This window comes from Manduca sexta, chromosome 6, assembly GCF_014839805.1.
Source record: "Manduca sexta isolate Smith_Timp_Sample1 chromosome 6, JHU_Msex_v1.0, whole genome shotgun sequence".
In the NCBI taxonomy this organism is placed as follows: domain Eukaryota; kingdom Metazoa; phylum Arthropoda; class Insecta; order Lepidoptera; family Sphingidae; genus Manduca; species Manduca sexta.
The window spans coordinates 801,895-873,983 of NC_051120.1; the positions used below are offsets into that span (position 1 = coordinate 801,895).

At 36.8% G+C, this 72,089-nt stretch overlaps 2 protein-coding genes across 2 annotated transcripts; one reads left to right on the plus strand and one right to left on the minus strand.

Annotated features, from left to right (window-relative positions):
* The first annotated feature begins 22,858 nt into the window (after window positions 1–22,858).
* Window positions 22,859–37,832, plus strand: LOC115440963. The gene is given in 5 exon segments (XM_030165500.2): window positions 22,859–23,093; window positions 32,986–33,061; window positions 33,273–33,479; window positions 33,481–33,878; window positions 33,881–37,832. Coding segments are annotated over 5 exon segments (2,043 nt in total). The 5' UTR covers window positions 22,859–23,065; the 3' UTR covers window positions 35,215–37,832.
* LOC115440964 (transketolase) lies at window positions 37,749–52,050 on the minus strand. The gene is given in 14 exon segments (XM_030165505.2): window positions 37,749–39,360; window positions 39,672–39,791; window positions 40,269–40,380; window positions 40,822–40,939; window positions 41,463–41,611; window positions 41,967–42,090; window positions 43,443–43,514; window positions 43,808–43,995; window positions 44,483–44,500; window positions 44,502–44,711; window positions 46,555–46,705; window positions 47,038–47,255; window positions 47,525–47,642; window positions 51,838–52,050. Coding segments are annotated over 14 exon segments (1,869 nt in total). The 5' UTR covers window positions 51,936–52,050; the 3' UTR covers window positions 37,749–39,187.
* Between the last annotated feature and the right edge of the window lie 20,039 nt (window positions 52,051–72,089).

A 72,089-nucleotide genomic window follows, 5' to 3' on the forward strand; every position in this document is an offset into this window, starting at 1 on the left:
TTTTGTTCAATTATGCTTCCCTACTGCTTGAAGCCAAAGATAAACGTAGAATACCGTAACTAGTAGTGCTTAGCAGCTAATTTTTTTTTGTAAGTCAATAATTTCTGTAGTTAACAAGAATTTGAAGTTTAATCGATATTTTATACAAAAATACATAGGAAACAATACAGGAAAGCAAACAAATTTTCAACAGCTCATTACTTCAAATAGAGAAAGCATTAAAATACCGTCTGTCGCCATTAATGTAAATAAAATAGAGTTTCGCGTACAATAAACCGTGGCCTTATACTCAGAGCATATTTACACAGTTCAATATGTTATCGCGATATTTAAATAATTATACGAAAAGATAATGTCATCTTGATTAATGGAGAGTTTACTGATGTCATTGAGGGCTATAATTTTTCTACGATCAGGGCTGCATCACGTGGTAATGAGAGAAATACGTTTGATTCCATGTAGATTCGATTTATATGCTGCTAATGGTAGGACACTTGTATTTCGGCTAGACCACGGTACAATTTTATTGCTTTTAATGAGGAGACGAGCTTCCCGTTCGCCTGATGATAAGCGATATGACTGCCCATAAACAGTAGAAACACCATCCAAAACCTTTAATTACTAAGTATTGTTCGGTATTCTACTGCGCTCGCCATCCTGAGATATGAGATATTAAGTCATATATGTCAAGTAGTTACACTGGCTATAATATCCTTCAAGCCGGAACACAACAGTGACTATACACTGCTGCTTGGCAGCGGAAATAGACATTGCGATAGTACCTATCCAGGCAGACTCTCACATGTGAGTGACCTACCACTATTGAACAAGGTGTAAAACCTGCCATAGTCACCTAAGTGAGTGTCGATTTCCGGGATCATCATCATCACCATCCTGTGTATATCCGATTTCGAACAGGCCGGTATAAACGTGTTCGCCTGGCGAGGGTAAAATATCTCTTTGCGATAGTTTATGTCTCTTGGGTGTGCCAGTATAAAAATGTGTTCACCAGTGAAATCATGATAATGTAAAATGGCCATCTCACTTTATCGTAGCGACATTTGGTGAGGTAATAATTACGAGTATTAGTCCTCACTGTGTTTCCTCTCGATGATTAATCATGCAACAGTATGAGTGTGAAATGACCAGCCTATGAATGATTTTCCTTTAAATATAGTTTCCTGATAATTCCAAGAAATTATAGGATTTCGATTTTCAACCTTACTCTCTGAAACCACAGGAAATTAACAAATATTGCCGGTTCCTATAATTGTATTGATTGACAGTCTCGTTTTCCTTTATTTAAAGTTAGGTATATCCTTTGTTTAAAACCTGGCTGGTTATAAAATGATCTTCACCGAAAAATTGCTCAAAATACAGACAAATATATTTGTATATATTTTCTTAGTCGTTAAACTATGTAGACCGATTGTGTCGAAGGGAGGTGCCACTTAGCTCATGAAAATACAAACTATACAATACCCACTTACATAATTACAAATTACGAATCGTCTGTAGGGTTTTGTGCCTTAAAAGGAACCCTTATCGGATCAATTTCGCGTCTATCCGTCCAATTGTCTACCCGGACCCCTTTTATCAGGTAAAGGTATCAAGTTGAAATTTATATTAAATTACAGTATTTTTTGCTGTGAAAAATTGCGATTTACAAATATGACCGATCACATATTTTGCGATTTCAAGAAGGAATCAAAACCTATTGCAATCTTTTACAGCACATGTAAAAGAAAAAAACCAGAGAACCATTAATAAATACTGCAATTCTCATAAAAAGCTAATTTATATGGAATTTGGTGTGTGAGTCCAACTCGCACTTGTTCGGTTTTTTTTCTATACGTCATGGAATTTTTATGTACATTACTAGATATATTGTATTATGACTTGAAGGATTCTATGAACTTGAATTTGATATTATCAACCCCGACTGCCATTAGACTTATATCGACATGTTTTGTAAGCTAAATTATCGAAACGAGCTGGTTTTGACCACGTGTGTGATAGTTTTTATTGTTTATTACATATATTTCTATTGAAATTCGTTTTCGTTCGTCAAAGGTTATCTGACGGTCAATTATTACGGAAGCCATAAGCTATGAATGATTATTTCATTCACTATCAAATTGGGTTGTAGTTTCTCTTATCTTAGTTGATCATAAACGACGTTTACGAATTCCATGAAGTTGTTTATTCTACACACACATACATTCTAAGTAAATATTCGTATAATTTATATATTTATAGATAAACATGAAACTTTCTCCTCCTTTACATAAAATCCACGCGAACGGAGAATTGCAGATAAATAATATTTATGTATGTGTCAATAATACATTAAACTAGCTCTTGCTCGCGGCTTCACCCGCGTGAAGGAGTTGTCCGGTATATTTCTTTCCGACTTACTCTATATGTATCGTTATATTATGACCAAATTACACAAAATCATTATAAATTGAAGCCTATGTATTATTCTGATTTATATAACCAATATTACTGTAAAGTTTCATCCAAATCCGTTCAGTAGTTTTTTCGTGAAAGAGGAACAAACATACATCCATCCTCACAAACTTTCGCATTTATAATCGATTAGTATAATTTGACGGTCGAATTTCGACCGCTGGACGACCACTAGTTTTAGTATAAAGTTTATACAAATAAAAACCGAAGAAGTTCTAGGTTTCATCGTAGCTCGGATATCTTTTAGAGTATTTTGTAAATCATGTATTTTGCAAAATATGCTCCAGATACTGCGTCTATAAAGTATGTCAGAAATAAGATAGACAGCATTGGATGCTCTTGTTATATATCTACCTCCCTCTGCAAGGGTGCCAGTGTTAACTTTGTGATATCTTTGAACTCATATATCTTGCGCATATCATTTTTGAAAGTCACACCTACGTGCAAAATTAGTGTCAAGATTTAGACAATGATATACAGTTTACCTTCTCTTCAGTTTGGTGGTATTTACGTGGTGGCCTGTTTCATAGAAATTGTACTTTCTAATATTTTGTGATGATATTTGAAATATTGTGAATCATTTTAAGGTCGCGTTTCCATCGTAAAGGCCAAATTCCAATCCTTTAATGGCAGGAACGCCTTTGAAAGCATAAAATAATTAAAAAACCTATGAAAAACAAATAAAAAGTAAGTATTATATATTTAAAAATTCAAAACAACTTTACAGTTATTTGGAGCTTTTGTTATTTAGAGTAATTTTTTTTTGACATCGTTACGACTAGCCAGATACACTATCAACACTACCAAGAACTTTAAAAACATCTACTGCACTATTCTCACCATTCCAAGACATAAGACGACAAGTGTCTTCACGTTCACTGATTATATTGGCTAAGTTTGCTAGATTTAACAAGTATACAGGATTATGCGCCTTCAGGCACGGATAGAGTTAAGACTAAACCCTAGAGCCATACCTTCTATACATCATTGGAATATAGATAATAGCCTCGATGGCGTAGCTGTAATTGTACATTGTACGAGTAGTACTACCGCGCTCAGGTCCTGGGTTTGAATCCCGGGCGTGGCCAAAATAATTGTGACTGGATTTTTGCAAAATATAAATTGTTGACGTTAAGCCGTTTGACATTTAATAATATCTTATGGCTTAGGGTCTGTCTGCCGCGGGTTTTTCTGCTCAATAGGCCGGAGTATGGAAGTTGAGGTCGCTATGGCGATCGATGCGCCCTCTATCAGATTATAGAACGAAATGAACATGGTGGTGAAATGGGCTGACTAGTTGCGTCTCTGCCCCTCCGGGAACAAAAAGTTACATCTCAAGGTGACGACGACGTTGTGCGGTGCTAGACACTGCTTTGTATTATGAAGTTTGGTTGTTGTTACTTTTTGTAGATGATCGTCACACTAAAATCAGCCTTGTTTAGCTTCTTTCCTCATTTAGTCGCTTAAAAAAGTGGTTTCTACACATGTGTCTAGAAATATATATATATATTTTTTTTTTTTATTTTAGATTCACTAAATTAGGCTTTACACATTTTAACAATTATCAAATGTACAGAAATGTAGAAAGAATACATTACTCAGTTGTGTATGCCTTTCTGGAAGTGAATACAGCATGCATTACCAACATAATATTTTATATAACATATTATTTACCAACATAATATTTGCATGACTCGCCAACATAGCAATATTGGAAACCTTGAAGTGCAATAATCGTAAAGGCATATGACGAGAATTAATAGTGCATTAGCATAAACCCGCGTACTTTACTCGCTTCATACGGACAGCTGAAGTGTTTAACTAAGTATACGAAGTAAAAACCGTGGGAGCCACAGTTTGAAATATGTCAGTATTTTGATAGAACCTACCACGTCTGTGTAAAACTCGGCAAATCCATATATGTATAAAAGTCGTAGCTACGTCGTAAAGTACAGTCAAATTAAGTCCAATGGGCTAGCCTGAACTGCCAGTTAAACCCAGGCCTTTCTGTTTCATAGACCCTATACACTAATTTAGAGAAATCATAAAGCCAAAACAAGAAAATACAGCTAAGAGGGGTTTACCGTAGTGTTAACAAAATGTCAGCTTCCCACAATAGGCACATTTTAGCTAGAACTATTTTAGCAAGATTTAAGTAAAAAGATATGATCTTCATTAACTTTTTTAACTCCCCAGGACGAAGTCGAGAGATTAACAGTAATTTCTGCTGACAAAGATGGCGTAAAGCAAGAGTTTGATGACGAGCAGCAGCCGACTCGCCGCCGAGCGAAACCAATCGTTTGTCGAAGTAAGTCATTATATTTATCTACGTCATTATATTTATATGTATTATTCAATATATTTATAGTAAGTCATTATATTTATATTTGTATTTGTCCTTTTATCTCATGCAATCGCACCCTTATCTGCGAAGTTGTAGGCAGAGACGCAACTAATGCACATAATTTTGGCCATGGTTTGCCTTCCATTATGTTGCGGGTGGCGAGCTCTCGTTATATTGTCTAATAAAAATCTGATCAGCTAATATACATAATAAAATATTTAATCTGACAGAGCTAATAAAAATAAAAATATAACACGTACAGTAATGTTGTAAACAGACAAATCTGTAAAAGATAAGAGACTACATTCTATAAATATTTAGAAATTATTATAAAAACCATTTCCCTTCTTCCATTGACACGTAAATAAAAAATAAATATATAAATACATCATGCAGTAAGAGCACAATAATATAAAACTATTTTAAAACAACATATCACCTCATTATTATGCAAATTGAATTAAAGTTTGAACCTTATTGGTGAAGACAAGTGTTCAATCCACGCCTTCGTTTCTAAAAGGAAATTCGTTGCGTCGTGTTCTGCCGCCAATGTCAACCACAGGTGACTGTATGAGACGCAGAATTCAAATAGATAAATAAAAGTCCATATAAATAGTATTTACATACTTCTATCAGAGCAGGTGGTCATTCTTCCACTCTAATGAAGTGTGGGTGCAGCTTTATTCAGTAACTAGCTTTTGCTCGCGGTTTCGCCCGCGTGAAAGAGTTTTCCGGGATATAAGTAGTTTTCCGGGATAGAAACAGGTTATTTCCTTCCCAAATTTTCAAACTATCTCCATACCAAATTTTAACTAAATCAGTTGGGTAGGTTTGAGTTTATTGCGTTCAGACAGTGGGGGGATACTTTGTTTTAAAACTTTTTAAGGGGAACAATCCACTCATCATGATTGTTGCATAACTTTAACCGTTTACGTAGCGCACATAACAGAAGCTCCCAAAAGGAATAAATGTTCCTTGGTTTTGCAATATTTTTCATTGATGCTCCGCTCCTATTGATCATAGCATGATGGTATATAGCCTATAGCCTTCCACAATAAATGGGCTATCCAACACTGAAATAATATTTCAATTCGTACCAGCAGCTTCTCATATTAGCGCGTTCAAAAAATCAAATAAACTCTTCAGCTATATATTAGTATAGAAGTACAGATATAGCAGAATCAATTTCACTTAGTTTTGACGATAGCTGCATGCTTGACGTTCGACGGGAAAATTGTTTCAACTCTCACAGTGTTGCCTCATCGAGATTCATACCACGGACCACCCGATTCACATTTTATTTAATTTCACTTCATTTCATTATATTTCCTACCACTAGTGACTAGACAAAAGGCGACTTTTGTCGTTACGGTACCAAGACTTCGTAATCAAATACTCGGCCGGCACAATTACGGCAACTAACAACAACATTGACTATTTAATTTTTTGTAATTGTTTCTAGCATATTACTATCAAATTACAAACTGATCTCCCCTTCAACACCTTAAAATTAATTATATCAACACCAATCAATATTAATATCGCATTAACCGATCGGTGTTGTGTTTTTATAATTATGTTCTGAGAAGGACCGCAGTGTGCCGCGGAGCTGTGGGCGCCGACCCACGCGGCCCACATAATTACTGCTATGGAACTAATAGATATTTAATACATTACTTTATTTATTTTCATACGTATGTGGTCGGTGTCTTATATGCAAGAGTTTGTTTGGGTAAGGCATTGTCCATTTCCGCCACTAAGCAACAGTCAGAGCTGATGTTTTTATATTTGAAGGATATTGTTGCCAGTTTAATTAATCGTATTGTAGAATATAACGAAGTCTCAGTGCATAGTCCTTAGTAATTCTATGCGACATTCCTGTTTAAAGGCTTTCGTGGTGTTAACAGTTACCCGATTTACTTGCAAAATATCACCACAAAACATAAATGCATCATGCAATTTTAGAAATACGTTTGAGATATGTATAATTTTGGTCAAGTAAATATTCACAGATACTCCACTTCTAATTATATAAAATGGTAAATTTAAAGTTTGAAACACTCATCTAATTGTCGTTTCGAGGCGGGCAAAGCAGTGGGTAGCGGTTAGTCTGTTACATTGCATTTTATTTATGCGATTCGCCCAATATGGCGATAGGTACTAACGTAATACCGTTAAAAATGTGGGTGCAATCATACGTCTGCCTACCCTGTCGGAGAGAGGCGAGACGGTACGTTATTTATTGCTTTTATTATCGTTAATTATGTAGATGTGATTAATTTTTCTATGTTCAACATTTATACTTCGCAGAAATAATTACAGTGACAATGATTCAAAGCCCAACGCTTGTGTTACATTGTTATTCTTTATATTTTTTAATTGAATTAAAATGACTAATAATTTTATATCAATGATTTTAGAAAAGATCATTAACATCATTTAGAAATTACATCGGAAGGTATCGCTGTGAAAATGCGGCGACTTAAGAGTATTCTACAAGATTATCAGGACTTACGTATTGGATGTGTCAGTTATATACCGATTACTACTATGACCTCTAGTTGGTCATGTCTTAATGTAGATGCAGTAGTTTCGGGTGTTTTGAACTCTATTGTATAGCGACTAGGAACGATTAAAGCATACTTACTTACTTGCCAGGTTAGTTCACTTTAGCGAGTCGCTTTCTGGGTTTGGAAGGAAAAAAGATGAGAATAATTATTCTTCTTTATCATATTCATAGTATGAAACGAATAAGTAAGCAGATTATAATTAATAAGACAATGGTACCAACTTGGTCGAAGCGGTACTTTCGTGTATAGAGACTAGAATCGACAAAAATATCTATTGTGCGAATTATATTTTAAAATCATCTGTCGCACACCAAAAGATGATACTTATAGCGAAATATTTGTGGTATTGTGGTTTTAAAATTCAATTGTTTGATGAAATGTCCTTAAACACGCTGTAACACGATCACGTTTATTTCCGGAGCGTCCATCACTCCTGTTGTTTCCTCGTACTCTCCTGTTAATTTGGTACATTACGTGTTGGGCGAAATTCGCGTCATATTTGTAGTAGATGACACACGTGCTAATCACATAACCTCTAGTGTGTGACGTCATTATATTTTCATTCGGATTTTAAACTGCAAATTTGATTTTAATGATTGAAATTGCGCGGTAAATAGATAAGTTCCAACACCGTGTAAGCCATTTTTAAAAGATTTGATATAAAAGATGCGCATGCGCTTATTGCACGCTCCTCTTGACCTCGTGTATGTTTAAATTTTTCGAAATTTACTCTAGTCGATTTTTAAAACGTAAGAGTACTTTTTTGGCTGATCTGCGTGTATGCGATGTTTCCAGTCTTTTCTGTAAGTATTGACTACACCATTGCCACCACACCAGGGGGTCCCCAAGCAATGAAAGTTAACTGTTGCTCCTAGGAACTGATAGGGTTTATTATTTTTCGTCGAAATGTACTTTTACATTTTGTAAATAACAGTCTAATCTACTAATTTCAAATAAGCAACTTGACTTGTAGATTAGATTTAATCGTAATTTTGTCGACAGTATGGGATTTCCTTGTAAGCTTAGTTAAATAATAGTTTACTGTCTATTTTATAATTTTAGTCTACATTATAGTTCACTTTTTCGACAGTCCGATATACTTTATCTTTACAGATGAGATGTGTAGTAAAAATAATGAAATACTATACGTGAAATGAAAAATACGGATAAATTCAGAGAATGTTTTTTATCATTGAGCACTTGTTTTACACGAGTTGACATAAGACATTTATGTTTTTAATTTTTAAATTATATTCGAACAAGAGGTTCTACAACATATCCTCCCTTAATAAATTAAAACATAAAATAACAACATAGTAAAATACAGTTTCTTATAAAACTAATACATAACTATGTATTAACTCATACCCATGCCTTTCATGCATTTGATATGCTTTATTGGACCCAATGGCTTTGTCAACAAATCTGCAGGTAGCTCATCTGTAGGCATATACATTATTTCTACAACCTTGTCATTAACATTTTCCCTAAAAAAATGAAACTTTACATCAATGTGCTTAGTCCTATTGTGATGGACTGGATTCAATGCAAGTTTTTGCGCACTTTGACTATCAGAGAAAATAACAACATTTGGTGATTTACCAGTTACTTCAGTGACAAAACGTTTTATAAAACAAGCTTCTTTAGTGGCTGAAGTTAAAGCCATGTATTCGGCTTCTGCCGAAGATAAAGCAATAGTAGGCTGCTTCCGTGATTCCCAAGATATTGGACCACATGCGAACTCGAAATAAAATCCAGTGTATGAACGTCGATCAACTGGACAATTTGCCCAATCTGCATCTGCATAAGCTTGTAGTTTAAAATCTTCCACTTTCCTATAAGTTATACCAACATCTTTAGTGGCACTCAAATAGCGAAGACACCGCTTAGCAGCACGCCAGTGACTCTGATCGTTGTTTGTATTAAATTGGCTGTATAAGCTATATCTGGTCTCGTGTTAACAGCCAAAAACATGAGAGATCCAATTAGAGCTTGATATGAATCATTAGACTCACCTGTACCAGGTTCTAATTTCTTTAATGCAAGTGGTGTTGAAATACCTTTGCAATCTTGCATATCATATTTCTTCAACAACTTTTCTATATATGTTCTTTGAAATATTTTTATAGAATTTTCTTGCGAACATATATTTATTCCCGTAAAGAAATTAATTATACCTAAATCTTTTGTTGTAAAATATTTTCCAAAATCACATTTAAACTTCTCAAACGTCCCATTGTCTTTATAAATAACAACAATGTCATCTATATAAACTGCCAGTATTAAACAGTTTTTATTCGAAATCTTTTTGGTAAAAACACAAGGTTCAGAAGGAGTTTGAATAAATCCAATAGCTAACAAAGTTTGTTTTAACTTTGTATTCCAGGCTCTTGGTGCCTGTTTCAGACCATACAAAGATTTTCTTAATAAACAGACTTTATTCTCATCACCTCTACGAACAAAACCTTCAGGTTGTGTCATATATACTTCCTCTTCCAAGTCACCATTTAAGAAAGCTATGTTGACATCCATATGCCGAACTTTGTACCCTTCCTGCACTGCTAAAGCTAGTAGGGTTCGCAGTGATGAGTTGCGTATAACCGGTGAAAAGGTTTCATGGTAATCTATACCTTCTATTTGTGTGAATCCCTTGGCAACTAATCTAGCCTTGTACTTCACTACATTACCATCAGCATCTCGTTTTAGCTTATAAACCCATTTACAGGGAATGCAGGATTTATGACTTGGTTTATTTACCAAAATCCAAGTTTCCTTTTTTAATAAGGAATTATATTCTTCCTTCATTGAAGAGATCCAATTATCTTTGTCATCTCTAGATATTGCATCATGAAACGTTTTCGGATCATCATTCAGAATATCATCGACAAGAGCACTATATGAAAAATAATCTGGAGGCTTACGTTCTCGTTGAGGATATCTTGACTCAGACCCACCATAAGGTTCATCATTAGTACCACTTGATGGCAATGAAGATGAATGATCTAAATCATCTGAGTTGTCATCAATATCATCAACAGCATCCACAAAAGTCATTTTTGCTCTTCCGGCAACAAAGATGGATTTGCATCAGATGATGAAATCTGCGATAACAAATTAATAACATTGGGATTAAAACTAAGGTTTAAATTATTTTCAGGCATCTCTTTCAGTCCTGTAAAATTATTTTCGAAAAATGTAACATCCCTTGACTTAATTATGCTTCGTGGCGTTTCCACGTTACGGAAATAATAACTTCGTGGATCATCTGAATATCCAACAAAGATGTGTTCCGTTGCTTTCATGTCTAACTTAGTTCTATGACATGACGGTACATGAACTAAACATCTACATCCAAAAACCTTTAAATGAGATAGGTCAGGTTTGCTCCCATACCACATTTCGAATGGTGTTTTACCTTCAATTGCGCGATGAGGAGACCGGTTTTTAAATAAACACTAGTTTCTACTGCATCCTGCCAATATGCCTTAGAAAGCGAACCATGTGACAGCAAAGCGCGAGCCTTTTCTATAATACTGCGATTACAACGTTCACTAACACCATTTTGTTGAGGGCTATATGTAACCGTTGTTTGGTGTTGGATTCCTTGAGAATCTAAGTAGGCCGCCATCTCTTTATTGACATACTCAGTACCATTATCCGATCTCAGTATTTTAATTTTCGCACCAGTCTGTCTCTCAACAAGTGATTGAAATGTAAGAAACTTTGACATGACTTCTGTCTTAGAATTCATACAATAAACAAATATAAAACGCGTATAATCGTCTACAAAAATAATAAAATATTTATTGCCTTTGAATGAAGTAGTTGACATCGGTCCACAAACATCTGTATGAACTAATTCCAGTGCTGATGTAGCTCTCTTATACTTCAGCCTCTTGAAGGGCTTCCTAGCTTGCTTACCTTCAATACAAGGTATACATGGTTCTTTGTCAACTTCTACGTACTTCACGCCGACAGCAAGACCCTTTCTGAGTAGGTCCATACCAATACAGCAGAGATGTCCAAGACGCTTATGCCAAATCTGAAACTTTGAAAGCTCTGAATTAACAATGTACGCTATATTTTGTGGTAAACGAACAGAACAATCTAAATGAACCAGTCCACCACTATAAGAACCATGAAAAGCAGCATTATTTAAATAAGATACATCATCAGATTTATAAAAATTACAACCATTTTTATCAAAAATTACTAAAAAACCTTTTTCAACAACCTGCTTTACTGATAGCAAATTGCAGTTTAGGCGTGGAACATGTACGACGTCAGCTATTCTGCAGACACCATTATTCGTATCAATAGATACATCACCAACGCCTATAGCTGCCAACTTCTCTCCATTTGCCACAGTAATTGTACCTCCATCTATAGGACGATAGTTGATAAACCAATCTGCACGGGGTGTCATATGAACTGTTGCACCTGAATCCACAATCCATCTGTTAAAGTCTTTACTTTCTGGTGCAGATAAAGACATTTCAGTGATAACTTGCTTCGAATTCGTTACCCGTTCTTCCTCATTATTCACAACAAGACCCGTTTCACATTTTGCTTCCTTTTTATTATAAACAAAACTTGGTTTATCCTTTATAAGAGGACAGTTGGGAGACTTATGCCCTGGTTTTCTGCATTTATAGCATATTATACCCTTCTTATGCAATGAGCGCAGTGCTGGTACATCACGTTCAGTTTCTCTACTCATTTCGCTCAATAGTTTAGTTTTCACCATTTCGCTAGTGACTTCTATATTACTGTGCTCTAGAGCCATTATCAGGGGCTCATATCGTGATGTAAGACCACCTAGAATGATTGCAGCAAGCGAACTATCTTCAATTTTCTTACCGATATCAGCTAGATCCTGCGCGGTCGTTGTTATAGCTATTATATAGGATTCTAAATCTGCAAAATCTGATAAAGTATACCTATATAACTTCCGCTCTAGTGCTAACTTTCGGCCTAAGCTTTTATCTTCAAACGCTGTTTGCAAAGCATCCCACGCCATTTTCGCCGTTGTAGCTGTTCTGACATGCGTGATAGCACCACCGTCAACCGTTAGGCATATTTCTGAAAGAGCCTTTTGGTCATTACGGAAACGTACCTCAGGAGGCGTTTTGTCATCGTCAGCATAGCCACTTACAGTACTCCACAACTCTTCATGCATCAACAACATTCTCATTTTAAATTTCCAAATTGCATATCCTTCACGATTTTTTAACATAGTAATTCCATTTTAAATTCCTACAGGTCCTGCCATTATTATCTTCTTCTAAATAAGATAACTTCGTGCTGATAACGATTTGTAGTAAAAATAATGAAATACTATACGTGAAATGAAAAATACGGATAAATTCAGAGAATGTTTTTTATCATTGAGCACTTGTTTTACACGAGTTGACATAAGACATTTATGTTTTTAATTTTTAAATTATATTCGAACAAGAGGTTCTACAACAAGATGGCTGTGCAATGAAGTAAGCATGGCATTGACTATTTACCGACTTAATAAATGCGAAGCCAATAAATACGACAAGGAACCATAACTCTTAAACATGAACCCATAACACCATATCGAAAGTGAACAAACATACAAAGAATGCATTAATTGCAATGTCAGGTATAATTGCGGCAGGTCAGTGCGGAACCTTTCATATCTGGCCCAAAACAAATGAGTAACCGATCGCCGAAGATGGCGGCGCGTCGGCACAGCGTCCAACATGGCCGCCGACCATAAACCATAATCGGTGAGACAATACGGACAGTAACTATAGGCTTATTACGATTATAAGGAAATAACGACGAGGCCGCGAGACCAACTAAAACTTTATATTTATTGGACACTATTTTTGGGCAGAATGGCGTATCAACCTTCCTCGGACCTTAACGCTTATAAGGAGATTATCATCGATACACATTGTAATATGAATAAACGTTGAATGCTAAAACAAATGCAATAATGTTGGAAAGTTATTGTGGGAATTACGCGCGTGCTGTACGTGGGCTGGGATTGCTGGCGGTTGTCTTACTTATTTGTTAGTCCTTATAGCTTATTTTACAGAAACAGCTAATGGGCAAATGGGTCAATTGACGATAACATCATCGTCGCTCATGAACACTGTGCCAGAGGAATTGTTGCTGCAATCTGCAGTAAAGAAATAACGATTAGGAGGGAAAAAGTGTAAAGGATTATCATTTACTGGCATTTTACTTCATAGAAATTGAAAAGTAAATTGTGTCCGACTGTTTCCTAAGATACCTTCAACAAATATTCGTGATGCATTTAGAAATATGGCTGGACTGTGCGTCATAAAAGGTGCAAATAGTAAGAAATAAGCTCTAAAACGGACATCCAAGCGTAAAATTAAACCACAAACATCATGTTTGATGCGATCCATATGCACATTTGTTTTGAGCCCGAGTAATAGACCTAGGAATACCTCATGCCCACGCAAGTCCTGAGGCTTATACTGGAGTCAAAAACGACTGACTCTACGATGTATTCAACCACGATATAAACAAACTTTTCGGGGAAACCAACGCTATTGCACCACAAGTGGTTCAAGTTCGCATCGAGGCCGATCGACGATATATGAGGCATTAATGTTCACCTGTCATGACCTTTTTTATATTTGAATCCAATATGGAATGGTAAAAAATATATATGTCTCGTATTATCGCTTACTAATTTTCGTATTTTTATTGTTTGATTCGTTTCTTTATGTAAATACGGCAACACATTTTTATGGTAATCTGATATCAAATAAGGAACATTTGCACACGAGGTTTTGTTGGCGTGAGATCTCTTAGACTTATTAACACTAAATTGGGAACATTATCTAAGTTTTCTTCCAGTGGAATTTTAGGCTATTACCCCGCCTACCGTTGTGGACCCATATTAAGTTTTGGGTTAGATTTCAAGTGAGGCAACAAAATATGCCTAAGTTTTCTTAATTCTTAAAACAATGTTATGCAAATTGCCCGGTTTTGGAATTTATGCCTGACTCGCTGTTGCTGTCGTCTACGCTTGCGATTAGAGCCGTTCCTGCTACAAAGGTAGGTACCTAAAACACTATGGTGACGCATAACGCCACCAGTACCTACGACACCAGCGCCCTCTATTTAAAATCAGATAAAAAAAACATTGGTTTGCGTAAGGGTCAATTTCCGGAATAAAAAGTATCCTATTTGTTAAAATAGGACATGATCTATTCAAGTACAAAATTTCATCCAAATGTATCCAACTGTTTCTGTGTTTAGGTACTTCTAACAAATAACTAAACATTATCACAATTTTTTATACTTATAAAATTAGTTAGATATGGTGAAGAGCTCACACGCAATCTCATCCTAGGACAGACTAAGGAGACGAGTACGGTGAAATGTCGGTGCAGTAGATGCGTCTCTGCCTAATCTTTCGGGGATAGTGAGACACGCGTATTTATAGATCGTAGGTATCCTATCTAGGAATAAGAACCTTTTGGCTCACTTAGAGATAAAACTTACTAAATGCACAAGAGACTAGACCAATGCCGTGGGTAGCGTTGCAACTCCTTGCTGTAACATAAACAAAGTTAATTCTTTAGAATTTCTGCCTCGGTGGCGTAGTTGTATTGCATGTCCGGTACAATAGCGCTCTGAGGTCCTGGGTTCGAATCCCGGGTCGGGCAAAGTGATATTTGGGTTTTTCTGCTCAGTATCAGCCCGGAGTCTGGAATTTGTGCCCGATATGGCGATAGGCTCGCCCCCTATCACATCATGGGACGGAACATACTTGGCGAAAAGTGGGTGCCCTAGTTGCGCCTCTGCATACCCCTTCGGGGATAAAATGCGTGATGTTATGTATGTATGTATGTAATTCTTTAGAATTTCGATATGTGCGCTTTCAGCTCGCTCATCTTTATAAAATAAGAACAAGTGACAGCACACGATTCCCGAATGCATAGCATTTCCTGCGCGTATTTGAATTACGTATTTAGTTAATTTTAATTACGTAACGCGTTTATTTGAATTACGTAATTAGTTAATTTTAAGCCCCGCGTGCATAGGCCCTTAGATCAACGTGATTACCAATTTACCCAACTGCGCACAATCTGTTATAGTTACCGCGGCGGTCACGTAGGTGCGTCATTAGTCAAGATGGCACGCAGCATCCATACCGCGATCCCACGCCGCGCTACCGCAAAAAACAGTTGCCCTTATATAGCTGTTATTATAATAACGTAATAATGCGATTGTGTACTCGTGAGTGGGCCTGTATACAAGTTTTTGCGCCCGGTTCGGCCCACGTGGAGACCCTGTCGAAATTAGTCTGACGCAGGTGTAATGTGGCCTTAATGATGTGACGAATGGAGATATCGGCGGTGGTCGGTATTGTATCAATTTCTTGAAGATTTTATAATAGCATTTGTATTGGTGTGTGTACTTTTTTTACATGCCTATTACCGCTCTGGTTATTTTTGTCGTCAAGCAATCTGCTATCAGTATGGTGTTTGGGTTGAATGATGTTGTAGCCTATTTTTGCATAAGAAGTGAGTGTCATTCAGTGGATAGTTTGGAATTCAAAGTTGTATGTGGTATTTAGGTACTGTCAAACGTACTGTTTATGATCAGGCGAGCAACATGCTCATCTCGTTAATTAGTTGCGAAAAAATGAGCTCTGCGAATTAATTAGCTTTTCATCATGGAGCATGGAGTCCACTGTTGAACATCGGTCTCCATTCAAAATTTCCAAACGGACCTGCCAAAAGCGGCTTGCATCCAGCGAAATTCTGTGACTTTTATCAAGACGTCTGTCTTCCTCGCAGGCGGACGTTATTCACTGATGAAAAATATTTATTACTAAGGGAGTAGTGAAGATTCCGTATTCTGTGAAATATTGTGTAGAATCAGCTATAATATATGTGTGCGTGTAACACACGGAGGTGATGAGGTCGCGTTCTGAGAATACTGCCGCTGTAACCGCGGCCGCGTGTCATCCCATTCGGTACGATTCGTCACTACTATATTTTTTTATTTCTGTTTTATTGGGTTTCCTATTGGATTCGCGGCTTTGCTTCTATTTTCAACTATATTTGTGGCGAATATTGTTTAGGTAATTGTTTTTTCAAGCATCACGTAACCTTTTTCTGATGGTATAGAAAATGTTACTGCCTCGGTGGCGTAGTTGTATTACGGTGCGACTGCAGTGCTGAGGTCTCTGGTTCGATCCTCGGGTTGGGTGAAGTGATATTAGGTTGTTCTATTTAGTTCAGAGTGTGGAATTTGTGCACCATGTGGCGACAGACTGGTCCCTTGTCACTTCATGGGACGGAATACACACTGCGGAAAGTGGTTGTACCAATTGCACCTCTGTATAATTCTTTGGGGACAAAACGCGGGAATGAGTGTGTGTGTTTATAGAAAATACGTGACCATTTATTATGCCAAGAAAAATCAAAAGCTTTGTATATTTTATCGTTTGTCTTTTGACTCCGGTATTACAATATGTGTCATCATATTGTAATACCGGAGTCAAAAGACTATATTTTTTAGTTATACCAAGGAGTTTCAGATTAAACCAACACAAAGGAAAATAAATTGATATAACAATTTATAGACGAAATCTGGTTCTCCCTATTATTAACGGCAAACGCCGATTTTACGGAAAATGATAAATATATTTACCTTTTTTTAATGTCGGAAACCATCTAAATGTAAAATTAATTTATTTGTGGCAGGTGGTATGTGGTTGATCATGTTCTAATTATATTTGGTATTTATATAGAAATAGATAACAAAATGAGTAAATGGAACAACTTGTAAATAGTCACTATTGCCTAAAAATATAGAGTTCTGAAGAAAGGAATACACATTAGAAATATACTGTCTTTAAATTCAGATTCTAGAAAAAATGCCATGGAGTAAGGGATATCGCAGGTTCGACCTCCATGCGTAAAAAAGGGACCAACAAAATTTGCACGGACTTGCAGGAAGCTAACTTCGGCCCTGGGTTTGAGCAGTTTTGTTTTTTATTTTATTCACTTCACTACTTACCAGGCGTATTTACCATCCCGAGTTAGTTAAAGGCGTCCCCATATCAAACTGCATTGACCTTCCTCTCATACTTTTACGGCGCACGCGTTACGAGCGGGTATATGCAAAGATTTACAATAAATTACTTAAAAAAATCACTTTCTTAATATGTTAGCGCACCATTTTGCTGGGGTAGAGCGTTAAAGTGCCAAACCACTGAGCCAGTTATGCAAAGTAATCATAAGCAGTGGAATTATCGCATGTCACAATGCGGCGGGGGAGTGGGTTCGAAGACCGGACACATCACTGCATACCAGTTCGTGTACCACTCGCCGCGTGGGTGAATTTTGACACAATCCATCAATAAGTGCCCTCTGTAAATGGTCACGTACCATTTTTCAATAACCATTGTTCCGCGACACAAATTAGTTCGATTCAATTATCGTTAATTTGAGATTAGCTTTGATTGATTTGCTTTCTGTTTAGGATTTACTGTTTGTATAAAAGCTTTTAAGTTTCACAATGAAAGTCGTCAATATTTATTTATTTATTTGGACAACCAACAAAACATACACCATACATAACTATTTGTAACATTACAATAAATAATTGCTGCAGTGCAGTTTTAATTACAGGCTGTCACAGCATGAACATATTATTACATATATTCTAATATAAAGCTGAAGAGTTTGTTTGTGTGTTTGAACGGACTTATGTCAGAGATTACTAAACCGATTTAATTTTTTGTTTTTAATAGGAAGCAAAATTACTTCTAAGTGCTATAGTGTTCATCCCGGGTAAATATAAAGCGCGACTTTTATGCTGGAAAATCTTGGAACGTGGGTGGCGCGAGCAAAAGCTAGTATTGAATGAATTATAGAGTTTTTTATAAAGAGATTTGTCTATGTTCAATGTATAGTGAAGTAAGTCCATCTCAGGCAGTTAACATTAACGTATTCAATGAAAAACGTGTCTCTGAACATGTCTTCGCGATTGAAGTGCATTAACTCACTCGCTCTACAACTCGTGTTGGTTTTTTTTCTGAACAGTAAAGACGATACTAACTCCTGCTCAGTGACAGTAATAAGCTAGTAGATACGATTGTTATTATTGTGCAGCGGTTCAGCAAACTATCATGGTTTTTTATATTATGTTTTTTTCCCGCCATTTTGAAGACTTTGCAGCCTTTATAGTCAGGGGGGGGGGGGGGGTTAGGTGTTGATCGTCCGAAAAGTAGAAGTTACAATGTATGTACATTTTACAATTTTACAAAATTTCTTGTGATTGACGGTCTGTTATACGCAGAATAAGCTCACAGTATCTTGAACTATACTATAAAAAAACCGCGAATAAAATCTGATAATACTTTTATTTAATCAGCTTGGTATCATCAAATAAAATTAAATAACAATTTTGTTTAACATCAACAGCATTATCTATGGAACGCACTCCAACGGCCTTTTCCTCTAAAACTTTGTCTTAGGTACTTGTGCAATCTCAATTATCATATCGTATATCTCATTGTCTGTTTACTATTAGTCGTATAGTATTTATGTAAATGCGTCGACAGTTGAGTTTACTGCGCGGGAGTTGTGTACAGAAAGATAGTGCCTTACCGAGGACAACTGCGAACTGCATGTCGAAAACAGAGAGAGAATGGGTTGAAAGTTCGATTTGATAGCGATGACTTAATAGGGGACCGGCCTATGCTTGATTTTGTACATTATTCTATATTTAATGGTTAATAATACGAAAAAGAAGCAATTCATATTTAAAATATTGTAACGTGCAGAAGTGGGCGCGATGTGGGGATTGCTTCATCTCTTTCTTTCGCACGCGTCGTAATTCCCGATGACGTCACATGTGGGTATTTCGTCTCTTTTCTGTTTCTTGTTAATTACCCCTTCTACTGAAATTCAAAGACTTATAACTTGTTGATTTTTCACCGGATTTTAATAATTCCTTCTGTGTTATAATTTATATTATGTAAATATTTGATGATAATAAAGAACAAAAATGAGTCCGGTACCCTATTGTGTAGGTACCTATTTGTTTCTATGGCCCGGAAAAGTGCCCCCACTGCACCTGGTAAGTGGAGTGGGGTCCAACAGAATGTCGACTGACGAGAGATGATTACCCCTCGACAGTCGACACAATTATACCGACCTGTTCGAACTGGATATACACAGGCTGATCGCGGAACGCGACACATTTACTTGGACCACTATGGCGGGTTTTAACACCTTGTGTACGGCGGTCGCTATGCGTACAGATATAAAGTATATCATTACATCATTAAAAACCTATTGCGTTATGTGTTGTGAGTCTTAAAAAGGAGGAGGGATTGGGGATGTTTTTTTCAGACATCGGTGGTGCCCTCATCCGGCCTAGCTCTATCACTTTCGAATACCAAACCCAATCTTCAGAAACTGTGGCATTTATAATAGACTAGCTTTTGCTCGCGGTGATGCCCGCGTGAGATATTTCCGGGATAAAAATCCCGCTGTAACGACAACGTCGCACATAAAATCATATACTTAGATAAGTGATAGTCATATACGCTACGTACGAGATTAGTATATAGGTAAGCACCAATTGTACATGAAATAAATCAGACCAAAAATCATCTCGTGTTTCATTTCATTTTGCCATAAACTTATGACAAACCCGTTATATATTTTCTCGCTATAAAAATAAGCTACGTCCTTCCCAGTGTATCAAACTATACATATATCATCGTAATCCAATCGATAGTTTTTGAGTACATCGCGTTGATACAAATTGACGCGGCGAGATACTTAGTTTTATGTAGAATCATTACCTCTCTAGTTATTCGAAAATTGCAACTATTTCAAAGCCCAGGCACACAAAATCAATTTGGATATAATAGTTGTAAATTCTATTAATTAACGCCTAAGCTAGCTGCGGGGCGCGCGGGCTGCAGCATTTGGGTCACCGGCGTGGGCGGCGCAGCCATAACTACATCTTACTGCTTACATTTCGCGATAAGTATTATTATAAGAAGCGCACAACTTATCTAGCTGTGTGACGAGACAGATAAATCGATCGTCTGGTGATAATTAACCTTTTTAAAAAGCAGTAGCACATCCAGCCATAGCGTAGCTAGTTTTTAGTTGTGTGGTAAAATCTCTACTTTTTACTGGTGGGCAAAAAAACAGTCAGTATAAGTCTGGGGCAGGGAAGGGGGGTTGGGTATTAAGGGCTCCTGGCCTCCCTGCCAATGCAAGCTACCAGTACGTAGTCGTATGACTTGCAAGTTGCTTAGAGTAAGTGAGTGTCTTTGAACAGTAGCAACGCCTCCTGGAGGTTTGATTTAAAATATTCTATTCCTTACTGATATAACAGTTCCTGACAGACCCAGAATGATTCTGACTACATACAAGTAAGTACTTGTATTCTATTCCTTACTGATATAACAGAGGACTGGTTCCTGCCAGACCCAGAATGATTCTCGCATACTGACTGCCTAGTATTTTTTCCATATGTGTACAATGAGGAAGTAGATCACCTGATGCTGGGTGTTCATCAATCATCATTAAACATCCACCATTCCAAATATGAATGAATGAACTAAAAAGGAATGAGGATGAAGATGGAACGTAACCACCTGATCCTCTACTATCTATACGTCGCTACAAAGAAATAAGGGGTTGCGTGAGCTTCCATAGATCTCACTACAAATGACTCTACCACGTTAAATATTTACCTATTATAAGTCATCGAGAACTGGTAATGATAAATGAATAAACGATGATTCAAATAAACATTCATAAAATCACATTGCAATTTGCGGTTTGATATATTACGCGGTATAGCGCCAAATATACGGTAATGATGAGTTGTGAATCAAGTCCGGGATGACATTAGTCATGCTGCAGATGATGACTCAATGTAGGGAGAGCCCGGTGTGAGATAAGTTGTAAGTGGACTTTGCACTTGCCGACTCGATAGATCTTTGAGATGGGTTGTATTGAGTAAATTTGGTACTAGGTGTGCCTGTTCCTAGTAAAAATACGTGACCCAAATACCTCACGGAACAGGTAAATGGAAAAAAAGGGTTCAAAATACACCCATACCAAATCTATGTATTATATTAACACGTAAAGATAAAACTTTCTACCCCTTTTAAGTACATTGCGCGCACGGAGGAGTGTGAGATTTGACGTGATTTAAGTTCAAACAGAGAAGTGCAGTAGTATGTATTACAAATATATTAAACTCAACGCTTAAATTCAATTGCAATAAAAAATATTAACGATAAGTGACCCAATTAGTTGTTTTTAGGTATATATAAAAAATATAAGATGGCGCGGAAAAGTAAAATTACCATTAAAACTATAAAGGAGTTGACAATCTATAAAGTAGGAAGAGCTTCGTTCTTAAAATTTCCTCAAATTATTCATAAGAAATACTATAAAAATATAAATTGATTAGTCTACATTAAAATTCACGTGCAAAATTAATCAATTTCGATTAAAACAAGTAAAAAGGTGGTTTAAAACGACGCGGCTCCATTTATAGACATATCAATAAATTCCTTACACGTCGACATGCGACGTAAATGGTATCTATTCATGTCCGCACTAATTGGTTAATTAACATTGGGATTTATGACGCTAGATTAGCCGTTTAATTAAACGCTGGTATTGTGTGGCCGCAGCGCGCCGCGGTGGCTGGCGGCCAGAGGCTGTACCTATACAGTACACAGGCGAGTGCAGCGAGTGCGCGCGGGGGGAGCGCGAGCGAGCGTCCGCCACGCGCCGCCACTGCACCGCTGAAAATTATGTGAACGAGATAAAACTAGGACGCGCGTAAACTGTGGCCCGTCGCGTTAGATCGGATTCGCATTTGTAATGGACAATCTCGGACGGAAATAGCCGTAACCGGACTGCACGTTGCGAAACGGCCCGTAACCCTCGACTGCTTCAAAAATAATTATGGATAAGGACGTAAACAGTTCAGTCGTGCCGTAAAGGAATTAGTCACAAATGGGTCATGTTTGTTTGCATGTTGTTATTTCCGAACGGGTTTTTCCGCAGCAGAATGCCATATATGGTAGCGTTTCGATCGGCCAGGTAATGCATCCCGATCGGATCGCCTCGGCGCAACGGAAGCGGCCGAAATAGCGGACGGTGCGCGCACCGCGCAGCGCGGCCCGGCCGCCCGAAACTAAATACCCAAAAGCGTTTGTGATCGCGCGAGCGGTTGCCAAATATGGCACGAATCTCAGGTTTCGCGAGGCGCGTGCGCCGCGCCGCTGGCACACCACCAGCCACTGCAAAAACGCCCTCTGTTCCCGTCTAAAAACACGTAAAAAACGTTTTTATTTCTGTAGCGAGCGGCCTCTAAATTTAGGCCGTATGGAAACCGAAAGTGATACGAGCGATTTTGGTCGGGGCCGCGTTGTCTGTATTTAGATTAGAGCGCGGCGTGGCGCGGCGGGCTAGGCACCGCGTGCGCCGGCCCTGGCGCGCTGCGGCGGCCCTGCGCTGCGGTGCGGCGACACGCGCGGCGCCGGCGGTGCATTGTGCGGCCGCGGCGCGCGCGCACACCACCTCCCGGCACATCCCGGCCGCTCCTGGCTCTCCCGCGCGTTATCAATGACTGTCACCCTCCACTGCACTACACTTGGATGTCACACATGCTGCCCGAGGGCGGAGGTGATTATTTTTTTTCGTCCTTCGCTTGTTCCGATCCCGCGCGTGTGTGTTCTCAGATCGCGTGTGATTTCAAAGGTGTTTTGTAAACAAACATCGTGTTTGTAATTTGCAAATATAGTGAAGTGATTATGAAATGGAATAGTTGGAATGGTATTTTATTGAATTATTGGTGAGCTATATGTTTATCTATGTAGGGCAGGCTCGGTGATAGACGCGAGTGGCGGCGCGGGCGCGACGAGCACAGATGCCCTTATCAGCGCGTTATCAATACGCGGATGTGTTTTGATCGGCCCGCGCGGTCCGCGGTACCGTTTGCCGTGTGTTGTATTTCGTTCACAATGTGATCAACACGTTTTAGTTGTGTTAATTCTCATTACTGTTAGGTTGTGTTTGCTTTATTTTGTTTTGAAGAAGTGCTTGTTGGTTGTTAGTTTTAGTGAATATGCCATAATTTTGGAGAAAGGAGGGAATGGTTATTACTTGCGACATTTATGGTAAAATTCTGTTTACGCGACTATTTTTGAAGTTGTTTATCTTACTAAATAATTGAATATACCTAGTAGGCACTTACCACTTATACTTTACTTATTAGAGTGTTTAAAAAAAGAAGGAGATATTTTTGTTGTTTTATACATCGATAATATTTTAATCAAATCAATTTATAATGCATTGCGATTTGATTCTGTTATTACTTACATATTTTTCATTTATTTTCTTGAATATTTGAGTAAATTTTCCTTTAATTTATAATCCTGGTAATGAAGGATCATGCCCAAACTATTTGCTGTTCGCGTACTGTTGTCATCACCAATCTGTTTACTTGTGAAATAAAGCTTTCTATCACCTTCGAAATAATTCAAATATTCAATATATTTACACATTGACACGTCATTGCAAATGAAACTCATTGAATTGACCAAATATGAGATATTGACATCAGTTGAATGTGTGTCATGTGTGCAGAGCTCATCAGCACATCTCGGCTTGTTACAGGAGAGCTCCGTCCCTCCCGGTTTAGGGTTACCGGTACCGGAATTTTCCGGTCACACCGAGATTATACGACACCATTTCTAAGTACTTTCTTGCATAAGTGTCAACCTAAAGAATATTCAACACATTTCAAGCGCATGATAAATTTACCTCGTGTAAATACGAACTGTCAACACAGCTCATGTAATGCAAATTCAACGCTTAGGTTACTGTAATCGTAAGGAATCCACGAATGTTGCACAATAAATAATATAAATTGTTTGGTTCGGTTTTTAAATAACCGGAAAGATCCGGAATTTCCACCGTGAAACCATTTTTATCCGGTAAGTCCACCCTTGCCCGTGGTCCGTACATGGCGAGTGTCAAATAGTCTCCGCGGCGGGCGCCAATAGCGCATGAATCAACATACCGTTGTCTAAACAGAGTAAACAGTAAACATGATCGCGGCGCTTTCTGTTATCACTTGCCTGCCGGCCCACCGTTTTGGACGTGACGGTGTGAAATTTGCCAATGCTGTGTCTTTTTTTCTTGATTTCTCGAAAACGCTTTTCTATTTCTCAATATGGGCGTGTTTGAGCAAATACATTCTAAATATGAGCGTTTGCACTCGAGGTTTTGTTTATGTGTGTCATGTTTTTTGTCATAAGTATGTGGTAAATTGGTTTTATAAAAGTTATGTTGCTTTGTTCTTGTAAAATTTACACAAACCTCCATAACATAAGAGAGCAATATCAAAATTTTATTTATTACTTCAATGTTCGTTCAGTTTAATGATTCCTTAAATTCTACATAGGTTATATTTGTTACTAACTTTACTTATGATCAAAATGTGACAAATCATGCCTATAGGAAACCATGTTTGTAATTTGAATTGCCTGCTGCTTACATTGGACAACATGTAAGTTGTTCGTGGAGTCAGTTGTCATTTCTAAAAGTGCTTTTATTATCATTATATACTCTATTTGGTCACACAATCCTTGATATAGGCAATTTGTAATAAAATGACCGTAGTTTACTATAAATATGCCATGATATGACCAAATTCACGTCCATACGCGTGTTTTGTTTAGCAACAAACCCGCGGAGTGCGAGGCGTGGAATCCTACGCTCATCTGGTTATGAATCATGCCCAAACACACTGTTCATAATCCAAATACGGTCGCTATTAGCATTCCCTTAAGCCGATCGTTCATATTAAATTAATTGCTGCGGACCGGTGATTTCGCTTCTGATTTTGGGATATTGCCGACATAACGACGTGTGTAGTCGCCGTGTGCTCTCAGAAAGGGTATGACTGCTCTGATAGCCTGATTTGTACTTCGGGAATTTGCTTGGGCTAATGTAAATTATGTTACGCGATTGTGGCATAAGGAAATATTGGTTTGTTATCTGTTATGATCATTTTGTTATATCTGATTCGTTATGAGGAATAGATTCTTTTCAAGATATCTTTCATCTTTTCTTCCTTGTTCACGTTTAGATGTGCTAACAATTCTTTTTGAGATTTGTATATTTTACTCTTAACTATTATATGTGATCACTGGACAAGTATTAAATTGCTTTACAAATCACTTGTAATGTATTCAAATTAATGTGAACTATGTTGCAAAATTAATTACCTCCTTCCCGTTATAGTATTTCAAGTGTTTGTACAAAGTATTTATGTTGCTTCTTGTTGCCCAACGTTGTTTGCTAACACAAACACTATGCCTACGTTAAGGTTGACTCAAATATTTAACCTTTTGGTGTTCTGAGCGTGTTACTCAGTGCTTTCAAATAACATTCCATTTAACTATAATACATGGACGACCTTGGTGGCATGGCCTACTAGATTATTGAAATACACTTATGTAGGTTATTGAATCTTGAATTCTCATGAGAACTCAATTATAAATATGTTTTTGATTTCTTAACTATAGATCTTTTAATAAAGTTCTTTTTTCCAAATTTGCACACCATCCCAAAATACAAATATCATTAGCAAACGACTGGATTTTAGGGAATAGGTAATAATATTAGTAGTAAACATTTCTTATACGCGTGTATAAAATTAGAGCAAGTCACACGCAGACGTCGGAAATAACTCCGGATGTTCGCAGAATACTGAACAAATTACGTATAAAGCAAATAGCAATGAATGTAGTAAGAGAAAAAATACAATTTGTATAAAAATAGAGGTTTCCGCCTTACACCAGGGTAATGGACTATTGCCCAAATTCTTTTCTTGTAGGAGTGGAAAACCCACTGAGGGATATGTAGAATTATAAATAAACTAATATTTAGTAAAATGGTCAGCTGAAATATTCGGCGCCGGTGACGTTTGAAACCACGTAAAGAGTTGTTATCGGTTGAAAAACTCTCGACGGCAATTAATTAACAAACATTTGGCAGCTCTCAAGATCGCCTTTATGGTGTGTACATAAGATCTATATTACAACATTAACGATTTGCTTTCTTATGACTGTTATACGTTCGCGTTTACCTTGAAGTTTTTGAGAAAATGTTTTAAATAAATATGTAAAGTTGAATCGCATTTTTGGCGCTGCAAAACATTTTCCAATTACAGATTGACGCTTTAAGAATTTACTGACAGTGCCAATGGTGCGCCAAACATGTCATGTGGTTTTGTCGACGCGCCCTAATTAAATCAAGGACTTCGTTCAAAATTTCTTTGCCTTTTGCGTACAGAGGAACATGACGGCAGAAAATGTTTCCAAATGTTGATTAAAAGATAGAAACTCGGGTACCGTTCACCCATTAGCCTAATTTTAATACGCGCGGTGACGCGGCGCACCGCAAACCTGGACTGCAGCCAAACACACATGTAATTCCTACGTAATACTACTATTCTTGCTGATTTTTTACTACAAATCCGTATCTTGCCTTTATACAATTTATACAACTGAAGCAAATGGCCGGCACGGTGCGTCACTACGATAATAAATTATAGATCATTTTTAATTATGAACGATTATAGCCACAAAACGTGCTCGCGCCCAAGAGATGACACATACGCGCGTGAGATCTCAATAATATTATAGCAAGTTATATAAATAATAAAAAAATATAAGTATTGCATTTTGAAAGTCTTATCTAACATTAAATTGTCAACTGTACTGTGTTGTATTTTAGCCTCGAACAGTAAAATGTTGGGTATTTCCCTAGTCGGTAGATAATTGGGGAAATAGAAAACTGATAAGAGCAACAGTTTTATCAGATAGAACATACAATAAATGATAATCAAATATAATATAATACACATATACTAAGGTTATATTAAATATATAAATACATAATAAAAAACTAGGTATATACAAATGTATATAAAAATATATAATACTTCGAAAATAAACTTTTTGCTATAAGTATAAAGAAGGAAAAAGTCGATGCAGGAATCAAACACAGGGCAATTTGTTTCACACCATAAAAGTGTATTTACTGCTACAAATATTTAATGCCTGTATAGAATTTGCACTGTGTAATTTATAAGTTTCGTACCTACACAACGGGCCTACCTACGGAACCCTAATCTATAGTAATATAAATGCGAAAGTTTGGATCTTTATCACTCCATCACGCCAGAACAGCTGAACGTATTTGAATGATTGATTGATTGATTCGGCACAAAGATAAATGTAGTCTGGAACAGCACATATGTTTCTTTATCGTGAGGAAATATGTAGCGGGACTTTAGCCCTCAAAAACTCTTTCTCGCGACGCAGAGCCGTATCTAAGTCTCTCAATCTGCCGTACTTCTTTAACTTACTTACTTTTACTTCTTTGTATGAAGTCGATTGAAATTTTTAGAGTACTTGTTTGTATTAATATAGCTAATATAAATATTAGTTATACTAATAATAAGAAATTAGGGAAATCAGAGTTGGGCTATCAAAAATCCATAGTATTTCTCCCACAATGTAAAATATTATACATATATGTAGGTATCTTCGCGTGGGGTCAACACTCAGGGTTTATGTGATTATTGGATGATTATGATTGCAACATTAATATGCCTTACTGTGTATTTATACACAGTATCTTAATGATTAAGGTTATCAACGATCTGCGCGCGCGCATATCTTCCGTCACGTTGGAAGTGCATCGGAATACTTTTGTACCGAGCCAAAGTAATTAAAGAGTTCGCAAATAGCTCTAACGTCAGCTCTCTCATAACAAATGTACTGTTCGAATGGATATCAAAATGTTTTAGACATCTTCACCGTCTATAGTGAGAAAGCTCGCTAGTGTTGTAGGTTTCTCGTCGAATTTCTGCCCTCGAATATCCGTCAGTGAACTGGATATTGTGACTTTTGGGTGTTACCGACTTTTAGTGCTTAAAGTCGCATCCTTTCATGATGGCGAGTGAGCTTTTTAATCAGGCGAGGGAATTGCTCTTCATGGCATTATTTACAAGGCTCATGGGAAGTTTGCGACCGGCGTGCTATGGTTAGTTTAACTGCAAAGGTATCAATATAATCGCTAATCATTTTATTTTAAAACTCGTAGTATACAGCCAGAAAAGTAATAATGCGCTTGCGCGTCGTCTATGTACAAAATTCAACTTGCAACTGAGGTAGACAGCAGGAGTTTTATGCTGTTTCCTTCGTACACCTTCGAAACGATAGCACTTGCCTGATAGAATATGAAAAATGGGTGTGGAAAATGAGAACATGTATGTAATAGCATAAAATTTTTTGATTGTTCAAGATGCTGTTACTGTAACAGCAATGAGGTATAAACCGCAGATAGATAATTCACATGAAGGAACACTAAAAAAATATGAAATATTTCATACGTAGATATATCGTATAAGTTTACATCCATACTACAAAAAGATATCGGAAGTTATAGAGCCATATGAAGAATTCGGGATTAATAAATATCATGCGCCCGTTCAAGAAATGGAGCTCAGTACATCATGATTAAAAGTACATTGGCACTAGGAAAGTAAATAGTATAAAATGATAACGATATAGTGGGATTATAAACACCGTGTAAAGAAACATAAGGACAATCTGAGATATGGCTTATATCATTGTATTATCTCTATTTACCTCACGTGAAAATCATAAAATCTTATCTACTTCTCATCCCACAAATATTGGTCAAAATATGCCAAAACAGATTTAAAGCGATCTTATTTTCCTGTGCTCGTCTATACTAAGAGAATGTTAGGTATTAACGATGTGTCCAGTGGGAATTACGTGTCCGTTTTTTATACAGACTTGCAAATCGTAAAACTGGGTTTAGATTAGCAAGAATACTTTCAGAAGTCGACTTCTACACTTAATTTTTACTCTAATTTAAACATAGTTTAATATTTCTCGTCAATAGCTACAACTGCCAGCACCCAGAGTGAATTACAAAGTACTGAATGTACTGGATTCGTCCAAAAAAGATTAGAATTAGATCATCAATACAGCTTATCTGATGAACCAAATATATATTATCACCTCCCTGGTATAGTAGAAGCGTATTTGTATATGTTGCTTGCTGGCAGATGTTAGGTTTCATTTCTAGATCCGAAAAGGTAGAGGGGTAGGTAAAGAAAGAATGCCAACAATTGCAATGGTTTCAACGTTCCGATATAACCTATGTTCTAAAGGCTATTACACTCAAGAACCGTGGATTGACCTAACCAGTTTTTGGCATGTAATGCTGCCAGTTGAAGCAAACCCCGCAAATGATCTTACTGTCCTACCATCTTCAGAATATATCCGTTGCATTCTTAGGACTGTCACAATAAAGGAAGTTTTATTTCGTGCGAGTAAACTATGTTTTCGCAGAAGTACCTAACCCGCATAAATATGACAAAATTTGAAATTGGCGAATAGACAAGAGTTATTTATTACAATTTTCTGGCACTGAACTAAATCAAATCTTAGGCGATGCGTCCGCGGATCGGTGATTTCGCCCACTAACTGTTAATGTTAAAGATGGAGCAAGGCCTTTCTGCCGAGGCAAACCTATACAGATGTTTGTTTACGGGATATCATTTAGTAACGTTTGTTTTTGGTCTATTGAAAATACGAGTTTCGAAATTATGTTAGTTTTGAATTATTTATCTGTAGCAATAATAGCATAGTAAGGTAACTGATACAGTACGTTAGAAAATACTACCGTTCTTTAATATCTATTCTAAAAGATGATTTATTTTTTACCGATCTGTGAAGAGAATTAGGGATAGACGGATTGGATTCTATGTTTAATGCTTAGTACTTCTCAAAAGAAAAAAAACAATTTTACTTCTAGAAAAATGTATACCATTATATCATTGTCATTTTTCATTTACTAGTATTTCATTCATTGCACCAGCACATGAAATCAGTGCGTTGTGATAGCGCATTGGATGGTGCTGTGTGCTAGAGCGATGCTGTTTGTCGTACTCACGCGCACGATGTCGTGCGATGTGGGCAGTAGCATTCATACAAATTCATTAATAAAGTCTAGTATATTCAAGGTTTTTCTAAGAGCAAAATTGATTTAGAATATGCTATAAAACAATTATCAATGTTAAACAGTTTTTTCTTTTCCTGTTAGGTCATATATGATCCCAAGAACTCAAAAACATTTTTTTTTCTGATAAAAGAATTGAGTATGTAAATAATTGGTTGAAATTTTATGTTACAAACAAAACTCATTTCCTAAATCATCATCAGCCTCAAGAAGTCCACTGCTAAACATATACTCCATTTAAGATTTCCAGACGGAACTGTAAAGCCATTTCCTGAATATTAACAAGTATTTTGTAAATTAAGATTGCAACATGAATATTCATCTATTGAATCACTAAGAAAAATGTTTTCGTATTCTTGAAGATATAAATATACAAACGGGAATATCTCTATGAAAACAGTGCAATAACCACGTAATAATAGATGCGATAATAGATTACCTACTTTGCGTTTTTTATTGTGCTCCCCCGCCTACATATTCCTGTATTTTTAAACAATGTTCCGAGAAAGAGCGCATTGTATCCGATATTATATTGCAGCTTAAAACACGGTATTTTAGAAGGAGAGCGTGTTTCTATAATTATTGATCATTATTTCACATATTTCGATAGTGAACTATTACTTATCATTATCAGTATTTTTTAATATCATAGAGCTATTAGTTGTAAATCGTCTCTACAACAATGGTCTTGACCGGGATTAAACCGTCATTACCCCTAATTAGGCTCAAATTAGTCAGTGATGCTAGAGACCCATACCATACTCCACCCCAGCTCCCATGATTACCATATATTTATATATAGGCATGTAGAGTTTAAGACATGTGGGGACTGACTGCAGAAAAAAAAGAAAAAATCAGTAAACTCGTGTTTTCATTAAGTGTTTGTATATTGTTGAGGGTCTCATCACCCGGCAATATAGCAGCAGGCAAAGCTTTATAGTGAAACCGCCCCTTTATAAAAAACAAGATCCAGCAGTTCTACGTTATACAAATACAAATTGGTTGCGCCTTCGCATACTTTAATATTTGCTTAAATCCCTAACCGCGTTCCCTGAAGAGCCTTTGTACTATTTAAGGTTGGTTCTGCGAAAGCGCTTTTAACGCATATTGCGAAATGATCTTTAATTTGGGCGCGTGCGGGGCGTGCGCCTGCGCTTCCCGGCGCGGGTATTTCGGGAGCCACTTGACGCCGCTCGGGTTTCCAGCCTTAAACAGACATCTGTGCCGCCACCTCGACTGCTTGACACAGTTTCTCATCGGGCAAGTTTTGCGTATTGCAAGTTGATTAGTTTGTGCATTTTCTGGGCGGTAACTTTAAAGGTGACTAATATTTAGGGCATTTTCTAAACTCTACTTTTAATTGTAGTCAGTGTTAATGTTCTTGACACATTAATTAATGTACTCTACTGTAGTTTTATGTGTCCCGTTTTTAAAATAATATAGAGCGACGGCTATTTTAGATTTTATAGCGTTTTTAGGAATAGTTTGACCTACTATTGTAATATAATTTGAACTGACCTTATTATAAATAACATTGTGTATTATATATATTTCATAATATGAAATGAATATCGAATTATTAGTGATATTAATAATACATCAAAATTGCAATGACTGCCAAAGCTTCATGAACTAAAAAGTAACTAGGTCTCTCAAATAGTCATAGAATAAAAGTACATTATAGCAAACTGTAACCATAAAATAAACAGGACATGCAAATAACTATATTTAAAAAATTACACAAAATACATATCAAACAACCTTATATGAGTGTCCATTTTTGTCGAACAGTAAATAACCAACTAAATATAATTAGTGACCTGAGTCAATGTTTGAACTGTACCAATATGATGCCATTATATGGTGTAGTGTTTCATGAGCTCAATTTGTTTCGAGTAACGGTCTTCGCAGTAAACAGTTAGAAGTTAGGAAATAGGTAACAGTTTCTTGACATTATGTCTTAACATACTTATGATGTAAATAGGACATGTGTTTAAATTTTTGACTTGTATCAAAGGTATGACCTAAATCAGGTCTCTAGGTAGGAGAGTTTGGATATGTACTGCATTGCTTATGTTTAGCGTCAAATAGCAATGTTTAGGTTTGAAGGACGTTAAAGGCGGCGTAGTTACTGGGAATATTAGACTAAATCCGGAGACTTAGAGTACTTACAACTTCTGAGTAAATGCTACTCGTCACAAAATTGTATAAGCGTCACCTAAATAAATGGTAATAAAATGAGTATTATCTAAATTTTTTGTTTAATACGATGTAAAAAATACTTGAGATTTGTGAAACCGACCCTTCAGCATTTGATTTCTAGTGATGGTGATAACAGCTCTAAACATAGTAATTCAAAATTCTTGGTAGTGCAGCTTTTTATGAGCATTGGTAGATAATATGTTTTTGAAGCAATAGGTACATAATGTTTGTGTTATTGTTGCAGAAGTGATGCGGCGCGTGCCGTGCGGCGACGTGTGTCCGGCGCCGCCACAACCGCTCTCCCAACACGCGCCCAACAGGTAACGCATAGAATTACAGCGTAGTTATAATTAGTCAGACATGCAGGTGCCATTGATCGATAAGCAATTTCAAACACTGTCAATTTATATCAAATAGTTATTATTGGATTAAGAGCATTATCTACTTCTGTCAAATGAAAAATCTGATCCCTACAGAAAGAAAATTAAATTAGTTTTAATTAGATACTGAATGGTGTTTTAATTATTACAGAACATCAGAAAACAAGGAACTGCTGCGACAGCAACTGCTGTCTGCGAGCAAAGAGCGACTTGAAAGAGCTGAACAACCCAAACCAAAACATCGAAACAGGCAGAAGAACCGATGGAAGCTCAAGTTCCACCATCAGGCGTTACCGCAGGAGTACCTAGACCACTACGAACAGAGCCTGCAGAAAGCAAACGCTAAACAGAAGCAAAAGAAAACCAAAAACTGAACCAAATTTTGATGTGAACAATATCACTAATGAAACTTTTAAGATCTGGGCGCAGAGGCTAGCTGGCATACAGAATGAAACCGGAGCTCTGACTGTGCCTAATTCAGTGCTCAATATGTCGACCAAAAACTTCAAAGTTGACGATAAGAAGAAGAAAAACCCCGCCATAGCGCCCAGCAAGATTGTCACCTACGACGATCTGCCGTACATGGGCGAGATGACGTTGAACAACTCCAAACCTAGGAGAGGCAGGAAGCCTAAGAAGGCTGACATCTGCCACCTTATTTATGAAAATTACGGCACAGTAGTGCCAGGACAGCCTCCGCCTCAAGATAGGTTAAACTTGATCTGTCCGCCATTCAGAGAACCAGCTGTAAGCAGCCCAAAAGACTTGACTTGCAGAATAAAATAATTTCTAGCTTATTAGAGAAGAAATTGTCGCAGGAGAATAGGAAGAAGCTGGAAAGTCTGTCTCCTCCGAGGTTTAACAGTCCTGACGAGCCGATGCCAGAGGCGCCGCTAACCATTGCAGGACCTTTGCATAGCGACGATGAACCCTTGAATCTCTGCATTAGAGACCTTCATGATCTGAAGATACAGATTCAAAAGAAATTCGGCAACATTTATACGTCACTGCCAGAGGTAAAGACTGAAGTAGACGCGGAGTGCAATGAGCACGAGCCTTCAAAACCTGAGCAGCCTAATGCTATTTCTGTTATTCAGAGGAACACTAACGTCGCACCACAAACGGCAAGCAGTTCCCCAGACCTTTCTAGGCAAAGGACGAATGTTTCGCCAGCTTTGTCGGAGCCGGCGCAGTCCACCGCCAGTCCAGACGAGGAAGGCAAGTTCCCGGGATATGTGTACTGGCCCAATGCAGGAATATACATGCATCCCTTAGCGCTACAGACACAGCTTCTATATTACCAAAGGCTAGCAGGACAGTTGCCGTTCGACGAGCAGAATCCTCCAACACCAAATAGTGTTAGTGAAGTGAGCGATGCCTCTTTAGATGAGGGCAAGAACAAATTAGTGCTCAAGCAAATTTCGGAGTTACTCGACCCGAAGGTCATCAAACAAGTTGAAGAGGCGAAGCGGAGTCCAGAACAGAAGATGAAGAGGGCATCACCCAACCCGGTGCAGGGACCGGTCAAGAGGAAACGATCGGCTATTTTCATCCCTCCAATACCCACCAAAAGTAACTCTACAACGCCAACTACAGAAGTGAGTATTTGTAAGTTCAAATTCACCGGGGGATCAAAGCCATCACTTCAAGAAAAGAAGATGCTCTCAGTGGATTCTGGAGGAAATTTTAGGTATTATAGTGGTACTGGAAATAAGGGAAACAAGGGCTACGATTACTTGCAACGGGACTCCAATCAAGGGAGAAGTCAGGACGCAGGGGAATCCTCATCAACTTTACCCAAAGACAGCGCAGCGTTGAAAGAAGACTTGAGCAAAAAGAAGAGGAAATCGAGAAAAAGTCTGCAAAGGGAAAAACTAGAACAGACTTTTAAAGAAAAGGGGTTTTTGATCCAAACACAGCAGCTACAGTCTGCTGAAGGCGCAACTTATTGTAAATTTAGGCAGCTAAGGAAATTTACCAGGTATCTATTCAGGAGTTGGAAGGACTACCTTCCCGGGGAGCTAGACGAGAGGCCGGCAGAGAGCAATCCGCCGCCCAGCAGTGAGACCAGCACGGCGGGCGAGTGGGGGTGAGGATAGCTTGTTGAAGCCAGGCCACAGACACTTGAGGGTGTAGTTAACCGAAACGAGATTGTGTGCGTTTACATCCGACATTTTGTCGCAATATTGATCGACATGAAGTGCTAGCATATATGGTGTCACCGCACACCTCAGATAATGTAGGAGACCATATAAAGATATCGAGCAAGGAGTCCAACAACTAGTGTACACAAATTTCTCGTTTCGACTAATGAATTGAGTTAACTAATTGAGTGAAATAGTGAGTGAACTGAACTCTTAACTTAAGGTGCGGTCGATCTGTTATTTATACGAAGCTAGTAGCGTAAGTGTTGATATTAATTTGTTAATGTGGATAAATGAGCCATTTATTTGGGATCTAATTTAGGATTCAGTGCCATATTACATAGGTACTCGTTTTAAACTGCCTCAGAACTTGTGGGCAATGTCCACATGCCACTTCTGGAGTGTATATGGGCGGGAGTGATCACAAAGTGATTTGCTCGATTGCTTAATTGTATTTAAAATTATAAATATCCTTTTAAATTGGATTCCCAAACGGCTGATAATGCATTTATAATATTTATGTTCTGATTGCTCCGTCCAGACAGTATAACAATATACCTCCGCTTTGAGCAGATGAACGGTTGTACCGCGCTTAACGGCCTGAAGTTAGTCACTAGTTTGTTAGACTGGGATAGGAATGGGAAATAACCTCACAAAATTAACCATTCTCTAGTAACGATGCAAGTGTGACGCCAATAACATTTCACTTACGTAAATGTTAATTTAAATTAACATTTACGTAATACTAATTAATAATTTACATTATTCAATACTTTCTGTAAGATTGCTTCATCTAATTGACAATATTCGACAGCTGCATAAGAAGGTACAGATGTAATGTCTCAGAACAATGTCAAGCATGTAATGTATTATATCTATGATCTTCGTACATTTCATGCCAATCTAAATCGTTCATAACCGTAAGTTCATTTTAAGTAGTGAGGCTTTTAAACTTAGATTGACAGGAGAGAATGGTGACTAACTTCACTTTACCAGGTTGTAAACTTCAGGCTAAATATTGGCGCGGATTTTCTACTTAAAAACAATGGTATTATATTTGAATTATGTATCGTTTTTTTGGTTTTATAATAATTGTGACTGAAGTCCTTATATTTTAATTCGCAGTCTGAATTCTGTATTTCAATTTTGAAAGAATAAATAAACCGATAATATGCACTGGGGGACATAATGGCTCAGAATAAATTCACTATTACCAATTATTTATCGTATTAAATAACGTGGATAGAAATACAGAATCGAGACTGACTGCTAGTTAAATATTTTCGTATTTTTATACAATTTGCAACTAGACTTAAGTGTAGTTAGCATCAAATATTTGAAGTAACAATCAGTAGTTTGTTTTGTAAATCACACAGCAGACAGATAGCGTAGATAAGTAACTATGTGCATTATACTGGAATTTTGTGGTTATTATTAACCTTTTGTAGGATTGTTTGCGGCAAAATACTGGAAAATACATGATAATGAACATGTTATTTGAATTTGGTCTCATTTCCAGAAAAATGGTTCGTTTTATTGTAATCTGAAAATACTTAAAGCAATAATGACAATTAACTGGCGAAAAGAGCGTGAAATAATTGACATTTTGTAAACACACTTTAAACCTAGAATGTGTACTCCGACTAAAATCAGTAAATTCGCAAACCACGCCCTTTGTTAGCATTCAGTATCTGAATACAGTGGCGACGCTGTTTGTGAATATTGGGCAAAAAGTTAGGCAAACACTAGTCTACTTGAAATGCAGTTGTATAAAGCCTTTTGCAAACATTATTTTTGTTATGTCAATATGGAACCAAATTATAAATATAAGTTATATACAAACAATTTGTTGTGGCCATATTGAAAAATTTTGCGAGTGTTCATTTTTAATGCTACTGAATATACACGACGAGCTTATTGTACACGGTTGCAACTATTTTTCAATATATTTCTGTGTACTGTAAATCTTAAACATCATAGGACCCATACCATGTCTTGACGGTCCTTCTTTTGGCGTATTTGACAAAATATTCTAGTATGTAATCGAAATAAAATCAACAAATCGTCAATAATGAATTTGCTAAAAACGCATATTTCATATACGCCACTGAAGTACCGAAACTTTGAATTACAGTCATATTCATTATAAAGTATAACATGCACTACAAATTGTTAATAAATACTATAAACTGTCTATACCGTGACTGGAAACATCTTTGAGTCTTCACACGAATCCCTGTAATATTACTAACAAAACTAGTCAGTTGACACCTCTAACAGTAGTTTAAGTCAGGGATGTGTTATGGTTAGGTGCCTCTAGAGTAAGGTTTAATCCATTTTCACAAACTCTAGGTGACCCTAAAAGGTTGCTGAATACTTTATAATTAAGATACTTAATATGATGTTAATTCGGCGTCTAACCGTAACCAAGAGGTAATCTAGTCATTAATGTTAAGTTAATGTACAGTAGAAATAAGAATCAGTTTTCGTATCAATAAACTTTATTATACAATTCCGTAAATGAAATGCAAACAGGAATGTAATTACCAATTAAACAATTTAACCAAGTCATTGTATTTGATTTAAGGAAGCCCTCAATTTATAGTTAGAGTTTAAATACAGTAAACAACATGACCATTGTCTATTTTCCAGTAATATTGTTTGCTATATTTAAGTTCTAAAATTTCAACACAAAAATACCTTCAACAGTAATAAGGAACTGAATGATAACAACATTTTCGCATATTATAGAAGTTGAAATAACAGTTGCTAGCAAAATATGAACTTTAAACAAATGTATAAAAATATTTTAAGAGGAAACACCATGATGACAGACATACAAACGGTTCGAATAGTATCGATGTCGAGCATATATCGATATTTTGAGCATCGATACCTGAAAATGAGTTATCGATATGACATGGAAAACATTTTTTTGGTCTGATATCTTTATTTGTATTTTTTTTTTTATCTGTATTAGGCATTATATTTTTCCTCTACATTCGATACTTTCAAGTATCGATTCCGCATGAGTACTCGGTATCGTTACTTGGCTCATTCGAACCTTAATACATACATTTATAAAATATCTCTTACTCACTAACCCATCAAAAATCTTTCCAAAAACCATCAGCCTTATACCTTGTGCGGTTGCTTGAAGGCACTGTTTATAACAAATGGGACAGTTGTATATATACCAAGTTTTGTACAGACTACACTAACAGGCTAAAATAATCACCATTGCCCAACCTGGAAGTCGAACTTAGGGATTCCCACTTCATTCTTTATCTGTATGCTGCCATTAAGAAGCGAAGAGTAAACTAAGAGATGTAAACTTAAAAGATATCATATTTTATTAATTGACTTGAAGTCATATTCAAAACTCGATATGTACATAACCACCCTGAAATATATAAAGATAGAAAAAGATGATATAACAGACAACCATATCATATTCGTCGTTAATTCTTAGGAACTAGGTATAATTTGCAATGTGTTTTTCATAAATCATAGACATTGAGCGAAATGATTTTACCGGAATGTTGTTGCCAATTTATTGTCTATGATTTACTGATCAGTTCTAAAATTTTGATACTATAGTATCATCGATATTAATTTTATTAAAGTTGATGTATAAAACAAACTTATACTTAATTGAAGCCTTAATCATATGATTCAGACTTTTAAGTCGAAATTTGTCTTATAACATCACACGTAATATGTTTGTGCCGAAATCAGATCGAGACTACATGCACAGGACGTAATCAGCTTACATTTTAGAGCATCAAGCGTAATTTTAACAGGCGGATCGGGCCTGCGCTGTTTATCGACTCTATTGGGGAACAATATTTTGTTCACTGGGTATTAATATGTTCGGTTCCCTCGCGGTTGTCATGTGGTGTGTAGTGGGTGCAGCAGTGACTCAGGCCTGCAGCAGCTGCTTGGCGGCGCGCAGCACGTGGTCGGCGGAGAGCCCGTAGTGGCGCACGAGGTCGGCGGGCGGGCCGGAGCGCGGCACGGCGCGCACGCACAGGTGCGACACCGCCGCGCCGCGCTCCAGCGCCAGCGCCGACAGCACCGCCTCGCCCAGGCCGCCTGCACGCACCAGGAACGTTATAACACTTCCATTCATTTACGAGCAACACATGTTAATACTTTAGTAAATAAATTAATATTTATATGTCAATAAACCACATTGGATATCTAATGTAAGTTTTTAAAATCTTTATTTAATAACAAATTTCTTTAGGAGTATAGTTGAAAGCGTGTCTTCTGTATTTAGTGGATTTGATTTTTAAAAATACTATTTAGTCAACCGAAATGATATATTCCATAAATCTTAAAAACTTAACGTTATATCCAACCCAAAGCCCGCAAACAAAAAAAGCAGTAATACAAATACGTACCAGCCTGGTAGTGGTCCTCGACGACGACGACGCGTCCGTCGACGGCGCGCGCGTGTTCTCGCACGGCGGCCTCGTCCAGCGGCTTGATCGTGAACGGGTCCAGCACGCGCGCCTCCACACCTACACAAATATAGATTTAAATGTATTAAACACGTTAGTTTATTTATATTTTATTGTACATCAAAAATTACTGTATTTAATATTAAAAATAAAAAAGAGGTAGTAAAACAATCTTCGGTTTTATCGCTCGAATCAAACTTATTTTTTTTTACACATGACAACCGTGACAATATATTCAAATAGACTATTATGTACGCACAAAATAAACAAAGCTATATAATATTGAAATAGTGTAATTTACTATGATTATTTTATTTTGTTGCAAGATTACAACAACTAAAGAAATCATAAAATATTATACAGTGTACTACTTCGAAAAATATTTGCGAAATGCAGAAAAAAAAAATAACAATATGAAAATTAAATACTAAAACTTGTGGTAGTTAATTGAAAACAGCGCCATCTACCCCCAAACACTGCAAACGGTTTGGTCCTTCGAGTAAGACAATTATTGTAGTGCAGTAAAGCATTAGTTACCTTCAGCCTTGAGTTTGTCGGCGGCGGCGAGTGTCTCGTGCAGGGTGATGCCGGCGCCGATCAGCAGCACGCGGTCCTTCGCAGACTGACGCACCACCTTAGCCTGACCCACCTACGAACACACAAATATAATTACTCCTGTTCTTAAAATTAACTTATAGTTTAGTATAAGACATCTTTCCTAGTGTAATTTGCTAATAAACGAGGCTGTGAAACAATATTTTTTTATACATAATTCTAGACAAATGTTTACTTCAAAGTTGGGACTGAGAGTCTCTCATAGTTCCTTATACAGTCTATACTTGAATTTGGTGTCCAATTTGTTTGGACTGTTAGATATATCCAAATTATCTTGGATGCAGAAAATTAATTTATCTGCATCCAAGATAATTTATACTGAGGTGACAAATACGACTGTGTTAAACATTGTAAGGATTATACTACTTTACCTTTTTCAAATAAATACCATATACATTTCTACCCTTTCAAAAGCTTTGTTTTCAAATTGATACTGTAGTACAATACCGTTTTCGAGAGCTAAATCGTTTGTTACCTTGAACACTTCGTCGTTAGGGTAGATAATGTTGGTGTTGGGTCGCGAGGTGCGGATGTAGCAGATGCCGCGCGTGTTGGCGGCGAGCTCCACCGCGCGCTCCGTCGACACCGCGTCACTGGCGACACATACTCGTTATAACTTCATTTTGTTTGTCTTTTTTGTTATAACGATTTTATTATCGTGTATTAAATTGTTCTGCTACAACATAATCTAAAAGGGTAAGGTGTTTGGTTTGGCATAATAGCAGTTCGCAGAATTCACACACGTTTTGCTAAACTTCACTTTAGATTAGTAAGAAAAGTTGCAAATCGACATCCGGATGCGATTTTTATAGTGTAAAGGATCTCTGTAACGTGACTTATGCAATTATTTCAAACTTGAAATTTGTATACAACTATTGAAATAGTGGTAGTGTAATCATAAGAGTTCTTGAACAGTGTTTTGCTGAAAGAAATTAGTAATGTATATTTATATTTAAGGTTATGAAAGTTAAAGCTAATACTAAGTTCAGACTAGGCACATTGCGAAGTACAATTAAATTGGTACTCTGATTCGAGGCTGACGAGTTAATGGTGAACAAGATTTTCTACTTCCAGGTGTCACGTCTAGTACAATGGTGGTAGAGAATGCACACTCACGAGGGATAGAAGACGGTGGCGGTGGGCACGGCGCGGAACATGGCGAGGTCCTCCAGCCCCATCTGCGAGGGTCCGTCCTCTCCGATACTCACGCCGCAGTGCGAGCCCGCCAGGTTGATGTTCGACTGACTGATCGCGCCCATGCGGATCTGTAAACAAATAGGCAGTGTTACAGTAAACCAATACTGGTAGATAAGCTTGTAGAGTTTAGTAAGTGACAAGGTAAAGGAGTGAGCAGTGACGAAGTTACAACTTATACCTGCCGGTAGGAATCAGCTGGCACTACTTACTGGTAGTAGTAGTACTGCTAGTGTATCTAGAAGTTTAGAAAAACTTTGTCGTAACGGTGATGGTCTAGTACTGATTAATTCGAAGATAAACGGTATCCTCCTATTAAAGGATTGACAACGTGATATTAAGGCATACCTTCGCAAGCACATCAGCCTCAACCGTATTGTGCATTTGAAATTAGTATAAAAGGTTGATCTGGGCGTACAACCGTACCTGATCAAAGGTCCTGGTGAAGAAGGCTGCGAAGGTAGAAGCAAAGACGACGGCGCGGTCTCTACAGGCGGCGCCGGTCGCCACGCCCACCAGGTTCTGCTCCGCGATGAAGCACTCCACGTACCTGACAAAGGCAGCATAATTAAAATAAATAATTATTAGTGCTGGATTTTATTGGGAACATAATAATATTATGATGGAAATGATAAATCCATTATTATTTAACAAATGATTACGTCTCAATAATTCATGAGTTATGTCATTTGATAATATCCCTCCTCGCATTTTTTCTGTCGAAGGCATGAAAAAGAAACAGGTCGGTCACGTGATACCGTACATGAACGCACACCGACAGAGAACTTCGTACATTAACAAACTTTTACGAAAAGAAGCAGAAGTATCTAAGTGGTAAACCCATATTATGCTACCTAACATTTCGTATAAGACCTAAATAAAGATCTTATAAATAGAAAATATTTATCTACCACCCACACATCACATAAATCACGCCCTCATCCCCGCAGGGGTAAGCAGAGGTACAAATCGCCCACATTTCCCTTGTGTTCCATCCCATCATGTGAAAGGTGGCGAGCCTATTCCCGCATAAGGCACTAATTCCACACTCCAGACTGATTATAATAAAAACACTCAATATCACTATGCCCGACATCGAAACCTCGGAGCAGTGTCGTTCAGTCCAGGCAATCAATATACGTATCGACAAATATTCCACTGAATAGTATTGCAGCAAAAGGTATTCGGGATATAAAGGTATAGTCCGTTAGGCCTGAGAAGTGAGCCCGTAGTTATTGCTTCGTAAGCGCATGTGTTGTTTTGTTAGACGATGAATTTGTATGAATGCTACTACCCACACGCACGACCTCGTGCGCGTGAGTACGACACACAGCATCGCTCTAGCACGCAGCACCACACTATGCGCCATCACAACGCATTTTACATTTATACAGCTCGTGCTTATGTTAGTCACACAAACAAGTTCTCGACACCTCGTCACCTAGTATCTCTCAAAGAAATCTGGTTTCAAAGACTAGCATAATTATGTCGACTGGCGAGGAGGGATCATCTCTCGTCGGTCAACACGCAACTTACTATCAGGTACAGTGGGGTCAATCTGCCGTACCAATATTAAAAAAATACCTTTGAATCTGCACAAGATAATATTGGTTTGGTAATGTCAATCTTAATTGAATATGCAATTTTGAAAGGGGCACATGTCCGATACTGTAACATGTTCAGGAAATGAAAATTTTATTAAGTAGTGTAAAAAAATTAAAAATTATTTTTGGGTTCAATTAGCAATACAACATTCAATGAGTTTTGTTGGTATTTGTTATTATATATACATTTCTCGATATAGATCTAGATATTATATTTATGAGATGTGCCCTTATCGAAATTGCATATTCATTATAACCAAACTCGAAATATGAATGAAATAAACTAAATAGCCTTTACCTGTCGGGGTATGCGTTGCGAAGCTTGTCGCTGAACGTGGAGTTCTTCGTGTCACCGTCCAGGGCGATCACACTGCAACAAAGATATTGGATTAAATATTATGATGGTTATACAAAATAGAAAAAATATTAAATAGACATAGAAATATGTTTGCGGACTTTATCGCGATTTTTAATATTGATTTTATTACATTTCGAAGACTGCAGCTTTCGTGGTCACTGGCCGGGCTGAAGTGTTGGTCGTTCGAATAGTGAATGTTACAAAATCTATCTACATTTTATAATTAAAAAAAAGCTATATTTAGTCCTATCTACGTAGATAGGTGTTACATACACAAAATTGTTAATCTGCCATAGTATACTGACCGCATGTTGGTGTCGGCGATCTTCTTCAGTGCGGTCCCGTAGGCGAGTCGCGTGGCGACCTGCTCGCCCGCCTTGTAGGCCGGCGCCGACGACAGCGTGATGTCGCCGATGTGCACCTTCGGCGCCTCCGCTAGCGGCGGCTTGGGCTTCAGCGTGATCTTAGACGTTTTGATCTGGGACTGCAGATGCTGTGGAAGGAGATTGTTATTTATATGCTAAGTAGTGGAATTGGACAGGGAATAGTTAACATATTTTTTTTTACTTTGAATGACGAAACCAACTTGCCGTTCGCGTGATAGTAAGTGATGAAACCCAGCCCATAAACAGTTGAAAGACCATCCAACACCTTGAATTACAAAGTATTGTTTGGTATTCCACTGCGCTCGCCAACCTGAGACGTGAGATGTTATGTCTTATTATGTCCAGTAGTTACACTGGCTACAATGTCCTTCAAACCGGAACACAACATTGACACACAAATTTAATGTAAAAATCAGATGTAAAGGCTTTAAAATTAAATTTATGCACTTAATAGAAAACATTTGTAAAAAAATATTAAATCGGTAAGTAAAAGTAACATTACCTAAGCACAAATTATACATTAAAAACTAATAAGATTATGTAATAGAAAATAATACGTAAAAATCATCAAGATATTGTATCAATTATATTTACCTTAATAATTTTCTCCCCCCTCAGCACCGAGAGCCTTCCCATGCCAGTTCTCAAGATCCTCGATGCCAGGGAAACCCTTGCCCTTGTAAGTCTTGGCGACGATGGCGGTGGGTTTGCCGGCCGTGCTGGCCGCCTGGTCGAACGCCTTCACCAGCTCCGTGACGTCATGTCCGTCCACCACTAGCGAGTTTAATCCGAACGCTTTGAGACGAGCGTCGTACACTTCCATCTGGAGATTGAAAAGTGGTTATTTAGATTATTGGTAAAGTATTGGGGCTGTATGGTTGATGATGATGGCTATATTGATTTATGGTTTATGGTCTCTTTATTGAGGCAAGCCAAGCTGTGACAATATGGATTTATTTTCTAAATAAAAAACAACAAAGAAAAATCGATTTTTTTTACATCAAATATTAAATTCGACAGTCCCCAAGAACTAAATCTCATCTGCGAAATGTCTAGTTGCATTTATCATTTTATTACTCACCTTAAAATAGAAATTAAACAATTTTTTATTAACAATTTAATTTTTGATAACAATCATTAGTATTGAAATAAGTTATTGATATTTATATTTTCATTTAACTTTAATCCTTCAGACTGCAACTAGACATTTTGCAGATGAGATTTTGTTCTTGGGGACAGTCAATTTAGTTACATGCAATTAGAAATTGTGTCCTATATAATATAGGGCTTAATGCTGTCACCCTGTGTTAATATAAGTTCAGAAGGAATTCGGGTCATACTGCGACCAAAACCTAGTCTTAAATTAAAATTGATTACAAAAAATCATTCATGGTCTTCATAATTGTTATTTGAAGTGTCATTGAAATATTTATATTTTCTAACTATGAATAATTCGTTAACAAGTCATTGTTATCTAAAGGCCGAACAATTAAATAACCTTTCAAGCATGTCAAACAATTTAATTATGTTGAGAAATTTTTCGCTCAACAATAGATTTGTGGATATCGGTAAAAAAAAAATTTTTTTGGCTGATATAGTTATGATTAACTAGAAAAACTACAGACTTATCAAAAATAAAATATAGACTTTAGTGTTAAGTGAGAACCACTTGTTTCAAAATAAGCAACTGTGGTCAAGGGGTATTTTTTGTGTATTAAAAATATGAGCATGTAGCGGGTACTCGTTCTTTCTTTCACGCGCATTGTAATTCCCCATGCGACATAAATATATCAGTTGCTTTTTCGTTTTTTGATATCTAGCCCTTACATCAGCTTTCACAAGCTTGTATACCGTAGATTTTTAACCGGATTTTGATAATGCTTTCTGTGTTAGACTTTCATGTACAAAATTTGATAAATTTATTAAAAAAGTATGAGTAAATTAGCTTATTGCTAGTAAATTATATTTAATAGTAAAATGTAGCACAACTTGTCTGCGACGCTCTATGTTCACAAGTGTCGTCTTTCTATTGTGCATATTATGACCTTATTAGTGACCCCAGTAGTATGGTCAAATTTAAAGAAAGACATGCAAACCAAACCCGACATATTTTTAACTAAACTGGGCAAAGGGAGTCAGTATCGTTGTTTTTTTTTATTTCCGTGCAAGCACTAGCCTGTGACTACAGGATACGACATAAAAGAACTATCAAATTTCGTAACCACTATAGGACAATGCGAGCCAGTTACCATATTTTTTTTGATAATACCACATAAGAATTAATGTAATAAACTATGGCCAAGCCAAGGGGGTAATGATATATATGTATTGTATGTATCCACATTATGTTCCACTGTAGCGTCACTCTTTCCGTAGTATTTTAATGCTTTTTAGCGTCGCCCCTAGTGGGCTGATTTTGACAAATGAGGTGTCTATTGATTCGCCTTTATTGGCGATCGATATAGACTATACAATTTTTTTTTATTAAATGTTTTCGTAATTATAATATTCTAAATTGGTCTTTATTGACATCGGATAGGATCATTCGTCTCTATTGGCGATCGCTATAGACTATAATATAATTTTTTTAATTACATTTTTTCGTAATTGTTATATTCTAAATTGATCTTTATTGACAAGATAGGAGTCGACATCGCAATGGTTACCTGGTGCTGCAGCGAGGTGGGTTCGGACTGTCCGAGCCTGTTGACGTCGAAGATGACGACCAGGTTGTCGAGTTTGTAGTGGCTCGCGAAGTGCAGCGACTCCCACACGCTGCCCTCCGCCGCCTCGCCGTCCCCCACCAGGCAGTACACCCTGCACAAGTACATCCACACTGGTTACGTTATTACTACAGAAGAAATGAAGCATTGATAAACATTTTACTACTAATCAAATTTGATTATTCTCAGAAAAGTGTTTCCGAGAATAAATAACCCTTATTTCAAATCAATTAGGGAACCCCTCCTGAAATGATAGACTTTTGTAATAAGTTCAGCCATTTTGAAGATTCATTCTAGTTTACAGAGGGAATATATGCTTATATCGGTTTTAATAACATAGTTATCATATTAATTTGCAATAAAGCCTATTAATCGAAATCACAAACATTTTATATTCTTGTGAAACATTGGCACATCTTTACTCACCTATAAGGCGCCTGGTCGAAGTACTTCCCGACGTAGGCCATACCAGCGGCCACGGCGAGACCCTGGCCCAGGGAGCCAGTGCCCACATCCACGAAGTTCAGCCTCGGCGTGGGGTGACCCTCGAGGTCCGAGTCGAGCTTACGCAGGTTCTTCAACTCCTCGACCGAGAAGAGACCCGCCTCAGCCCAGGCCGCGTACAGGATAGGGGCGGCGTGACCCTGCCGAGGAAATAATATAGTAACATTATTGTAGGATTATGTTTTTTTTTTATAAAGTAACTGTAAATCTCACTAGTGCGGTTGATACACCAGTAGAAAAGTTACTTTTTTTACTATTGTGTTTATATAAGTCTATATGCTGGATATGTCATAAATTCCCTCTGTCATTTTGTCCAGTCACTCTCAATTAAATTCACACATAATGTGGGTGATCACACACCGTTGAGTAACTGCTGTTTACTTTATTTCAGACAGTAACTAGTGCATACCTTGGAGAGTATGAACCGGTCGGCGGAGGCGTCCTTGGGCGCGGAGATCTTGTAGCGCATCGTGTGGAAGAACAGCACAGACATTATCTCCGCCATGGACGCGCATGATGTCGGGTGCCTGCGATGGCATAAATCACTTCAGTCAAGAGATTTCAGGGTCACATCATCATCAGGAATAGACGGAGCGATGGTACCTAATAGGGGCGCTGTATGAGAGACCTAGCATTTAGAAGGGAACACATATAACACTGAGAATATTGATCAATAAGGTAATATAAGTAAAAAAAAAACTTGAAAAGTGCGAGTAGGACTCGTATATAGTGGGTTCTATACAAACTTGTAGGTGTTAATGTGTTCAGATTTTTCCTTTATACATGCCAGTGGCGAAGGGTGAAAATTTTCAAAAGGGAACCCGAGGAAATATTTTTACCTACATTAAACATATAATCCGCTGTTCACAATAAATTAAAATCAGTAAAATATAATACTTAATATTTTCCTTCTAACATAAACATTAAGTATAAGTCTAGTCTCTAAATTTACAAAATAATCACATAATTTGAATAACGGTACCTAAAAGAGTCCAACAAGAATTAATAACGCACAAACACTAATTATACATTCTAAATTATAAAAAATATTTCGCGCCAATAGCTCAATATGAAGCCGCAAATTCTCGGGTTATCCTGAAGTACACAGACACGCACGCACACATGTATCTTTACATCACTTCCAAAAGATTAGACAAAGACACCGCGCTGCGTGTGAACGAGACAACAATATCGGGTGGGAAGCTGTGCGCGGCCGGGTTCACTTCGAACACTATAAGGCGCGAGCACTGCGCGCGAGTTACGATTTAACGAATTTATATGAACTACCGATAACGATAACTAGTTGATGTATTGATTTAATTGAATAAGTATAAGACGATTTGTTTGAATATTCTATTATTATTCTAGTTATATTGTTGTGTTGGTATTTTATTATTTTTAACTAATGTGCAAAAGGTAACCCGGTAGGAATCGGCTTGTATGGACGCTTCGCCACTGATACATGCTGTAATAAGAATTTCTTTTGAGATATGGAAAGTCAATGTGTAATCCACCCACCTCACCCACTAACCACCACACATAAATACTATTATGTACATGTTGAAAATGATATTGAGTTGCAACATCAGTAACCAAAATAACGCAGAGTGAGATACACAACACCTGTAAACAGCATGTATAAGATAAACGGTTCAATCAGTAAACACGTATCTTCCGGGCGGAGACGAACCGCACCCGTGAAACGATCATAGGTCAATGGTGCGTTGATTACACATATGTATGTATATATACAGTTACCTACACAATGATTTTTTAGTGCGGTCCAGAGCAAAGACCGTGACGAGAAAGCAGAGATCATAGGGCATTCCAGAAATAATTACCAGGCCGCAGGGTTCTCGTATGCGAGGGTCGAACTGAGTAGCTAACATCGCAATGTTTATCAACCTACATGCGATAGAGTGATTCTAACTGACCAGACGTACATGTGTCTCTCAGCGAAGTCAGAAAAAAGTCCCCACTTTCAGCTACTTTATAAAAAATGCACAATTCATACGTCTCTCCTTTTTTCATGTGCACCCGAGGCTATTTCCCCCTACTCACCACGCTAGACCTCTGCAAATGGCTTAAATTACACGCTATCTTTCACGCACAATGCGCGTATGGTGCGGCATAGGGTCATTGGCTTTAGTAGTGGGGTGCTCAACGAAGCATTGTGAAGAGCTAGACTTTTATGTGTACTAGATCTTTATTTAATATAATTATGGATTCTGATACAGATGGCTACTTACATAAGAGTATAGGTTGCGGCTTAATCCTACTAGCGAATTATAATTAACTTCAGATTTACTAGTATACTAAAATAATTAAATTCAAATCACCCATAGCTTTTAGGTGGTGAAATCCATCTTGTTCAGAATTTGATTCCAAGATGGAATATATTTCTTTTTTGAAAGCATAGTGATCTCTTTGCCATTGATTAGAATTCAGGAAAATATTTCGACAATAATTAGAACACTATCATCGCTTTTAACGTAGGCTATAACATATTGTGGCTGCACTTTTTTTTGTCTAACTAGCTTATATGAGAAAATTGCATAAACTTTTGTACCATAAAATGCTCACTAAGAATAAGGATTTTAGTATTAGATAAATTACTTTGTTTTTTGTTAAGCATCAGAGGGGAAAAAATTCTGATAACTTGTAATGAAATTCTGTGTTCTCTATCAAATAAGGTCAATGATTTAGTTGTGTATCTAACAGAAAAACAAGAGGTCAGTTATTTTAAAATACGTTTGTTACAATATGTGTATGAGAAATGAACTTTCCTGCCATTTATGAGCCTTTATAATGTGAACATAAATGAAATACACAATATTCTAGAATTCAAATATTTGATTTTTATAAATTTATGACATAAATGTGTAACCATTTAGTAAAATGTTGAGTGAAAGATTGACAAAGGAAAATATTTGTTGTTTCAATTCGCAAAAGCACATATTTTGCTGGTTTCCTGATTGAAAATAGTTGTAAATTATGTTAATAAGGCAAACTGTAAATGCAAAGTCCATACATAATGTGTAGAGCATGAATCAAAGAAATAAATCATTTATTTTCCCGACTTCTTAGGAATTTTACGACTGTATATAACAGTGAGAATTATCAGTTTATTTTGAATAACGTAGATAAGGTATGTTATACAATCAAGCACCGACCAACGATACAACAGGTCAGGGACGTATAGATGACAAATAAAGGGTATCTAACTGGATAATCTGACACTGGTGAATTAACATGGAACTTATAAATATAAGTATTCAATTATCTTTTTGAAAACGAGAAAAGCTTGTGGCATGATTTTTTACTCTGCCTGGAAAGTGACCACCATACTCTGTGTATAAAACCTGGTATAGTGCTCTATGTAAGCATGTTATGTTCCAGCTTCAGCCTATGTATATGAAGTTTTAAACATCAGAATAAATGTGGTGAATGGAAATAGGTATGAAGCTCCTATAATTAAACACCATCTGGTCCTTCCTCTGATGACCATAAGGTGTGGTGGGGTCATTAAGCCACGACATGTACAAATGTACAAACACTCTTTAATTCATAATTAATAACTCCCGGCCAAATTAGAAATTATCCATAATTATGAATTAAGCACTTCACGGTACTACATCCAAATATTAGATAATATTAAATTATAATGGTGCTTGCTTATTGCTACTTTCTTATAAGACCAGAAAACAGGGGCAAGAAATAACAATTGCTTCCATTTTGAGTATCCATGAAACATAAAATTTTATATGATATTTTGTTTTATGAATGTAATATAATTAGCAATGAATTGTTACCAAATTGTACAAGGAAAAAATATCCAGTAATGTTATGATTAAATTATTACAATATCAGGTAAAAGACAAGTTTTATTATCTATGAAAGTATAAAAATAATAAGTTTTTTTATCGATAATTTATGTTGTATTAATTTTAAAAGATAAATAATTGCTTATTGATCTTACAAAACATGCAATCAATGAAATGAAAATTTTAACATGTAAGTATAAGTTTGGGGAAATAAGTATGCTCTTAAATGTGATGATTACCAGCAAGTATACAACATTCTATACCACTCATTTGGTTGTTAAAAATTAGGGAAATATTAAAATTTTAAACTTATTATTATTTGTTTATGCTTAGGTAACAAAAAAAAAAATTCATAATTTTTAAAGCCAGTTTGAAAGTTTAAATGCGCGCTATAAAAAGTTTTTAACACTTTCATCTATGCATAAAGCATGCATGAAAATGTATTCACCGGTGGCGCGCACAGGTCAGCATTCAATTAAGGCTCTAAAAACGCCTCGTAATGGCCTGTAATCGCCGCATTGTGTAATATTGACATAATAAGCGCATTTAATAACCTTGACAACCGATATCACGTGGCCATGGCGTCATAACCTAAAAACTTCCATGGGTTAAAGAATTCTAATTGCATCTATAAAACGCGACAAAACCTGCACTTGATTCGTCCTCAAGAACTTATCTGCAACTTTATTGCTTATCGCGAATACCTATCTCTTTAAAATCAGTGAAAAATTTAAAAATCGCAACTCATGATTACCATTATAAAACAACCACAAACTGTATTTACGGCGAATATCTTATTAGATTCGGTTCCAAAATGATTCTGATAAGCAAAAAATGCTATTTTAACCTTCAAAAGACCTTCAATACAAATAAAATGCGGTATGGTTACACCACTCACCCGGATTTAGAGGCATTTGTTGCGATGATGCTGTCGATCCTCAGCTTATTTGCGATGTCTTTAAGTTGTTCAAAGTCTACGTTCTTTTCGCCTTTCATTTTTGGAATGTTGATATTATTTATTTATTTTCAACAACACGTAACACGACCGGTTAATTGCCCGCCGCCTGCAAAATGACAACTGATAAGTCAAGTTGCCAACTTATATAAATCATCTCCAGACTTAAAGTGGAAAGATGACCAAATTTTATTTTGGAGTATCAGTCAACCAAAAACGTTATGCCATCGTAATGGAATTTAACAGTAACATGGAATTGAACATGATTATTCCGGTTAGTCATACATCGTGTTTGTAAACAAATTGATTACGCATGGGCTTTGGAAAATATCCAAATTACAAGAGGACGTTCGTTGCAAAGTTTTACGAAATATAATATAATAGTTTCAAAGTATACTTAACAACTTTATGAGTAAAATAATTTATATATATATTATACTGTATAATTTTAATTAGGATTTTAAAAGTAATAGGTAATAAAAATTTACAATGAAAATAGTTCGAACGATAATGCGTTATAGTGCCATCTATGTAAACGACTTAGCAGTTATATTGTTCTTGATGATGCCTAGATGGCTCAGCATCATTTACAGGTATCAGTATGTGTGATAATACCATTATACTATAAAGATTCTGCAGCTGTTTCAGATTAATTTAGATATTCACAAGACTTTTTTGTGGGACCACACTGGAGAACGCTGTGCCCCCACAAAAAAACTTAGAAGCATCGAAAAAATTGCTATTAAAAAGTACAGGAAGGCAGGGGGTATAAAAAATTATCGACTAGCAACTTTCGAGTATTGGCGTGCCCCAAAAAAATAAGTGACAAAAAAGTGGCTGAATATTTGTACTAATACTTAAACACTCGCACTAAAGACAAGAATCTACTTATTTTCGTTTTTATTACCCAGATTTGAATTAGTTTCACGACCAGCCTAGCAAAGCCGCTTGTTTGATGTCAATGGTCTTTGGGCAAATCGTTTTAGAAAAGTCCAGAATATTGTTTAGTGTGGGAATCGAACATAGAATCTATTATAATATTCGTAACTTCCATGCAACGACGATAAAGAAATACACGATTTGTGTAGCGAAATTTGTTACCGATTTACATGGACAGATGGCATCACGTTGCGATCAAAAGGGGCCGGGACGAAGTTAAACTAGTATAGTATTTAAACAAAATAGTTAGAAGACAGGACGCTTAATAGATGCGGTACTGTCTAGTTATTTTAAAAGCTATTAATTAATCGACTGAACGGCACATTATTTTTGCATTGGAGTAAAGTGTACAAACGCCCCCGTGTCAACATAACAGATATTTTGCATACACTTTGATATTCACGGTATTAGTAATGAACCATCTATTCACTTGATCTGATGGTGGGTGCAATAGCATAGAGACTCGAGGATAATAACAAATACTTCCTGACTAGATCCTCAATCTTCGTAAACGCTGTCGACGTAAGATCATGATTTATTGCAAATCTTTATATGTCGGTTGGGAATCCGGCGGTATCTAAGGGGTTCACATATTAGAGCGAATGTCTCTTTATATATCAGGTTGTCCGGAAGAGATCGCTTTTTAGCGATAAAACCGCCTATTGGTGCACTTTTTATATGATATAAGTAATAATTGTATTCATTTTTCTGTATTGGGTGTACATACAATAAATTGTTTCATTCATTCATTCATTCATTAAAATATTAGAGCATCAACTCATCTTATACCTATACTTATATCATCTTACAACTTACACCCATATAAATTGCAAATTGTCCAAGATTTAAATATAGGGACATAGTAGGAAAATCGACACCTGAATATTTTTTGGAATGATTTTCATCCCCTACATGGTTTGGATTTTTTAGGGTTGAGGTTTAATTTCATTTCAAGGGTATTTAAATAAACAAAAACATGTGATACTAGTCTACGCTGAATACAAAGGAATTCTATAAAAAGTCATTACTTGCCCCGAAAACGTATGTTGTGCGATTTCGGCAAATTACAATATTGGTCCGTTTTTCGGAAAGATCATTAAATATTGACTTCAGCGTTATATTGTGACATGATAGGCAGATTTTTTCATTGTGGCCGTCGGTCTGTTTCATGACACTCCTAGTCCCCAAGATCATCAGATAAATCTGGGGCATCAGATAAAACGGGGTAAACCCCGTTGTACCATCTTCTTCTGTGATTTATGTTAATTTAAAATAAATGCCCCACACAAAATATTCAATATAAAGTGCGAAGAATCTTCACAACGCTTCGGCAACATGACTCCCCCCAAAATGTGACATAAATTAGAGCAGCGATTACTTCAAAAAGGATGGTATTATGTAATTGTTAAAATACTTCCTACATAAGATTTAAAAAAAATACTGTCCTTATGAGTATTCCAAGGAGGCGATAATTCTAACAATTTAAAAATTAGCCATTAAAAACAAATAATGGTTATGTTTTATTGAAAAAAAGTCGCTATCAAAAACCACTAAAAATGTATTTAAACTGATACAGAGAGGAAAAAAATATAATTGTTTTTTTATTTTAAATGTTGTTTAGAGCAGTTCATTTATATGCTCGCAAAGTAGGTAATAAATTAATTTTAAATTTCTATACGAGTGCACAACCCTCTCAGGTATATTATACTGGTTGCCGATTTTGGATTCTATTTAGATCTAAGACTGCAGTTAGTAAAACGAATTCCTTCTAGTCCGGCAATCATAATAAAATATCGTCAAATACATTCAAATCTCCGTAAACACACGAACAATACGTCACATCAACATTGTGCCAAACATTTATACAACGATCCGATCAAACGCCACTGATATTGGACCTCCTTCGAGCGGCCACAACACTCTTACCTCAAAAACGACTTTACCAACTCGTATTAAAGTGTATATTTGGCTAAAACACAGGAGGGTAGAACTGGGGTGTTGTGATAAAATTCGGGGTGGCTATTTCGGAATCTCGCTGACTTATCATAATCGCAAGGTACACCTGAACGGCGGCGAAATAACAGGGATAAGTCTGTTTAACATCGTAATCATAAGCTTTATGAATTTTATATTTGATTCCTGTAAGTTGAAGGAAAATGAGTTTGGATTAAGTATTAGATATGACGGTTAGTGGAGATTAGTAAATAAGTATAGGTAAGTGACACAGTATGTATATGATTTTGTCTCAGTCATGAAACAGTATTCAAGTATTATGGACATTGATGTCAGTGTAATTAGGCCTTATGAGGCACAATACTAGGACTAATTTTGACAAGCGTAGTGCAATTAGGGCTTGAAATTTAAAGTTAAGGGTGGTGTGGCAGATCTTTATAAGTTAGATAAATGATCTGCTCTTGATATTTATGTTGTGTAATCAATGCGCATAACAAGCCGCCAAACAAACATTGTCTATTATCTATATTTTAATAATTATAATTATTTACTTATTAAAAATTTTAGGTACTTTAAAACAAAGAAAATCTTTTTCTAGATTGACCACATTATAAACATCGAGTTCTATATTCAAACGTTGTTAAAATTACTGTAATGAATAAAAAGAAGTATTCTTTAAGAAAAATGACTATGTAATACTCTACCATTCTGCCAAATCTTATCGCATCATGACAATATTCAATATCTAAGCGATAAAGGCGCGCGCCAAAAACTACGCGACGGAATAACACAAAAACATCGCCTGGATAAATAAATATAAAAACAATAAAACCGTTGTCTATGGATGGGAGAATGGCCGCGATGGGCAGAGGGCAGTTATGGTGACCACTTTTATAGGGCGGAGAAGTTTATAAATTACTTTGGTGGAAGTAGCTTCTTTTATTGTAAAAGCTATGAAAGTGAGTAATATTATTTAGTGCATGGTTAAATTAGATAACAAAATTATACGATATTGTTAATAAAGTAGTTTTTTTAGTACGCACGATCAAACAAGGCCGGCTTAAATTTACTTATTGTTAAAACTACCTGTATTACCTTTTACAACTATCGGCACACGTCTCTATAAATAATAACTTCAAGCTGCCATCTTTAGGCATATGTAGTATTACACCACTAATTCTCTACAATTATCCAAGATTATACTAGTCTGATGGTGTCCACACGCGGGGCCAGCGTCACCGCCCGCGTGGGGTGCGGGGGCGCGGGGCGGCGAGCGGCGGGGTGACGTTCTGTTTTCAAATTCAATTGGCCAGTGTCCCGGGGCGATCTTTCTCCGCGCTATTCCGAATTGAATATCAATGGACGCGTTCTCATTGGCATTGAGTGGACATTACCGATATTTATGATATTTCAGGGTTTTCTTTATATTTACTCTGTGTCCATCTGGGTATCTGCTGTCTGTTCCAGATAAATATCGGCGTGGAAACATTTGATTAGAAATACATTATGCATGACGAATATTATAAAGACAGTCTGCCAATTATTTTAGAAAAACAAAGCTAAAGATATATGACTATATTGTTTTTGTATTCAATAATAATTAAACGTTACATATCTTAATCTAGCGGCTTTTACAAGACTAAAGTCCGACATTATCAATTCTTCAGAATTGAAACTAATCAGCCATGCATGCTACTAACTGCACTCGGTTTTATTAGATAGGTATTGTCGATTCTAATATTATCAATTAATTACATGGGGGAGGCCTATGTCCAGCAGTGGACGATTCCCGGCTGAAATTATGAATTATATTTGCCATAATATTGTTCCATACGCAACACAACACTGGGTGTACACTGTTCATTGGGATAAGAAATAGATAATGCAATACCCACACGGACAGACTTGTATAGAGACCTACATTATAATAAGAAATATCCGGTTCCAACAGGCCGGCATTATTGTGTCGATTGCTGAAGAGTAATCATTTGTCAGTCGACTTTCTATTAAACCCCACTTTACATACCATCAGGTGCAGAAGGGCAAATATGCCGTGCCTGTAAAAGAATATGAATTTGTTGTATCTAAATAAATATTATGATGTATTTTCAATATTTTTTTTATTATTATTCATCTGTACAATTATTAACTTCTCCCGTGCTTTTTTATGGAGGTAATTGCTTTCCGCACTGTTAGTAGATTCAAATTTGACCATCAAATAAGAAACATAAGATCTTCATTTACGTATTAAATATTATTTACAATTACGTAGGACCCTGAGTTATGGAAGCTTCTTAGGGAGGACTTTGCCTAACGTTACATCATAGGCTAATGCAACACAATTTAAATAAAGTAAGCGAAATACCTACATTTTGCAGGTTCAATAATCATTTTTAAAGTCATGGTACCAATCCTCGTGGTGTGTGTGTGTATCATACTCCAATAAAAATGACATTAGCTGTCACGTCCACACTAGGTTACCATCCCGTCGGTCAGCTAAGACATACGTAAGTAAAAATTGTAAACGGGCGAACTTTCTACGTGTACCCTCTTTGTGCCATCCACCTCGGCGGGGCGCGGTCCTACGCGGCGCTGATTGTGTAGCGATGGGAAGATATTAAATTATTTATGGTAAAGGTATCCAACAATTGGTTAATATGGAATACAATAGTTAGGAGATTGTCACTGTTTCAAATTAAAAGAAAATATAATAGTTGATTTTATTTGTTACATAAACTAATAACAATGTCAATATTTTGACAGGAGTAACAATTGGAAATGTAGAGCCGGTGATTTTTCAGATTTAAAGTTTATTGATTCCTTACATATCATTATCGCCTATTATTTTGTCACTTAAGTAACTATTACACGTACATAAAACGGCACAAGCATGCAAGCGCACTTATAAAGCACTAAAAAAAAATAACGTACTATTTGAAGTTTATGTAACGAAGCAGTTCTGTGTTAGAATTTAAAGGTATGTGATGTCTGCCAATTAACTTGGCCAGCGTTGTGGACTAAGGCCCAATCCCTCTCGGTGGAGGAGACCCATGCCCAGTAGTGGGACAGTATATGATACAGGGCTGATATTAAAGAGAAGCATTTGTAAATGCTTATAACTAATAAGTGTATGGCTTATCTGGTAAACTGTGAAAGGACCCAATTTTTTACTACATTTTGAAACTCAACTGTACCTACTTGCCAACTTCTATATATTCGTCTATATAAAGCGAAAACACGACCGCAGCTCTGTCCTCGCCGCCGAGGACCCCGCCGCGTCCCCGTCCTCCCGACCCTTCTGATAATGTCGGCCTGCGTGCCGATGTAAACTACGTAGACTGTTAGGTCGCTTGCGCACCTCTCGCGTTACCCATAATCGTTGATGATCCACATCCTCTCTCAGTGGCCATCCCGAGCCGAAGCCGTGGCCCTTTAGAGAGTCGCCCTCAGCATGGTCACTTAAGGGCTTGCAGTGCCTTAAGCACTCACCCGCAAGACCGGTGTGTTTGTATAAGCCGGCCCTGCCAGGCTAACAAACGTATGACAGGTTAAAAAAAAAACATAAAGCGATGAGAATATAAAAATGTTATAGCATCGCATAGCTTCAATACGGTGGTCTATAGTCTAAGGCGCGTACCTTGTGTCTTCCCGTTATATGAGTTTGATGCGCGTTTGTTTGTGCACCGAGCGAGCGATTGATGCAGCGCTTTATTTGTACACTTCCGCTTGATTTATCGCTTTGACTTCATCGTCTTAGGTAACGGATAAACTATGGGTATCGATATTGTAAATACAATGGAATAGTGGAGGAAAATTCTGAAGAAAAAAATATTTTGTTTTATTTAAGAACTTATTATGATAATTAAGTATAGGTAAATGTATGAACATTGTTATGTTGTAATTTATAACATACTAGCTTTTGCCCGCGGCTCCGCCCGCGTTATAAAGTTTTTCGGGCTAAAGTTTTCCGTTATAAAAGTCACGCTATATATTTTACCGGGAGCCTATGTTCTTCCCAGGGTCTCAAACTGTCTCCATACCAAATTTTATCCTAATACGTTGGGTAGTTTTTGAGTTTAACACGTTCGGGTAGACCGATGCAGCGGGGCCTTTGTTTTATGATATATTTTTGTAGAACTCTTTAAGAGGAACAATCCCGTCATACATTATTGTTGCATAACTTTAACCGTTTACGCAGCGCACGCAACAGAGGCTCTCAAAACTAATAAATTGTCCCCGTTTTTGCATCATGTTTCATTACTGCTCCGCTCCTATTGGTCATAGCGTGACGATATATAACCTATAGAACTCCAGGAACAAAGGGCTATCCAACACAAAAATATTTTTTCAGTTCGAACCGGTAGTACCTGAGATTAGCGATTACTGCTCCGCTCCTATTGGGCATAGCGTGATGATATATACAGCCTATAGCATTCCAGGAACAAAGGGCTATCCAACACAAAAAGAATTATTCAGTTCAAACTCCTAGTTTCTGAGATTAGCCATTACTGCTCTGCTCCTATTGGGTATAGCGTGATGATATATAGCCTATAGCACTCCACGAACAAAAGGCTATCCAACGCAAAAAGAATTTTTGGGTTTGGACCGGTAGTTCCTAAGATTAGCCATTACTGCTCCGCTCCTATTGGGTATAGCGTGATGATATATAGCCTATAGCACTCCACGAACAAAGGGCTATCCAATGCAAAAAGAATTTTTCAGTTCGGACCGGTAGTTCCTGAGATAGGCATTACTGCTCCGCTCCTATCGGGTATAGCGTGATGATATATAGCCTATAGCACTCCACGAACATAGGGCTATCCAACGCAAAAAGAATTTTTCAGTTTGGACCGGTAGTTCCTGAGATTAGCGCGTTCAAACAAACAAACAAACAAACTCTTCAGCTTTATATAATAGTATAGATTTTTACATGCAAAGGAGTTACGGGGCGCGAGACTCTCTTAAGGCGAGAGAATAAGAAGAGAAGAAGATTTTTATATAAATTACCAGTGGAATACGATAGCGTACCTACAAACAGTGTTGATACGTCAAAACCTAGATTGAGATAGAGTTAAAAGTATAGTAGAATTATTATAATTATTACAGTGATATTATGTTATTACACGAGCAGTCAAACATGAACTTTCATAATAACAAATTTGAGTTAAGGCGGTTTTTTTTTCTAAATCTTCCAGGCAGATGACGTCTAATCCCGTCCTCGTGGCTTAAATGGACTGTGAAACAAACGCCTCCATCAACGGGTTAATATCGACGTGTTATCACGTTAAGGCGTGGAGCGTGCGCGACGTCTGCCGGCGTGTTGCCGCGTGTTGCGGAGCGTGCGGCGTATTGTGCGCGACGGTCAATAAGGGGTTAACGTGTTGTGACGTCCAAACCATAACAAATGATGTAAGATTAGATTTACTGATTTATATAATAGCTTTTTGAATTCGGGTAGGTTTCATGTTTGATTTTAAACTAACTAAATATATTATCATACAGCGTAGGAAGTCCAATGAGGATTTCTTTTGTTTTGGATGATGAGATGATCGTGCCGTTCGCCTGATGGTACGCGTTACACATGCCGATAAACAGTAGAAACACTATCAACAACTAGAATTACAAAGTGTTGTTTGATATTCCACTGCGCTCGCCATCCTGAGACATGAGATGTTAAGTCTTATTATGTATAGTAGTGACCCTGGCTAGAATGTTCTCCCAACCGGAACACAATAGTGACTACAAACTGCTACTTGGCGGCAGAAATAGTACCTAACCAGGCGGACTCTCACATATGAAAACCTACCACCAGTAAATGGTGAGGTGATAAAATTTAAGGCATATTAGTTATGTCGAAGAAAGAAACACGGAGTTTAGAAGAGTGCGGCCGATATACCCTCTAATACACTGTCCTACAAAATATAAATATTCAGGCCTGTGCAAGAATGTAGGAAATATTTAACAGAGCGAATACATTTCAGTTACTACTGTTATTCATGTAGTTAATAAAAACTGACCACGGCGGGGCTCTATGACAAATACTTCCTTTAACTCAATAAAACATTCGTTTGAGTCATCTACAGCTGATATTTATATTTGGATCATTCTATTAGCTAACAATAGAGAAGATTCATAAAATAATTTCTAAGACCAGTTTGAACATCAAGGACAGCTAGACTTAATAACCGAACAAAAAACAATGAAACTTGTATTTATGAATAATAATCATTTATCTGTACTTTAAAGTTTGAAATGAAATGAATAAGTATGGTTATTCAAAGTGTTTTCGACACATCACAAGCTTCACATCGTATTGTAAATCTTTCATACGTGAGACATAATTTGAATAACATTAAGATACAAGTATAATTCATGTAATGCGGCGCGAGGCCTGCCCATCAATTCTCTATCAATGACATCCGTCCCTCGTACGGTTGAGGAAACTAGCCAATAGTGTTGGGAACTATCGCTTCATTCTTACAGATAATCATACAATATTATATTTTGGGCACAATGTCCTTCAATCACGCCATTATTATAATTATATAACGTCTCACTGCTGGGCACTGGCTTCCTCTACTACTGAGAGAGTTTAAGCCTTAGTCCACCACGCTGGCTTAGTACGGGTAGGTAGTCTTCACATACCTTCAAAATTACCTCGCCATTATTTTACGTCAATATTCCGAGTTAAAATAAAACTTAATAATTATCTATTAGAAATTAGATTTTATTTCACTCTTGCTTCTGATCTGGTAAAAATATAGGACCGGTGTCATACTTTTAGTTTCTTCCAGAAATAATTTGACGGAGCTCCAGGGAAGCAACAATTATGTCAGTGATTAAATGAATTTGTCAATTTTATTAACAAATATATAATTGAAAGGTATATTCGATTACTTTTTCGTTTCTTGAATGAGATAAAATAATAAGGTACGTAAATTGAATAAATAGAAGACCGTGCTTTTGTTATAGGATTGAAGCAGAAACGCGTGAATTAGACAATGCTACGTTTTAGACTATTAAAGATTACTCTCCACATTAAAATTACATATACTTACATAATATATACTACCGCGTTCAGGTCTTGGGTACGAATTCTGTTTCTAGTATCACTATACTTATTATTATATACTTATTGGTATTGGGTTTTTCTTTTCAGTATCAACCTGGAGTATGAAATTCATTTGCGATAGGCTCACCTTCTACCACATCATGGAACGGAATACACTTAGCAAAAAGTGGGTGTACTAGTTAAAGATAGATTAAAAGCGTAAGTGTGTAATATACACTCTTACTACTTCTAACAATTTGTCCATCGTGATGCTTTCTCGACCCATTCCCCCAACATTACCGAAGTAATATTCAAATGACTAGTACCACAGCGTACACTTGTCGCGGCAAAAACTTAGCCCAAGTTGACGCAACTTGTTATAACTTGCCCGACTTGGCCAACACGAGCGCTGAGCTTACAGAACAGTTAATTTATTGCTCGCTGTCATTATTTCACTATTTAGTTTCTATGAGATTATGAGCCTGAAAGTTTGTTTGATACCTTTCAGACCGTATGTTGCCTATGTACTTATTATACTATAGGTATTAAGTGCGCTTTCGTCTGTACCTTGTATCTTGCTTGCAAGAGATATACTTACCATATGGTTTAAAGTTAGTTGCCGGATAAAGACTACTTAGAATCTTTATGAACTAGTTTTTGCTCAGTGGCTTCGCCAGCGTTAAGGAGTTTTTTGGGATAGAAGTAGAGTATAACCTACCCAGGGTCGTAAACTATGTCAATATCAAATTTCATAAAAATCCGTTCAGTAGATTTTGAGAAAATCGATAACATACCGATAGAAAGAAAAACAGATTTTTATTTTAATATGTACCTATAGATAAAAATAAAACGAAACGCGACAATTTCTTTGTTCATTTTTGCTCCACTCTAAGGTTGATTGGGAGAGAATGACTACGGCCTTAACCGCCTATGCACAATATTTAATTGTATGTGAAGTGCAAAATAAATAAAACGAAATGCAATCACGAACACGTTTATTCACAATAATGTTTAGTAAGAACTTATTAATGAAATAGTATATTATAGAACATTAATAATTTCACTAAATAAAATCTAAGATTTAGAAAAGTTCAAAACTATTTGAATACATTCAGTTTTATGATAAACAATAGACCTCAATCAAGCTAGCCACGTAGACAAACACCACTTAAAAACCGCGAAGAAAATGCCAATTACACTAAATAATATTTATAGGTAAGCCTGTACGTACCAATCCGTTTGAAATTAAATTTCGCCAATCGAAAGTGGCTAAACAAAACAAGCGTTATTATATCAAGATTGCATATAAAAGCCGGTCGAATAAGTACAGGTGCGAAATTAACCTCGGTCAGGCTGTTGGCTGTTACGAGCTAACCCATAACCCGTGTTGTGCCTTGTATTATAACGTTTACACAGATCTATGGATAGTGGAGGGGGCGTCAGAGATTGGGCGCAGTTGCGTATAGCTTGACTGCCTCGGTGGCGTAGTTGTACTGCATGCGCGGTACTGAAGCGCTCTGAGGTTGTGTTCGAATTCCGGGTCGGGCAAAGTGATATTTGGGTTTTTCTACTCAGTTTCAGCTCAGAGTCTGGAATTTGTGCCTGATATGGCGATAGGATAGGCTCGCCCTCCACCACATCACGGGACGGAACACACTTGTCGAAAAGTGATGCTTTTGTTGCATCTTTGCATACTTTGTGTGTGTGCTTATAGATTGGGAAGAGTTATGTCACTCAAAATATGATGTTTCAATGATTTAATTTAAAGCTGGGTTTGGATTAACAAAAAAGCTTGGAGATATCGACATTTGCAAGTAATTTTTATCCCATAAACGATCCCGATAGGTTGAGTTCTGCAATTTTAAAGCCTGTAGAATTTTCGGCGGTTTACGTGTGTTTAGAATTAGAGAATGATTAAGTATAAATTCGAGCTGGGAACGAGGACTTGCGACTATGACGTCAGGATTATTTTTTTTTATTATGCAGCAAAAATACAAATACATTTTAACCATTGGAAATATAAATAAATAAAAATTGTGTGAGATATTCAAATAAATTTAAGTTACATACTCGCATTTGTAATTTTGCTCAGAATGGTGATAGGCAGGTGAGTGTGCGTAGTTTCGCCTTTGCCGGCAAGAGGATTTAATTACATTGTAGCTGGTATAATTACTGGCAAATCTAAATCATATAACGAGTCATGTGTAGTGCAATCTGTTCTTTATGATACTTCTAAGATGTAATACGAATCTCTCCATTGAATTGTATAAAAAACAATATGTAGGCATCTATTTTTAGCTTACCTAAAGTTAAATATTGAAATCGCTTTCTACACATATTAAAAGTATAAGCAGGTCTGTGGCATTGTACAACTCTGTCATCTTTCTTCTAAAGACAATAAACGTAGCTTCCGACTTAAAGGCCTATCAAAGAGGCCGAAAACCAATGTTTGTAATCTGGCTGTACGCAATCGCTTCCAGTGCCTATTAATCCTGCGTCCCGAAGGTTATAAGTTACAGAGGTCGGATATTTATTCGTACGGTTGGATTGTAGTTTTATGGGCGGCCGTAAATGCTGTCTTATTGGTACGCATTTGAATAATACGAGCCGCGGTACATGTAAAAATATTTACCTAACTGTATATACAACGGACAGTGCCCTATGAGATCTATAAAGCCACGAGTTTGTCTAAATCGGCGACCATATTGTTTCGCGGCATTTTTTAAAAATCGAACACGCCTTATTACGATTTTTTTTTCTCTCTGGTAAGGCGCAGTTTGCGCATCTGCAAGATTACAAGGTTAAAATGAGTAAGAAACATTGCAGAAATTTGTTTTGCAAGCTACTTAATGTATATACGGTCATTTCAATATGACTTCTGTAAATTTTGAAGCTTACGGATGTCGCGGTAAGTAGCATGAGTACAGAAATATTGTAATATTGCTCGTATACACATGTCCAGAAGTGTGTAATATATTGCTGCGAAAATTTGCTATTTCAAATTTAGCTTAAATCTTAATTATTCAGAAATATTATAAATGAAAACGTTGCTTTACGAATATTGTTAATGAAACTAAAAAAAAAAGAAATTTACGCTAATAAATAATATTTCCCTGCAATATTACGTACTATATGGGTATTTAGGTTATAATATATCGTTGGCTCACTGTTACAAGATTCTTGACTTATATTTTGTGCAAATTTAATTGTACACATCAAATGATTCTAGACATTTTTTCAGTAAAAATATTCAATAATCCCAAAATATAAATTAAGGGGGATCATAAATTTATCTTTTATTACCCATTTAGTAACAAAATTTAAAATCTATTTTCCAACATAAATACATATTAACATAGAACCTTGTAATAGTATAACATAGCTTGTTCAAAATAGTTAACAGCTACATATTGAGACACGACTCATAATATTCCAGAGTAGAAAACCCCAACACAACTTGATCCAATAATTATAATTACCAATTCTATTGTTTACAAGTGGTACGGGTTTTATCATTCATGTCGTAGCATATGACTGATGACTTTTTTCAAAAGGAGACCAACGAAAAAGTTTATAATTAATTGATGATAATGTATCGCCATCACCCAGTACCAGAATCGAATGCCTCTCCAGCATTTACAGGCTCTTTTTAAACATCCTCAAACCTTTATCCATATCTCCAATCTAATTTACTTGCAATAAATCCCCATTATCCTTACAAACCGATGCAATCCGCTTCTATCCAGGTGACGCTGCCATTTCTGCATTATTTCCATTCCTTTATATTATTTTGTTTCTTTTATAGCCAACGCCAGTGGCACCATATTTAAATTTTATTCGCCTTAATGTTGCCACACATGCGAGAGCTTGCAATCTCATACCTATTACATTACAAACTTATTGTTGCGTGTGGGGAAGGACATTGTGACTCTTATTTCGTAGGTATTGGAGTTGTTTTGTCGGTGGTGGGTGGTAGAGACAGTTAGCGAAAGATACAGATGCCGGGGAAATAGAAGCGATTTGGGAGCAATGTTTTTATTTAGAACGAGGCCGTTTGAATGTGGATAATATGGTGACCACGCGTCGTTTCATCGTAGGACAATACAGGCGATTCTACTGTTCGCATTGTCACACACGTGGACGTAAAACATATTAAGCATTCATTAAAATTATACATTACTTCATAATTAGTTTTAGGACTGCTGCAAACATCAACAAAACATAAATTATAAGACATTTCATATAAGTTTTAGAAAGTTATTAGGCATCATGAAACCGCGTAACGATGTATTGAAGTAATTTGAAGTACTAAGTGTATTGCTACTCCTTATAGATAATTGTAACATTTATTTCCACGTTATTTTATACATTAAACGAAAAAATTTCATATTCAGGAAATTATAAAATTGAAACAAAAGATCTAAAAATTCATAACGTATGGTCACCGCAGTTAAAAGGTAAGGTACCTGCATGTTTTGATTTCCACAGGGCCGCAGGCTCCGACTCGAATCAAATGTATGAAAACATCGGAATTATCATCGTCGACCGCACCCAGCTCTTTGTTCATTGCTGTTGTTAGTTGTTATGTTTATTTATTCAAAACTACAACTACATCAAATAGTATGTTCAATATTTTGTAAGATGAGGGAATTGTTTTTCTTTATTTCAATGAACTGTAATAATTTATTTGAACCTGTAAACTGTTATACAGTATTTAGATTACATGTACTTGACGGAGCGTCTCATGAAAGTCAACGTCAGGAGTGACACCGTCAGTCACTTTAGCGAAGCGTCGTGTCGACGGTAGCGGGGCCGACCATCTTTGCTTGACTTTCTGGTGGTACGGTCGGCCAGTCCACCACGTTTGCGACGAATCGCTACAAGATGTATTAATCAGTGTATCAGTGTTATAATGAGTTCAGATGAAGCTCCTGCGCTTTCATACTTATATGTAGTGTCGGGTTCCCTTTCGAAAATGTTTATCTTGCGCCACCGAACTCTACAATACAATATAAAGTTGACGTACATTTACTGTTGCGGAAATTTGTTTAATTTTGAAACAATAGCGTAGTTTCTGAATAGTAAAATGAGTAGGCTCTATGAGTGGTGTACAATAAAGAATTTTCTACTAATAATTTGACATATTAATTTATTTGCCAGTGGGTTATTATTTATTTATTCGACTACTTATAGGTTCTATATATTTAATGGCAATTTAAAAAACTTTTTACAATTACTTTGTAAATATTAAAAAGCGAATTCAATAAACATCGTTAAGATTAACGTCTCGTTTCCCTAATCGATATAAACGCTACAATCAACAGGAATTTAATGAAAAATTTGAACACCCATAAATCCGTAAATTATACAAAATCATTCGCATTCGTACCGATTTTATAACAGCATATATTTCCAATACGAGTACAGAGGACTGCAACGTGTGCATCACAGGAAATTCACCGCTATATCCCGGACATTAAAAAGGGAAATTTCGGTGAACCAAGTCGACGTCTTAAAGAGGTTCGATTCGTAGGGAATTCTTTTAATAACCTGAGGATGATTTACGTTGTGCCAAGAACAGGCGGCGCTACCCTAATTAGAGTGAGGGAAAAATTCATACGGGACACCTTAATGCTACTCAATTGTCAACTGTAAAGATCATGCAATTAGCCAAATTGAAATTTAAATGGAGTTCCTGAAATTTTTAAGCCATTTCAGAATTGTGCAACACAACTGGAAAAAGGAAATTTCTTGACTGGAAAAATGTAAGCCTAAGTAATGGCTCTATCAATAATAGCTATGGCTTTTGTCACCACGTGTACATACAATCATTATTACTTCAATACATTCTGGTATAGTTTGACCAGATAAAATTGAAAACCTGCATTGAAGGCGCCACTGGTCTCTTTCGTTTTAAAATCAATGTTTTCACTACAAGTAATTAGTTCCATATAACCGCAACATGACGAGATTTTTATTTCCCTGTTCAGGCTATACGTCCATATAATAATATCATACCTGTATTATATACTACCCACTGCTTGGCACGGGTCTCCTCTACTATTGAGAAGGATTAAGGCATATTCCACCACGCTGGCCTAGTGCGGATTGGTAGCCTTCACATACCCTCGTAATTCCTATAAAGAACTTCTCAGATGTGCAGGTATTTTCACGGTGTTTTCCTTCACCGTTAAAGAAAGCGATAATTCACCAAGTATACTTTCATACATATTAATAAAATACCATATTGGCATAACTTTTTTTAGTTATTTGATGTCATTATAAGCAAGCTACTTTCCTGATGACTGACTGCCAATGAATCACAACTATGTACACGCAAAACTTTCAACTATACTCTTTGGATTATAGTACGCTTCTAACCTCATATTATGTAAGGCTAAAATACTCATCAAATTAGACAACATAGCGATATCAATAGAATATGAGACGATACCTATTAAGACGGAGTCTTAAAATAGAAATAACATTTAAAATTGTTAAATACACCATCAAAACCCAGTAAACCTAATCCAAAGAGGTTTGTTTGAGAAATCGTGTAATTACATGATTGCTGAGAATAAATTGGTTATAATAAGAGTGGGGCGGACGTCGAGTTGTATGAGAGGAGGGGGTAGGGGGGAGGACATTATTAGCCTCCGTTTGATCCCGTATAAATTACACTCTGTGATCTGAAACGATTGTTACATATACAGGGTGATATAGAATAATACTAGCCTGTATTATATGTACTGCCACTCACTAATGGGCCTCTTCTACTACTCAGAGGGTTTAGGCCTTAGTCCACCACGTTGCCCGAGGGCGTGTTGACAGACATTTCATATTTTCGAAAATTTTATGTAGAATTTTTAGGTTGGTTTATTCATGATATTTTCCTTCACCGAAGGGTGATTTATACTTTTAATACAACGTCTGAAAGGCTATTTTGAAGTAAATGACATTTCTTTGCGATTATATATATTTTGAATCCTAAGGAAAAAAGCGTTTAAATTTTTCGAAAAAATTATTCTTCCTCAACCGTCGATATAAATAAAGTCTTGTACTTGAGGTATTGTTATAGTTTAAACAAATTGAATATGAAAGAAAAATATTATATACTAGAGCCAAAATCTTGTTTTTTGTTGATGTAATGTATTTGCTATGCGATGTAAAAACCAAAGAAGTGTCAAGAAGCAGATGGACGTGGGAAGTAATGCGAGTTTTACTTACAAAGCTGTGGTTGTTGAAGGTTGTAGGAACACACATGTATAGTTATAGATAATAAATAATTCAATATCACTGTAACAATTGTTCATCTTGGTCAAGCCAGCTTACTGATAGTACATTTTAATATGTTGAATTTAAAATTGTAATTTGAAAAAACCGAGCACCCCGTACCGGCCCGTCCCTCTTTGATTTGAGCATATTTTCATAAATGCAAACATTCAGAAAGAATTTCCTTCGAAAGCTCATAAATATTACCCACTTTTACTACTTCCACCAATCAACTTTTCGTAAAGTCAACTTTGTTCACCGTGCATAGGATCCAAAATCGTTCTCCGTGATCGCCAATAAGCGCGTTTTAAAACCGATCACCATTCCAAGATTAATCCGGCGCGGCCAATAAATATTGGATCCGAAATTGGTATGGAAGAATTGGAACTTATTCTGGCATCCATTGGTGGATGAGGTGTTTTCGCTCCGGTGTTTTTTTCAATTGATTTACGAGCGCTTTTTGAGTTAGTGTCCACTTCGTAAGTGCAGTGTTTTATTGCATTTGGGTTTTTCTTTAATCCCGTTGATTGGGGCTAAGTTTGGAAACGTTTTTGATTTAATTAGGATAGTATTTGTCAATTATGAAAATTGATTTTAGGCGTATTTTACTTTTACTAATTGGATGGAGATGGTTTAACTTGATGAAAAAGCAGGCAGAATGTTTTGAAAACAGTGAAACGGCATTGTACTCATTGGCCTAACGGCATTGTGTATCGACTGTAATTACAACAAAACTTTAAGAAGAGTAACGCACGCTTTTCCTAGCCACTGGTATAAAAACCAGAAATAAAAATTATATTACATGTTGCCCCCAAACTCTTGCTAAAAGTGCCGCTTGAACTACGCTAAGACAGTGTTAGATCCTAAAACTCCGCGGTGACCCTCTTCGGCGCATTAGGGACGGCTGCGGGCTTCCTCTGACGTTGAAGTGTCTAGTCTGCGACCGCAGCCGCCCCTGCGCGGTGCCGTCTTGCGGCCCGTCTCATAAGGTCAGAAGTCTGGCACCGAAGGACGCCCTCGGCGTCTACGGCAGTGTGAGGCCAACAGCACACTGCCGTCCATCCCGGGAAGACAGTGTTAGATCCTAAAGAAATGGCTAAGCAATGCTAAATTCTTTTTCAAGAAGCGTCACGATAATCATACCAAAAGAGCAGTAGAGGATTTCTACCGAAGTAACTTGCTGTTCAAACGTCATTTACATTGGGGTCTAACTAGCAACATATTTATTGTGGTGGAAATTAGTTGAACTGTTATTCAATATATTCTCATAAGTCGAAATCGATTCTATATGAGGTGCTACAGTTTTTATTTTGACACTTAAACGCAGTAGCGAAGGGTAATATGACCCAATTCTGTCGGTCCCTTTATTTAGAATCTCATTATCATCAGAATAATTTGCAGACCGCATTTATACACATTAGTAACTACATGTTATGTCGGGTTCCCTTTCGAAAAATGTCACCTCTCGCCACTGCTTTCCAATCATGGATTAAATATCCACTAACCCAATGCATGTGAATTAGGACATCTCTGACAAAATAAACCATTTTTTCCATTGCGAAACATCACAAGCTAAATCACATCCATGGAACAATAAGTTACCATTAGCCGCATTCCCAAATGCACTTAACTGTATATTTTACGTGTTTTAACTGAAATGTGGTGAGGGAGTGAGCAGGGAGGCCCGGGCGGGGAGAGGAGGTAGCGTGCGTTAAATTAGCAAATATTGTAACCGTGCGAGACACTGGCAAATGTGGAATGTGTTCGCAGTAAAAAGCCAATCGAGTAAACTTAGGAATGGCTAGATGTTACGTTTTGATTTATTATTCAATTGTCTTATACTTCGTGAAATCGAACTGCAAATTATTAGTTCACATAGATTATTTTTTTGTTATACTATTCAACTAATTAGGCTTTTATTATTTATATGACTTATGTATATAATTAGAATAAACATATTTATTGTTTTTATTATTAAATAATTGTTTATCACTTGGCGGTCGACATGATTTTGGATATTTTTACTTACCAGTTACTTTGCCTTGCTGCCAATAATAAACAAAAAAAAAAAAAAAAGAAAAACTATTTTTTCATAGCAAAAATCCAATTCATGGCTGACAATATATTAACACTCATGTAATTAACACTATAGATCATTTTTTTAAAAAGCAGCCTTAATTTTCCAAAGGATACTTAGATAAAAGAAAATTGGTGCATTTAGGTATTCCATTTTTTTTTTAAAGAAATTGCGCCTTATATTTATTTTTCACACCTAAGAGTCCTGGTTCTTAGTTGCCTTACCTAATAACTTAACCACGATAATTAAACAATACTAAAGATTTATTTGTACGACTCTACCACATTCTAAAATCAACATTTCCACAAGATTCGATCTTCAGAAGCGTTCGCACGCGACAAATTGCGATTTACGAGGAGCGCCCGCGTCGTGCCGGCGCCGGTTGCTAGTTGTAATTTATATGTCGTCGCTACCAGGCTAAGTGGCTGTTGATGCGGTTACAGTTTTAATGTCTTTCGCCTTGATTGGTGGTATGGCAAAGACACTCCACGCCGTCGCATTGCTATTAGCCTTTTTGTAGGAGCTACTCGCTTGGACTAACCTCAATCATTAATTGTGAAAGAGAACTGCAGCTGTGGGATAATTTATTACTTAGATATTATTATTACTCGTTTATTGAGAAAAGTTGGTATCACGTCAGATTGGCCAGCATAATTTTCTCGTTAATCAATATTATAGTATTGTTTTTTCTTATGAGAAAGTGATTTTCCCGTATTGGAATAATAAGTATCAAGAACCACATTAAATCTAGTCCAAACTAAAACTTAAAGTACTAACTATTATCACAAATCGCCACCCAAATCAAGTTCCGCTTAACACTGTATAAAATAAGGGACAATTAGCATCTCGAGACAAGCGAACTATTGACGTCACCAAACAGTGCTTAGCTAATGACCTGCGGAC